Source organism: Puma concolor, chromosome E4 (assembly GCF_028749965.1).
Source record: "Puma concolor isolate L17-30 chromosome E4, mPumCon1.1.hap2, whole genome shotgun sequence".
Taxonomy (NCBI): domain Eukaryota; kingdom Metazoa; phylum Chordata; class Mammalia; order Carnivora; family Felidae; genus Puma; species Puma concolor.
In genome coordinates, this window is record NC_141683.1 from 16,634,774 (window position 1) to 16,706,862 (window position 72,089).

General features: G+C 37.6%; 2 long non-coding RNA genes across 2 annotated transcripts; both read right to left on the minus strand.

Moving 5' to 3' along the window:
• Positions 1-37,423: 37,423 nt before the first annotated feature.
• LOC147572483 (uncharacterized) lies at positions 37,424-42,355 on the minus strand. The gene is made up of 2 exons (XR_015246165.1): positions 42,032-42,355; positions 37,424-37,906 (listed from the first exon to the last, which is right to left on the minus strand). It is a non-coding gene; the product is annotated as an uncharacterized LOC147572483 (long non-coding RNA).
• A 3,025-nt stretch (positions 42,356-45,380) lies between these two features.
• Positions 45,381-54,693, minus strand: LOC147572484 (uncharacterized). The gene is made up of 3 exons (XR_015246138.1): positions 54,566-54,693; positions 46,211-46,353; positions 45,381-45,513 (listed from the first exon to the last, which is right to left on the minus strand). It is a non-coding gene; the product is annotated as an uncharacterized LOC147572484 (long non-coding RNA).
• Positions 54,694-72,089: the final 17,396 nt, after the last annotated feature.

Below are 72,089 nucleotides of genomic sequence, written 5' to 3' on the forward strand. Positions count from 1 at the left end.
CAGATCCTCCAAACTCCATCTGTGTTACAAAAAATAAATGTCAAAACGCTAAGCTACCTGCCACGCTGCCCAGAGACTCCCTGCGCTCCTGCTCATGTTCTAACACTGGCTGGAGTGCGCATTCTCCTTTCATTGTCCTGATTTCTTTAAAACTCCATGCAAACATTTCTTTCCAGACAGATTTCATTTCACACAGATACCTCTTTTTGAATCTTGAGTGTTCCTCCTATATTCTCTTCTACCATTCATATCACACCACATTATAATCACTCAATTGTTTCACCCATTCAAGCTCTCTATACAACTACAGAAATGAAAAGGTCCACTCTAATTATTTCCACATTCCTATAAACCAGTGCAGTGCCTTGCAATTTTCATTTATGGCTCCTGGAGGAAATTCTGTTTAGACCTCTTCCCTGCCACTTGCAACACTGCAAGAACTTTGGTGCTGAAGTTACTTAGCTCTCCTCTAGGCGATATTGGCTCATGTCTTTCTTCATGGGGATGCTGAAAACAAAACTACATCCCAACCATTTGTTACCTTAGTGAGAGAAGGCATCAACTATGGTCTGAATGTTTGTGTACCTCCCTCCCAAATTCATATTTTGAAATCCTAACCCTCATAATGATGATGTTAGGAAGTGGGGGTTTTGGCAGGTGATTAGGTCATGAAAGCCAAGTTATCACGAATGGGATTAATGCCCTTAAAAAGGGGGCCCAAGAAAGCCCCCCTGTCCCTCCAGCTATGTGACGTTATAGGGGAAAATGACAGTGTATGAGGAAGTGGGCTGTCACCAGACACGAAATCTGCTGGTGCCTGGGTCTTGAACTTTGCAGCCTCCAGAAGTGTAAGAAATAAATTTTTGTTGCTTATAAGCCACCCAGTCTATAAGATTTTTCTGTGGCAGCACAAATAGACTAAGACAGCATTCCTTCTCATAAAACAAATTTTAAAAGTTATGCTAAGGTAAAGACCCTTTGTATGAATGAAAAGATGGATGGTTTCATCTGTGTACTCTGGGAAAAGCCACACAGCACAAGTTTAGAGAATAAGTAATCATCCAATGAATGGTTTTACAGAAACTTTACCTCTTGCTATATACACTGCTATATGTTTCTCTAAGCCAAGAACCATGACCATTTTTAAAACTTTATTTAAAAGGTATTCTTACTTAGAAAACATCAGGGTGGATTGTCTGTACCAGAGAAGTATTGACATAATTTCAAACTATTTTCCATAGATTTTGTCTTATTGCCTAGAATCTGGGTACTAGGTTTTTCATTAACACATCTCTAGTTGTTTTAAAATCACCTGTAATTTCTGAGACTCTCATTCCATCAGTTTTATTACTCTGTCTCTCCAATGAAGAAAATAACAAATGTCAGCTGTTTTTACCTTCCTCTGAATTTCAAGTACAAAGTTCCATTTTTCATGGAACATGCAGGCAACATACAGGATTTGAATATAATCTTTTTAGTCAGATACTCTATTGTTCTCTTTAAAAGCATTGTTTTCAGTGGCAATGAAACTAGTTGAGGTTTTTCAGTCTGACAAACCTAGTTTCAATTCTGACTCTATATGGGACACTGTGAGACTGTTGCCAATTCAATCATCCTATCCAACCCTGGCTTTCTCATTTGTAAAATAGGAATAGTTGTATTGACTCAGGAGCATGTGCTGATGTTTTCTTGCTTAATATCCATTTCTAACTCTTTTTTCCTAAAATTCTGACATTATTCAGGTGTCTACCCATCATCCATAGTCATTTATCTCAAGTAAAGCTGACGTGACCTTAGAGATCTGTCTAATTGTAGTCCCATTTCCTCTATCAATGGTTGTTTTAGGAATAGACATATGTAAGTGTGTCTCAATTTCTAACACTTTCTGGACCCTGATAAATTTTATTCAACACTTTTTTCAAAAGTTATAATTGCCCCAAAGCTGTACATTCATTGGGTGAGTATGGGGGTGAAAATTGTTTGCTTAACCATCACCACCACCAAGGCTCTCTCTTCCTTCTCTCAATTCATTCTGGGATCTTACATTTGCTAAAAACTGAGGATCCCTTGAAATGTCAATGGTTTTCTCAACTGGTTCGTTTAGAGTAATTCCATAAATTGAGGGAGGCACATCTGATCTCAGTTTCTGTTGCCTCTGCCTACATGGAGCTGGTCAGGGAGGCTATGAGTAGAATGGGTGTTGATAGGAATGAAGAATATGGCCAGGGACTATATAAGTGGTTTTGTGTTTTTATAAATTTGACTAAAAGTTTAAAAATAACCCCACAAGAATATCTTTTCTGGTAACTCCATCAGAGTACATACGTGCACACACACATACACACTATGTTCACCCTGCAAAATAATAACTCTCAACATTTTCCATGAAGGGCACAGTCATCTTACTGTATTCTCTCTAGGGCCCCCTCATGTAGACATACAACAATTGAAGCAATGGACAAATCAGCTCTCTCTAACCTCTAGGACTCTCCTTTGACCATGGGCTATGGTAACAGCATGTTCAGTTTGTTATACCATATTTCAGAATCATCCCACCCTAGTGTCTATCTTATTATTTGAAATGCTCTCCAAATATATCTGTATACAAATGTTCCAGGCAAACTTATATTATCATTACCTTCCAAATATATTATTTGGTCTTTCTTAATCTGCCTCCCTGACCCCTACTCCTCAGACCATCTCTTACTATCCTTTTTATTTGCCTCACATTTCTGAGTGCTCTTCTCTGCAGAGCTGGTCACAGAAGGGATATAAGCAAAATCTTAGAGGTAAAAATCTTTTCCCAAGCCCTGCTTCCTGAGATCTGAAGTTATATAGAGCTGTCAAAGTGGACCAGGATGGGCCCACTGAGGGTTCACTGGCAGAGTAAAGCAAGGAATTCACTGAAATAGAAAATTACCTTTTACCTAGGAAAGGGGTTGTATGGGCTAAAATCAGAGCTTAGAACATGAGCATAAGAGTTCACAGAAGTAAAGCTTTTCCTGGAAGAGAGAGCACCTAAGTTTGAAAAGGAAAAGAAAGAAGAGAGAGAAAAATATATATATATAGTTTATAAGAAGATACATATATCTTATGTATTTTTTATAATGTGTAAGATATAATGTATATAATGCAAAAGCAATAAAATATATCATCTATCTATCTATCTATCTATCTATCTATCTATCTATCTATCTTCCTGTCCATCATCTATCTACTGAGAGAAATACACCTTTAGGAAAAAGGGAACATGTCTCAGCACTGTGCTTTGGGAAACAATGCCTGAGAACTAGTGTTGTGACTTTGAAACTCAATTTTTGTGCTTCTCTGCAACCTGTGCAGGCATTTGAACCAGCAAGAGCATCATCTTGGATAAAAGACTGTGAAGATCAAACTACATTTTCAAAACAACAGGCCAACAAGATGCAGTAGAAGTAGGGGACTATCAAAACTTTAATTTTATGTCAAATTGGCATTTAGAAACAAACATATCTCTTTTGTATCTGACAAGAATTTGGGGGTTATTTAAGGTAGACTCAATTATTCCTGCCATGGAATGTAGGTGTTTGGATGATAACATCTAAAAACTAAAGCCAAATAAAGCTAGTAAAACCCAATTGCGTTGCAAAAATTAAATAGGGGAATATCAAAGCTACCTGCAGCTAAAATACATCACAAGAGCAATTTCATCTTCCACTTGAAACACAAGGAAAAAGCAATTAATAAAACTGTTTCAATAACTCCTCCAGCTAATGAAAGAAATTGCTTGCCAACCAAGAAATACAACTTTGGTAATCATTGAAAGGTGGTTGACATGGTATGAAGGTGTACATAAGACACATGTCACACTGCAAGGAAGTGTGATTTTGAGGGAAAGATGCATGCATAAATATTTCTGTGAAATTAGAAGCAGTGAAGACACCATTATGCCAACAGAACCGACTTTTACCATTGCAATGCTAGGTTCAGGAATTTTAAAAAGTACTTTTTTTTTTTTTTTTTTTTTTTTTTTTGCATAATGTGAACTTAACAGAAGAGTCTGTATCTGATAGCCATGCTATTGCAGATGGGGTTACTCTTAAGAATTTAAAACGCAAACTATCAAGGTGAAATATTATAGGTCAGGGCAAATGTTCAACACAGAGGAATCTGGTCTGTACTGGAAGAAAATGCCTTGAAAAAGATATATATTCAAGGAGAAGCACGAGGCAGGGTTGAAAACAGCCAAGGTTTGTCTTTGTGGAAATGCAGTAGGCATTTTGATTACTTTTGGCTCTTCCAATCCCATTATATTAAATATTAAGAAGAAAAACCTCTTTCACATGTATATAGGGTCTAATGGAAATAAATTTTGCTGGGGTACAACTCTTTTTTCTTTATTTCATAACATTTTCATGGTAGGATGGGGACAAGTATCCTGCTTCACAAATCTTCAGGTTAAGATTGTGCACATGACAGATTTTTCTATATTTGCATGAGAAAGAGACATGTTTTAGTAGTTTCATATTACAAAGTTCCTCAAGATGAACTTTTCATGGCAATCAATCATTAATTTTTCTGAAAAAAGGAAAAACTAGTGATTAAGTATATCTGCCCCCAAATCAAAGTCAATGGGCCCATTCAATAATACCAAAGCTTTGGTACAAGGATGCATTCTGAATAATGGTAAGGGGACCAGTGGTCACATCTGAGTGTCTTAGATTTTGTTGTGCTCTAATATAAACATTTTCTTTTTTTTTTTTTTTTAATTTTTTTTTTTCCAACGTTTATTTATTTTTGGGACAGAGAGAGACAGAGCATGAACGGGGGAGGGGCAGAGAGAGAGGGAGACGCAGAATCGGAAACAGGCTCCAGGCTCTGAGCCATCAGCCCAGAGCCTGACGCGGGGCTCAAACTCACGGACCGCGAGATCGTGACCTGGCTGAAGTCGGACGCTTAACCGACTGCGCCACCCAGGCGCCCCTAATATGAACATTTTCTGAGCAAGGCAATAACCTTATGATCTTCTGTGCTATAGGGGAGGTTTGAGAGGCATCAATATATAAAGAATGCTTCTCTCTAGTTAAGTCTTGGCAAGTTCATCTATAAATATCAGTTAAACTGTCTTATGTGAAGCAATCCAAGTTACAACCAACTGCTTGAAGAGGTGGATTGATTGATTTATTTTTTAATGTTTACCTATTTATTTTGAGAAAGACAAAGCCAGCAGGAGAGGGATGGTGGGCTGGGGGGGGGGGGGGGCAGAAAATCCCAAGCAGAGCCTGACATGGAACTCGATCCCACGAACTGTAAGATCATGACCTGAGCCGAAACCAAGAGTCAGACGCTTAACCAGCTGAGCCACCCAGGTGCCCCGAACAGGTGGGTTTAAAACAAGTTTCAGTGTGGAATCAAAGCTGAAATATTAAGCATTTTATTAGACTCATTACATAAAGAGAGCTTATTTCACTGTTAAATAAAATTACTAATAAATGTGAAATATGGATATCCATCAGAAGTCAAATGGTCAGAGGCCAACTTGATGGTTTCTTTTAGGTTGTTCAGAAAAACAAAAAGACTAGAGAAAAGAAAAGACAAGAAAATGAGAAAAGAGAAAAAAAGAAAATAGAAAAAGAAAAGAAGAAAAAAAGAGATTGGGCCCAATAATATAGGTCCACTAACCTAGAATTTGATCAATAAAATTATGCTACTAAGATCTTCAAGGTCATTTAAAAAATAGTGTATATACACTTAGGACTTTACACTGCTGAAAAATTACTTGGTATTTATTACCGCATAATTCCTTGAATATCTTAAGTGTGTGTGTGTGTGTGTGTGTGTGTGTGTGTGTGTGTATTTTCCATTAAACCATTTGCCTAACATTTGCCTAAATATACAAAGGTAAGCAGCACCTTTGTCATTCTCAAGTTATCTGTCCCCCAACCACCAAGGGGCCAAGACTTAAAAAAAAATGAATCCTCAGGAAAGAAAGGACATTTAGTAGTGCTATAGTGCAATTAAGTTCAAGCGCGTGCCCTCAAGTAGCATATTGACCTCGTCGTGGGCTGTGTTAGTTTGCAGTCTTCCACTGACCTGCAGACCATACTTTAAGAAGTTATTTTAAAGAGTATATTTGTGGGGGTAAAATTTTTCCTGCGTTGGAGATTTACTTGTGTAAGTACAGAGTCAATGCTAGAGAAAAACTTCTAACATCTTGTAGCACATAACTATTCAGATTTTATATTAAGGTGTGCGTTTTGATCACTTTCTTGGCACATCCAAACAGTACGGGTCTGACATTTGGGGCATGTGATGCTATTTAGGTAACTGTGTTATGCGACAAAAAACAATTAAACACCTTCTTTTATAGCTTAAATTTATGATCTAATTTATATGAGAGTACATTGTGGCTTACAGTTTGGAGAGACCAAATTTTAATTATAACCAGAAGGGAATCTGATTAAGAGAGGATGATCTTGATATACTCAGCAAGGATAATAAATAGCTTCTCATCCCATCAGCATTAACAGAGAGTGTCCGTAACAACACAACACTTCATCTGACAGCTTATAATGAGTCTGTAAGGTTCTCACCCTGTCTAAAAGCTTGTAGCGGTTTTATATTACCTCAAATTTGCTGCATTTCTACACAAATAATTCTCTAATTGCTGCATAAATTTACATTTTAAGCTTAACAGCAACTTAAACAGTTTCTAAACACCATTGATATTCAGGATGGTATCTAATGCACATCAAGACAACAAAATATTTCTTGAGACTCAGAAAATTATCCATCCAATTATTTCTATCAATTTATCATCTCAAACAATCATTGAGGCAGCGCTATTTCCCCATTTGCTTTTTTTTTTTTTTTCCTTGAACGTATTCATTCCTACAATAGATAAATGTTATTAGGAGTCTGTGGTAAAAAAAAAAATAGATTTGAGATAACAGATCATATATATGTATGGTATGTTTATTCAAGATATTCAATGCTGTAAAAATTTTAGTTGTCTAAGGGAAACTATACTATGGTATGTAACTAGATGATAATTCACTTTATTTGTGGAAAATATGCACATACCTACCTTTGGACAAATTCAAGTTGTAGGACAAAACCAACTTTAAGAGAAATACTGAATAACCTTGAGCACACATTCCCTTCATCATTAATTAAAATATTAATGCATTCTCAAAATGTAGAGAAGTTTGATTCATGAAATTAAATATATTTACCAAATCATTTTTTCTTAATATCAAAATATGCATACATATGTATGTAGATGCATGCACATACATGTTATATATAGGCAATTTAGTCCCACTCAATAAGCAACTTTTTTTTCCTATATATGTGCTGGGCTTCTGGTGGAATTTATATAAATTTATAGCAGAATAATTTATTTAAAATTCTGGTTTGTTCCAAAGTCTCTTATCCTGGTCTTCATTTTAATTACATACTTTTTTCTCCCAATGCTTAAGGCCCTGAATATATGATCTTCTTACATACAATGTTTCTATCTATTGATGTACTTCCAGGGTGAAATAAAAGAATTCTGATGATCAGTTCAAACTCTTTTTATTACCTTGTTACTAAATATAACATCTTACCCTTTAAACAAAGCTTCTTAAAGGTAGTTGTTGCCTCCTGGTTAGTCCTAAACTGACTGGACTGTACCTTCAAGCAATCCCAATAAAACTTCTCATGTTAAGGTCATCGTTGATTCTAGTTCCTAACTCAAGGGTCAATTTTCAGTTTTTAATTTATTTGAATAGTTTGTATTTAATTCCATTTTCTCTTTCACCCTTGTAAGTAAGTCCTCTCTCCTTTTGCCTCTGTATGACACTGCTCTCTTTTACTGAGAAGAGACCGCACTCCTATTCAGTGACATTTGAGGACATTTATTGATTGATCTGTTCTTCAAGTGATAGTGTCACATAAAGCTCAGTTCTTAGAATATTTTCTTCTTACATACTTTTCAGAAATATTTTCTGCTTTCATGGTTTTATTTACCATACCTAACTGGATAAATGATCATTTCTTTAGTAATGAGAGACTAGGCATTTTGTAGTAATGAGCTAGCTCCCCATCTCTCCATCTTATCCCAATAACGGTTAAATAAACAGATAAGCTAGGGACCAGTACTCTTGATAGTCACTCAAAGGAAGTGGTGAGTTACACATTGTCTCTTAAAACATATTTGCAGGGGCGCCTGGGTGGCGCAGTCGGTTAAGCGTCCGACTTCAGCCAGGTCACGATCTCGCGGTCCGTGAGTTCGAGCCCCGCGTCAGGCTCTGGGCTGATGGCTCAGAGCCTGGAGCCTGTTTCCGATTCTGTGTCTCCCTCTCTCTCTGCCCCTCCCCCGTTCATGCTCTGTCTCTCTCTGTCCCAAAAATAAATAAACGTTGAAAAAAAAATTAAAAAAAAAAAACATATTTGCAGATGTAGCGTATATTAATGCTCCTCACATTTTATTGCCACGGCTTCCCTTACAACAACAGGAAAAGAGGTAGACTATTTGTGAATAGCTCTACCATCCCCCAACTTCTATTGCCCACTCATCTTAAGACTTATATATTGTTCTGTCTTTTGGAAACCTATACTTATACAACTATATAAATTTGAGACAAATGTCTAAAATGGAACTCATATCTTTTCACTCATGTTAGAACATCCCCTTTTTATTTCTTGTCTTAATGAATGTCATTTATTGCCTATCTGGTTGCTTCAGCTAGAAACCTAGGAAACCATCCTCAATTTGCCATCAGGGTGATCTATCTAAAATTAAGTTTTTCATTCAAAGTCCTTTACTTTGACACACCTTGTAAATATAATACAATTGAAAAGTAATTAGCAAACAGGGCTTTCATGATCTTTCCTGAGTTATCTCAGAAAACTGAAGACCCATTACTATACAATTTGCAACTTATGCTCTTTCCAAATTGAACTATGGATTCTCTCTCATCGTGAAAATTTCTCATGTTATTTTTTGTCTTTGGCATAAAGGTCTAGTAGATCTTTCTCAGGACTGTGTTAAACTAACTCCTGATGGTCTTTTTGGATTCAACACACACTACCTTTTGTGGTAAACCTTTGACTTCACGTCTCCCATCTAATCTGGGACACATACAGTGCACTCAGTTCACCTCTTCTCTTAAATTTTATTCACTTATATAATCATTTGTTAATCACAAATACTTTTTGACTACCCACTATAGAAATGACCCTTATACTCATAAAAAATAAGCAGAATTAATTAGAGGTAGGTGGGGAAATACTCAATAAAACCTTAAATAGATAATATACAACATAATCGTGTGCCATGGTACCACTTTTTAATAAAAATTTTAATGTTTTTTATTTTATTTTGAGAGAGTGAGAAACAGAGTGTGAGCAGGGGAGGGGCAGAGAGAGAGGGAGACACAGAATCTGAAGCAGGCTCCAGGCTCTGAGCTGTCAGCACAGAGCCTGATGTGAGGATCAAACCCAGGAACCATGAGATCATGACCTGAGCCGAAGTTGGACATTTAACCGACTGAGCCACCCAGGTACCCTGCCATGGTACCACTTAAGGAAATAAAGAGTCATGTGATAGTATCTGGTAGTGTTGGGAGGTGCTTAATAATCAAGAAGCAGCTTCTCTGAAGAGATAATAGTTGAACTAACAATAACCTAGAAAGAGACATCTTCAGAAACAAACAAGACAAAAAAAAAACCCAAAAAACAAAAAAACAAAATCATGCCCAAAGGTTATGAGACAGTAAAGGCCTAGTTTAAGGGACAAAATGGAGATGGTGTGTTCCCATTAGTAAGCAAGAAAGAGAGAGGCTTGAGATAATTCAGAACAATATTATGTAGGGCGGTGTAGGTCAAAATCAGCTTTATCTTAAGAGTAACAGAAAGCCCGTTGAGGGCATGAAATTGGAAGAGAGGTTGGTATAAGAGGGGAATAATAAGAGACTGAAATGATCTGATTTATAATTTTGAAAAGTGGCCTCTGGCTCTTTTGTAATCATCGAATTGTGAACTGTATAGGGAACACGGGACCATTGGAAATTGACTGCGATAATCCTGTGAAAAGACATCATGTGTTAGCATATATCATCTGCATTACCATCACACTATAGCACATCATAGTGTTCCAGAATTTTCTGTGGTATTTATGTGTGAACTTCATGTGGGAAGCATGTTGTCATCTCAAAGGCATAGCATAGTGATCTATGGATAAAAATCTTTTAATAATATTTGCTAAATGAGTTAATAGACTAAAAAACCAAAAAGTGAAAAAAAAATGTTGATTCATCGTAAGTGTATTTTTATAACATTGTTTTCACATATAATTATCCATTAATTATAAATTAAAAATAATTTTGAAGAACTGTCAGTTTACTTTTCAGAGGTAAATAATTTCAGGAAAACCTTAAAATTGCCTATGAAGTGGTTATGGATACCTTTAAAAAGTTTATATTTTTGGGGCGCCTGGGTGGCGCAGTCGGTTAAGCGTCCGACTTCAGCCAGGTCACGATCTCGCGGTCCGTGAGTTCGAGCCCCGCGTCAGGCTCTGGGCTGATGGCTCAGAGCCTGGAGCCTGTTTCCGATTCTGTGTCTCCCTCTCTCTCTGCCCCTCCCCCATTCATGCTCTGTCTCTCTCTGTCCCAAAAAAATAAATAAACGTTGAAAAAAAAAAATTTTAAAAAAAAGTTTATATTTTTGTTCTGGGAGGAACTATAAATAAGACAGAGCAGAGGGACAACTGTAAGGCTTAAATGTACAAAAAGCTTACAATTGACTCATATGCACCAAATAGTTTATTTGTGTATATAAAGAAACTCATGAACTCATGGGGGCGCTTGGGTAGGTCAGTCGGTTAAGTGTCAGACTTCCGCTCAGATCGTGATCTCAAGATTCCTGGTTTTGAGACCTGTGTTGTGTTTTTTTGCTGACAGCTTGGAGCCTGGAGCCTGCTTCAGATTCTGTGTCTTCTCTCTCTCTCTGCCCCTCCTCAGCTCGTGCTCTGTCTCTCTCTCTCTCAAAAATAAATAAACATCAAAAAATTAAAAAAAAAAAAAAAGAAACTCATGGATTTGGAACAGACTTCATTTTCTTCTCTTTTTCCTTCTATTTTTCCTCCTTCTTCTCCTTCTTCCTCTTCCCCTCCCCCCTTCCCCTCTCCTTCTCTCTTTCCCTCCCCCTACCTCTCCCCATTCCTCTCCTTCTCCTTCTTCTTCTCCTTCTTGTTCTTGTTCCTTTTGTCCTTCTCCTACTAATCCTTCTTCTTCTTTCTCTCCTCCTCCTCCTTCTTCTCTTTCTCCTTCCCCTCTTCTTCTTCTTCTCCTTTCCCCTCCTCCTCCCCTTCCTCCCTCTCCCCTCCTCTTCCCCCTCCTCCTCCCCCTGCTCCTCCTCCCCTTCTTCTTCTTCTTCTTCTTCTTCTTCTTCTTCTTCTTCTTCTCTTCTTCTTCTTCTTCTTCTTCTTCTTCTTCTTCTTTTCTTCTTCTTCTTTCCTCCTCTTCTTCACAAAGTAGATTCACTATGAGGCTTTTCCCCAATTGCTCATTTAAATGAGCTGAGAACTGAATAATGACTTTTGAGTTTGAGGTAAGATCATAAGATCATAAGAGCCTTACTCTTTAAGGATGAGAGTGAACTTAAGATGAAGAGGTTCAGCAGAACAAAACAGATTAACAAGGAATGAATATCTGAATGTTTAGTGTGATGTTGGATGTATTGAATGGAGGAAAATCCTCACTTATATACAAGAAATTTGATTGTGTATGCTCCTTGAAGGAGTAGATTGTATCTATGGGTTATTACGTCTTTGACAGTTTCTGGTTTATACACAAGCACACATAAAAAACCCATATATGTGTTGAATATGAGGGGTGCCTGGATGGTTGAGTCAGTTAAGTGTCTGACTTTTGATTTCATTATTTCAGCTCAGGTCATGATCTCACGGTTCATGGGTTTGAGCCCATGTTGGGCTCTGTGCTAATAGCATGGAGCCTGCTTGGGATTCTCTGTCTCCCTCTCTCTGCCTCTCCCCTGCTCAGGCTCTGTCTCTCTCCCTCTATCAAAATAAATAAATACACATTAAAAAATAAAATAAGTGAATGAGAAAAAATAAATTTGAAGATGACAAGGGTAAATAAGGATGCTTGGTGTGATATGATCTTAATTAGAATTAACTGCACAAGTGAAAAGAGGCTACAGTCTCATGTTCGAGAGAAAAAGTAATGCAAATAATAAAACAATCAGTGCAAAAGAGCTTAGAGAATTTTTGCACTTCTGTTAAAAATTAGAAAAGTGAATTAGAAAACAGTTTGTGGAGGATAAGCTAAAAGATTAAATGAAGTAGAATAGACAGTAAAGGAAATAAAAAATGGTAAAAGGGTCTTCAAGGTGATAAACATAGATTACAAACAATCAAGGGTGACTCTAAGTATGTGAAGAGAGAAAATGGTCTATTATTGGAAAGTTTTAAGATTATTTTTTAAATGTAAATTTCTCCTCTAAATCTGATAAACATTTTTATTTACATATTCTGCATTCTTAGGAAAAAAGGAAAATATGTGGGTTTTTGATATGTATGGCAACATTACCCTGCCCACAAAGTGAAGGTCTTTAACTAGCAAAATTGTCCTAATTTTAGCAGTCATGATTTTTAATCTTTTCTTTATTCAATTTATTTTGTAATCACTCTACTTTCATAAATTATTAGCTTTTGTCATTGGTTTTCTAAGGAGCAGGCCTTATTGGAAAAAATCAGCAAAAATATTTGAACTAAGCATTTAGCAATCAAGATAATTTTCTTTCTTTCTTTCTTTCTTTCTTTCTTTCTTTCTTTCTTTCTTTTTTTTCTAGAAGGCAATTGAAAGATAAAGGGTCCAAATCATTACACAGTGCTCACACATATAATTGGAATCACATACCTTTTCAGCATAAGAATTATCTTATCCATTGTGGGCTTTATTTCTTAATTAAAAGAAAACAACACAATTCAAGTAATGATCATAGTTTCTTAATATTTATTTAAAGAACAAGTCACTTAAGAATCTAATTTATTGGGAGAAAAATCTCTGTGGTATGTTTGTGTAGATGTGCACAGAGAATAAAGACTACTTAGAATAATAACACTCTCTTGCATTCATTCTCTGACCTTTTCTCTATAAAATAAATACTTTAGTCATTGGACTCTATCAACTTAAAATTTCTAATAATATTGTTAAGGACTGAAAGGAAGATTACCTTATATTACATATGAATGAATGTAATTTCAATGCCATTATTTTTAAATTTCTCTAAATATAAAAATAAAACTTATTTAGTAAGTGAGGAGAAGAGTGTGAACCCACATCACGGGCAAGCAAGCGCTCTTAACATTTGCATAATTTTCCTTCGAAACATTCATCTATGTATTTACAAATAAATGTGATTAATATTGATTAAACAATCTTGTATCTGCTTTTGCACTTAACAGTTTCTCATGTAAACAATGGTTATTTCAGAATCTTTGCAGTTTTAATGACTGCGACATATTTCAGTTTTATAGTTTTGTAATGACCTCCTTAACTATGTTCCCATTGCTGAACATTCATTACTATTTATTTTTTTCTTTTATAAATAGTCCTAATATAACTGCTTTACATGCAAAGCCCTTGACCTTCTAGATCAGATGACTCACTCTTTTACTTGAAAATGCCATACTTTGTCTCAGGTCATCATCTCGGGGTTCACGAGTTTGAGCCCCAGAAGGGGCTCTGCTGTCAGCACACAGGCTGCCTCAGATTCTCTGTCTCCCTCTCTCTTGGACCCTCTCCTGCTTGCGAGCTCTCTCTCTCCCTCAAAAATAATAAATAAACATTAAGAAAAACAAAATGCCATAAACAAGCTCAAGTTACTATAAATTAAAACAAAAAACAAAAATAGTGTGTTGGAAGGCCAGTTTGACAATTTGATGGGTCACAGAATATAAACAGTTTGCCAGAATAGAAAGAATTCCAAAACCCTTGGAGCTTGTGACTCAACAAAACCATGTCAATTTTCTCTGGGTTTTTTGTTCTGCACAAGGTTGTGTATTAACTTCCCTCTTCTCTCCTTTGCTTCTTTTGGGTGCATGGAGTATAGGTGTGGCAGCTGCTGTCCTCCTGATATCTTTCATCACAGGTAAGAAGCTCACACAACTTCTCTCTGTCTTGCCCCAGACATGAAAATTCAGGAGGGTGTTCTTTAGCTCCACTTGGGTCTGACACTCATTGCTGAACCTTCATACTTACCAGGAGGGGAGCAGGGTACTATGAATAACCCAGCTTGAGCCAGGTGTCCACCCCTGGACAGACGCCATAATATAGCACCTTTGCTTTTGCTTAAGCTAAGTGCACATAGGAGATGTAGACAATTTTGAAGGACCTTGTGACAGGCAAGCTACAGCACCACAGGAATATCCATTATTCTATTGACTGGAAACTAGATCCTTCCCAAGGCAGGACGTTGCTGCAAAAACTTGGACACTATGATAGGTAAAGTTGTTTGGTCTAAATTGACTGGTTGAGGAAAGAGGAATGCGGGTGAGATCTTTCTACTAATAAAACAAAATGAGTTGTTAGTAAATAAAAGTAGGTTTTCTGATGAGCCTCGGTCTGAAGTCTAAGGCTTAATATATTACCCGTGAAGTCAAGAACACAGTGTCTTGAGCACAGCTGAAAATCCAGCTGCAATAAAATTCTGTTAAAATGAATGGCAATATAAGTGTCTGGCCTCGTCCTGGAAAATTTAACATACAGAATGACTTCTGGACCTTCACACGTGATTCCTCCATATCTCCTGGGATGTGGCATTTATAAAACCAAATGAGTCCAAATGAGGAGTCTAAACCAGGGACTCCTCCCTGGTTACAATGTCTAAGTCATATAAACCCATGCAGCAAATTTTCCTCTTTGCACCCACCCACGCAATTAAAAACTGTGTGTTAGCAGCATGTCTGGGATAAGCAGATATGACCATCCTGCTTATGAAGTTAGGAATACATTCTTCACTCCTAGCACCACTCGCCCTGCCCCACCACCATCAGAAGTACTCAACCTGCTCTGATACATCTTAATAAACATTGACATTTGAAAAGTGTTTATTTATTTTTGAGAGAGTACAAGCAGGGGAGGGGTGGGGAGAGGGGGACAGAGGATCTGAAGCAGGCTCTGCACTGATAGCAGTGAGCCCGATTGGAGCTTGAACTCAAAACCACGGGAAATCATGACCTGAGCCGAAGTCAGATGATCAACTGACAGAGCCACCCAGGGGCCCCAAACATCGACTTTTTATTTTTTATTTATTTATTTATTTTTTAACTTTTTTTTTTTTTTTTAACATTTATTTATTTTTGGGACAGAGAGAGACAGAGCATGAACGGGGGAGGGACAGAGAGAGAGGGAGACACAGAATCGGAAACAGGCTCCAGGCTCTGAGCCATCAGCCCAGAGCCTGACGCGGGGCTCGAACTCACGGACCACGAGATCGTGACCTGGCTGAAGTCGGACGCTTAACCGACTGCGCCACCCAGGCGCCCCGGGGCTGCACTCTTACGGATGAGTAAGAGTGTTCTCTAGTTGCTTACAATGAGGAAAGAACAACAATATTGTTTGAGTTTCTCTTGGGGTTAATTCAGTGTGTGTGTGTGTGTGTGTGTGTGTGTGTGTGTGTATACACACACACACACACACACACATATACTGGAAAAATTCAGAAAATACGATGTTTTTTATTTTGTTCATTCCTAAATTTCATGATGCAGGAATGTTGGATTGGTGCATTTTTAAAAAAAAATTATTTATTTTGAGAGAGAGAGAGAGAGCCGACAGAGGCGGAGAGAGAGATAGAGAATCCCAAGCAGGATCCACACTGTCAGCACAGAGCCCGGCACGGGACTTGATCTCACGAACTGTGAGATCATGACCTGAGCCGAAATCAAGAGTTGGATGCTTAACTGACTGAGCCACCCCAGCACCCCTGGATGGGTACATTTTTTAATGAACATAATTGTGAAGAATATGAAGGATGTAATTTCATTTAATATTCATAATAATGATATCAGTATTTGGCATTTACTGTGCTTTCACTGTGTTCCACGTACTGTTCTGTGTTCTGTCACATGTATCTGTTTGTATTTTCACAAAAATCCTAAGATACTGAGGTACAAAAAATCCTTTTATCTGTTATTACAGTTCTACATAGAAGAGCATTTGTTACGACTCAATGTGCGTGTCCTCTCAAAATTTATATGTTGAAATGCTCACCATCCCCCCCCCCCAACTCCCGCCTCCCACACCACAGTCAATGTGATGATATTACGAGGTGGGACATTTGGGAGGTAACTAGGATTAGATGAGGTCATGAGGGTAGAGCCCTCATGGATGAGCTTGGTACCCTTCTTTTTTTTTTTTTTTAATTTTTTTTTCAACGTTTATTTATTTTTGGGACAGAGAGAGACAGAGCATGAACGGGGGAGGGTCAGAGAGAGAGGGAGACACAGAATCGGAAACAGGCTCCAGGCTCTGAGCCATCAGCCCAGAGCCTGACGCGGGGCTCGAACTCACGGACCACGAGATCGTGACCTGGCTGAAGTCGGACGCTTAACCGACTGCGCCACCCAGGCACCCCGAGCTTGGTACCCTTCTAAGAATCAGAGAGTGTTTGCTTCTTTTCTCTGTCTCTGTCACGTGAGTGTCCGAGTCAGCACTCTGCAACCCAGTAAAGAATCCTCACGAGAACCCTGCCTTAGTGGCACCCTGATCTTGGACTTCCAGCCATCAGAGCTGTGAGAAATAAATTTCTATTGTTTATAATCCTACACAATCTATGGTCCTTTGTTATAGCAATCCAAAGGACTCACATAACCTCTGAAAATGGAAAGCTACTATCATTTATTTTGTGATGAAATTTATTTGGTGCTATACTTCAGAGCTGAATTGATTTGAGGTTAATAATAGTCTTTAACTAAACCTACTTAGTTTGAAAGTTTGTATGTTCGGCTGAAAAAATATTGTCTTTTATTATGAATAATGCTGTGGGTTGTTATGGAATATATGGAATATGAGTGAATTACCTCACTACCATACAGTTTCAACTGAGAAATACATACAGCTCCAAGGGTTTTGGAAAAGGTATTGTGGATCTCTTTCTCCCATTTACTAATGAGCAAGCTGAGGCCCAACGTGCTCAGGAAACTTAAGCAGGGTCACATAGTCTGTAAAAGAACTAGTATAGAAACCCAGTGGTAGATGGCTAAAAGTAATTTTCCTAACTAGACTTCAGGAATGACTAAAATATTCACATACAAGTAAAGTATGAATAGCCATTAATGAATAAATGCTGTAGAAACATTATAATTGAGGCGGGAAAGCTTTTGCCTGGATATCTTGAAAAGAAGAATTCTAACCCAACTTCTATTACTAACCAGCTCTGTGACCTTGAGCAAGTCTGTTAAATTATCTCTGTCCTAAATTCCTGTTCATGTGATAAGGATCATTATACCTGCCTTACAAAAATCTTGTAAAGGTAAAATGATATAATTGTGGCAAAGTACTTTGAAACTAATTAGTGCTGTACTTATATAAGATGTTATTATAACAGTTTCATAATATAAAGGGATAGTTTTATTCTTTTAAATTTAAAAAAAATTAGAAAAAATTCAAACTTATAATACTCAAGAGAAGCATTTCCCAAAGTGTGCCTCACAGAACACTAATTTGTGGAAAGCTTCAGGACAAAAATAATATTGTGATCCAATACAGTTGAAAAAAGATACATATCATATCTTCCTTTTAAATATTCACAAGGCTAATGTAAATATCAAAGGTTCTTAGAGTCTTGCTTAAAGAAAACTTTTTTTTTCCTATATTTAATCCAGGACTTCCAAAATTTATTAAGTCACCTTTCAGCAACACCTTTGAACATCTTGTGGAACCATTTGGCTGAAAATGGTATAGGAAATTTCCACAGAAGAATTAGTATTTAAAAGCCCAAGATTCTCATTAATACTAATGTGTATTTTGTCTCCACATGGAAAATTATTTATTTTGTGAGTACCACCAATTCTGTTTACATTTAGAAAAGTATACAGGTTTTTCTTCTACCAAAAATGTGTTCCACTGTCAAAAAATATTATTTGGTTTTCCACCAAGATTTCTTTAATAACAATGTATCCTAGTGGCATAGTAGTAACTCATTAGAGTTCATTAACATTTTTGTAGGCCTGTCATGTATAAATATCATCAACTTTGAAAGAATTCTTATTTCTCCACCTTTTTCTTATTTTATTTATGGTTAAACAAAAAGTGCATCCACAGTTCTTTGGAATATTCCTCTTGGGATAAACTCAAATGATTAAATTTATTTGACTGGGAAATAGGGTGTCCAGATATTTGGTCAATTGCTATTCTGGATGTTTGTTTGAGAGTGTTTTTGGATTTAACATTTAAATCAATAGACAAAAGCAGATTGCTCTCCCTAATGTGGGTGAGCCTTATTCAATCAGTTGAAGACATGACTAGATCAAAAGGCTGACCCTCACCTGACTATGAAAAGTCTTTTTGCTTGACTGCCTTTAACGTGTGACATAGGTTTTTATTATGCCATTGGATATATTGCCAAACTGAAAATTTGACTCTTCTTAAGTGTAAAGTCTGCCAGACTTTGGGATGGAACTTATAAATTTTCTTAGTTCTTAGGACCTCAAGCCTGGTCTGAAAGTACCCATTGACTCTCTTGAGTCTTCTGGATCTCTGGGGACATATATATTATATAAAGCTTCTCTGGACAACACTGACTAATATAGATTTAAGTACTGAGAATGGTTTTAGAGGAACAGAATTTTAAGGTGAGTTTTATGAATTGGTTCTGGTGTTTTGGGAATTGGATTCCTAATATAATTAGATTTAAAGGTGCTAATGACTCTATTTCCAGTAGTAAAAGACAACACTGATAATCCATGATGTGATTTGGCAATAGAGATACACAAGATATTTCCATTCGACCACTAATCAAGCACCTATAAAAAGCAAGGATCTGGATGTCTGTGTATATAACACTCTTGAACATTTTTCTCAAGCTAACAAATACGATGAAAATGGATGGTTTCTCCTAATCTTGCTGGACAAAGTTGGGAAAGAAAAGGATGAACTAAAGAATTTGAATTTCCAGCTCAAGCGCTGCAAAAATGACCTGAAATCTTCTATGAGTACTCTAAAGGAGACCTTTATTTCTTGTAGCTGAAAGCTGAGATTGCTAAAACTCAAATGAAAATAGCCCATCCTGTGGGTGGCTGAATTACAACACAATTTTCTAGCCTTATAGAGTGTCTATTGCTGAGTGAGGGCACAAAATGTGATAGGATAGGGTCCTGAGAGTTGGAATGGAAATATGTAGGAAGACCCTGATGAAGTTAGGGACATTGAGCCCCTGATTTCTGATGAGTCTTCTTTGCCAATGGAAGTGGCCTGTCTATTCCCAGTGGGAGAAATCTCTCTACTGTCATCTGAATGAATAAGCACTACATTGTTTGAAACAAAACGAAACAAAACAAAACAAAACAAAACTATATTGGCCTCCTCTGAGGAAGTTGCCATGCAAGACAATCCTGATTCTTCTTAGGACCCACCCCATGACCCCTCTTTACTTCTATACCTATCACTAGACTCAAGTCCCATTAGGTCCCTAAGGTGAAGTGCAAAGTGTAAACCATAGGAGATGTGCTATAGTCCAAAAGAACTACCTAAATTTTCTAACTTATATGAACAGAAATCCAGGCGACCTGTGTGGGGATAAATATTAAGTGTGTGGGATAATGGTGGAAGATGCATACTTCAGGCCAAATTTACTGATATGAGCTCACTAAGCAAGGATTCTGTGTTTAATGGGACAACTCAGAGAGTTACAAAGGACTATGACAGTTTGCTTGGTTGATGAACTGCAACATAGACCAAAATGTAGTCCACAGTAAGTGAGGTGGACCTCACCTTGTTGATTTAAGGGAGAGAAATGGATTCAAAGACTCAGGGAGACTGGAATGTTAGAGTGGATTTATCATATAAGACATGACTCTTACCACCAATGCTTCACTGCCATTGTGAGCAATAAATTTGTCGGGGGCCCCTAATATCTTTAAAGAGCTCTGTGATTTTTCTTGTCTGTAACAGACCTCACAGAGGGTAACTGCAGTCATTTAGGGAAACCTAAATTCAACTGGAATAATTGGATCCTGGGTAGGGTGGCCAAGTGGCAGCCTTCAACCACCAAAGGCAAAGGGGGCACAGATACTGTCCTGGGCAGCACAGTCAAAGCAGCAATCAGAGTAGTCTGAGTTGTGTGGCATTGGCTATGGCATTGGCTAGTTCACCATAATTTCCCAGAAGTGAAATATATAAGAATAAATAGGTGTCACTAGAAGTGAAATAAATAGGAAACCTACTAAATTCTTACTTGATCTGTATAAGCAGAACCATTCTAGGTCAAATGAACAAAAGGGCAACATAAATCTAAAGAGAGAGTTGTGGTCCGTCAATTAATTTTCAAATTTGGGCTGATTTACAAACCCCAAATCCCTCAAATGAAGGGGAGCTTGAGTCCCCTTGAAGAAGGACCCTCCTACACTGCCAAAAGCATATGCTGTACAAGTCTTTCTCCCAGCCTTCCTCTGTAGCCATTTACCAGGGTACATTGGGGAAAAGGAAATCATTAGAACTTTTGGGGATTCCAGGAGACCCCAATATCCCTGTGGTCTTCCAGTCAGAGTAGGGGCTTGTGGAATTCAAGTGATCAATAGAGTTTTAGATCAGTCCCATCTTACAGTGGATCCAGTGTGTCCCTCAGCCCATTCAGTAATCATTCTGGTGAAAGATTTCCTTAAAATCTGAATTCTTAAAATCTTGCCCTCTTCCTGTTTAAAATAACATTCCAAGGGAAGCACATGTCTTTGTGTGTTAGATATTTTGTGGTATAAATAATGGTTTTTTGGCCAGCAACGCCTATGGCGCTGTTGAGAGAAAGACTGCCAAAATAAGAACAGAGAGAGGCTATCTACTTGGAGTCGGTCACCATTACTAGCATTTGGCAACAAGTCAAAGGCAAGCAGTGGAGTGGGAAAGCTTTATCATATATCAAGCAAAGGCTCCAGATGTGCTCTGATTGGAGGCTGTTGGCTCCGCAGAGCTGGGGGTTGGGCTAACTAGAAGTGGGGCATCCTGTGTGATTGATTTGGAGAGCATGCTTGGCATTCTGTAGTTAGTCCTGAGACAGAAGCAAGGGCAAACATTAAGGAAGTTGGCAGTCATTGATCAATTGACCATGGCCTGATCATTCTAGGTCAATTGCTGTAGAGGGTTGTTGTTTGGCTTTTGGGATGGTGGCTCAAAGTTTTTGGATCAGGGTTCTATTGCCCTATATTTTCTGTCCATTTGTGTACTCAGTCTCTAAGCGTGAATTACCATAACATTACAATTAAATGACTTTAAAAAGCAAAAATATGAAATATGACATCATTAAATCAAGGAGGGGAAGGTATCCTGGCACATGCATAATGGTGATTAGGTCTCTCTCAAAAGTACCCCATTGCTGGCTGAGGGTATGAATGCATAGGTCAAATTGGTTGATACTGGTAGAGAGGTGAGGTGGAATTTCTGAAAACATACTGTGAATTTAAGTAATAAACTAAAGGCACACACAGCCTCTCTTTTCTGCAAAAAGATGCATTATCTCTTCTAGTGCACATTGTTAGACCATACCTTCTTCTGATCTACCTTTAATTATGGCAGCATCAGCAAATTCCACACTGCCTCTCCAATTTAGGAGATTTTGCTGGCTGACTCTAGTCAGTTTATCCCAGCAGTTGGTCTACTAATTCACATTAGCCCTGTGGAAGAGAAAATTGCACTTAAGTAGAAGAGTGATGTGCTCCAATGATAAATGTTCACAAACTAAATCCTTCAATTCAGGAATATGAAAAGGTGTGAAGCAGACACATTGGTTACTCATTTTTTTCTTTGAATTATCATTTTCATCAATCATTTTCAAAACATAAATGGACTCTTTTGTTCCCACTCAACTATATCTCCCATATATTATCTAAGAAGAATGTATGCATGTCACGACTTTAAGAAAATGATGTATATGTTATTGTGAAGTAGAGCATTTATTTTTCAAAAGTCATAAAAAGAAAAAGCTCTTTTTCTCCCATAGCAATAAGATTGTTTCACTAAAAGTGTTGGATTCCTTCGTCTGTCACAATTATTGTCTAATACAATTATATACAGAGTATGTATGTTACAAATAAGATACTTAAATGTTCTTTTGTCTTTTATTTTCATACTTGCATTGAATAAAAGATTATCATGTATATCTGCAGTTCCTCAGACAAGTCTTTCAGAGTCGTTCAGAGCTCTATAGACAACTATGTTGCAAACAACACAGCTCTTTGCTTCACAAATTGAAGTGCCCTCAGTAGCAGAGAATGCAGTCAAGTTCTTAAGTGCCATTGGAAGTCACGTATCACAGTATTTTCAAGGTTCTTTGGAGGTTCTCCAGGGTAAGTATGGTCTATTTCTTAGAGGTCAAGTTGTTTGTGTCTTTACGTGGTTGCCTTATGGGTCTCTGATCAGAGAGATGCTATGTTTCCTATGCAAAATGAACTATTGGTGCAAGCAACTCAGCATTGCCTCTGCTTCTCAAATTTGATTTTCACTCTAACAATCTTGTGTCCTTGTCTGACTCAAAGGTCTCTGATTCACGATTTAGGAAAACAGACATTACAGTAAGTAATAAAGTAAAAATGTTTAGCTTTCCTTTGCATTGTTGATTGAGATTGTTCCTCTTTGGAAAAATATCTATTAAATAAGCTGACATCTCACCCTTTATCACTAAACTCATATCTGATAGTTTATTACTCAGATGTAACAGATATTCGATTTTCTGTATTTCATTTTCTCCTTCAGAAATCTTTTGTTTCAATTTGAAGAAAGTAATGCGTTAACTTGGCATTTAAAAACTGATCAGTTCATTCCTCATAAAAAGTCAAGTATATCCATTTATTTAAGCAAAATTCCACCAATGTTTTCTGGTTATAATTTGTCTAAAGAGGTGAATCAGTCTCTCTCTCTATATATATGCAATTTACCATTTTTATAATATCAGTGGATAAGAGAAAAAAAGTGGAGGTGAGAGAATATAAGTAAATGGTAAAATGGCTAATGGTGTATGTGGTTACTATGCAGGCAACTGCGATCTCACTTTTGCCTGTTGATTCTGTTGAAAAAAAAATACTGAAAAAATTACATTTCATGTCTTCTGAAATTTACTCACCAGTTATTTTAGCATCAGTATTTTGTAAATGATCAACTTAATGGTGTGGCATGAGAATGAAATCTGACTTCATTCTTTGCCAAGATTGTTGCAGCAATCTTGAGTCTATATTCTCCTTCCAGCCCCTGTCTTCCTGAGACTGGCTGCATCGAGACCTCTGCCCTGGAAATTTCTGTGCAATATTGACTTCAGGAGTAGAATTCAGGGACTCCTCCGTTCCTGCATTCATCATAAGTGCTCTCCTTAGCACCCATCACCTATCTAGCCCACCCCCACCCACCTCCCTCCATCAATCCTGTTTGTTCTCCATAAGACTCTTTTATGACTTGCTTCCCTCTCTCCTTTTTGGGTATACCCTGATGTTTATAGCAGCATTATAAGTTTCTTTTATTTTTTATTTTGAGAGAGGGAGAGAGAGAGAGAGAGTGAGTGGTGAAGGGGCAGAGAGAGAGAGAGAGAGGGAGAGGGAGAGAGAATCCCAAGCAGGCTCCTCACTGTCTGCATAGAGCCCTATGTGGGGCTTGAACTAACAAACTGTGAGATCCTGATCTGAGCTGAAATCAAGAGTTGGAGGCCTAACCAATTGAGCCACCCAGGCACCCCAAACAGCGTTATCAAATTGCATTTTTTTTAAGTTTATTTGTTTATTTTGAGAGAGAGAAAGAGAGAGAGAGAGAGAGCACACGGGAGTCGGGGAGGGACAGAGAGAGAGAGGGAGAGAGAATCCCAAGCAGTCTCCATGCTGTCAGCGAGGAGCCAGACACAGGGCTCCAACTCCTGAATGGTGAGATCATGACCCTGGGCCAAAATCAAGATTTGGATGCTCAACCGACTGAGCCACCCAGGCGCTGTCTAGTTACATTGGATTGTAAACCCCATCATCACACATATTTTTTAAGCGAGCATAAGCGTTGGCCCCTTCAGTTGTGAGACATATTTTCCCACGTAGAGGAGGAAAGAACGTCCGTGAAAGTCGTTATGAGGGAGGGGAGCAGATGCCAGCCGAGAGTCCAAAGAAGAGCAATACCAAGCAGCTCTCAAGTCCCAGAAAATTTCATTTTCTGGAATTACCAATTGTTTTGGGTCCAGGTTAAGAATGATATTAACTTGTCTGCGAGTGGCAATCTAAATGGGTCAAGTCCAATTGCTGCCGACTGTAATCGCACCTGTCCTAATACTGGGATATCTAGGGAATAGTGCCATTTAGAGGAATGGAAAAGTGAAATTGAAGTGTAAGATGGCGTGGCCCTCACTCTATGCTTTATTCACACTGGCAATTTAAAAGCCTCACATTTGATCCTTTCGGGCACAATACCACCTAAATTCCTTCTTCCTCTGTGTGTTCAGGCTGGGGGTGATGGGCGGCGATGCATTATTTTAAGTACAGATTTCCATGGCCTGCAAAGGCTGAAGATAGAACCCTTTGAAAAGGAACCGAGAGGCAAAGCAGATTAGCTCTCCCTGCGAGCGCCTCGAAGTGCAGTTTAAAGAGTGTGTTTGGCCCACCGCTGGCAAGCTATTTAGTTCCTGCCAACAATGCATTCTCTAGGATGACAGCAGGATTTGTCAGTGGCTGCTGCCTGACAAGTTGAAGGGAGAGAGGTGCAAGAAGGTGGAATGAAGCACATGGCAGCGCAGCCTCCGAGGGTTCAGCTCCGTCATGGGGCGCAGCCCAGCAGGCCGCCCAGCCGGCCACCAGACAGAGGGCGCTGTTCGGGGCCAGGACCGTGTGTCGTCCGTGAGAGGGAGAGGCTCCACCGCTCAAGCTGGTTTTTGAAACGACTTGTTTCAGAGCTCATAGCTGCTAAGGGCACACCGAGGTCCAGCACAGTGAGTGTCGCGTAAAAATTTAAATTACAAAAGCCCAAGGGTTCATATTTGGAGCTGGGGAGAAGAGAGGAGACGAGGAGGCATGCTTTTCAGAGGCGTGGAATGTGTGATCAGTGTGCACCCCAGAGTGGAGGTGACATGGGCCATGCGGCTGCTGTTCTCCTGAGGTTTCTCACCGGGAGGTCGACTCCACGCCCTGCACCTACTGCGTTCCTAAAGCTCAAAGAAATACAGCCCTCCCCCCTCCCCCTCCCCCCCTCCCCCTCCCCCCTCCCCCTCCCCCCTCCCCCTCCCCCCTCCCCCTCCCCCCTCCCCCCCTCCCCCTCCCCCCTCCCCCCTCCTCCCTCCTCCTCCCTCCCCCTCCTCCCTCCCCCTCCCCCCGCTCGCTTTTTTTTTTAGCATTTATTCATTTTTTGAGAGGCAGGGAGAGACAGTATGAGCAGGAAACGGACAGAGAGAGAGGGACACAGAATCGGAAGCAGGCTCCAGGCTCTGAGCTGTCAGCACAGAGCCCGACTCGGGGCTCGAACTCACAGACCGTGAGATCATGACCTGGGCTGAGGTCGGACGCTCAACCGACTGAGCCACCCAGGCGCCCCCCCCCCCCCCCGCAACTGTTTTCTTTTACAGTATCTCTCCTAAAATCATGCAAACTAGTTTAAATAATTTCACCCAATGCTGAGAGAATAACGTGACTGACATGGTGTGCCATTCTCTAGTTTAGCCACTTTATTCTAAACTATTTTCAAGGGAAGTTTTATCCAGGTCTAATTTCTATCTTATGCACTGACTGTAGAATATCATCTCCAAGTAAGAAGAACACCATGGCAAGCACATGCACTTCTCTGGAAAAGGGCTAGAGGACTTGAAAGGCCTGTCACAACCGGTGGGTTACAGTCAAGCAAATGGGCCACCCTTCCTCAGAAGAGCATTATGTGCACCCGTATTTGCCCTTTGATAGTGAGAATCATGTGAAATGCTTACGGTTCTTTATGTGACGACTGCACAGGTACTAAAATTGTCACCAGAGATCATTACCCCACACAATGATATATGTTTAAAATAATCATTTTTATTATCTCACATACTTAAAATGGTAGCCAAGACTGTGGGTGAGTGCAAGATGGTTCATTGGGGTAGGGAAAGAAAACACTAGAATCCATACTTTTTTTGTAATATAAAGGAGGAATAAATTGATCTTCATTAATTTTGATCATGAATGGACAATTTTGCCCTTTTCGGTTTTTGTGTCAAACAAATTGTCTTGTGTGCCACACATGAATGCACTGAGAAATACTGAAAGTTTCATAGGAATCAAAATACACAGCTACTTGATATTATTATTATTATTTATTTAAATATATAAACCTTAATCCTGAGGCACAATAAATGCTTTATTGTTTTATTTAAAGTTTATCTATTTATTTTGAGAGAGAACTAGCACGTGAGGGTCAGTGAGGGACAGAGAGAGAGGAAGAGAGAATCCTAGGCAGGCTCCCTGCTGTTAACGAAGAGCCCAATACAGGGCTTGATCTTATGAATGGTGAGATCATGACCTTAGCGGAAGTCAAGAGTTGGATGCTTGACCAACTCAGCCACCCAGGCGCCCTTGTTTTTTATGGTTAAAAATCAGATCTGGATAACAAGTATTTCATGGCTGGTGTCTTAACAACTCAATATTGATTTTAATAATGTAAATATTTGATTACTTAATTATTTGATTAATTAATTTATCGTCAGTTCAAAGGTTGTTTTAACCTACTGTAATAACCTAGCTTCCTCAAAAGTTAAAATTAAAAATATTATTTTTAAAAAGAGCTTTATTCAAGGATAGCTGCTTCTCCTGTTCAATTGCTGTTTACTTTGTTCTTTCAGAGACCTGCCTTAAAAACAATTTTTTTTAAATGTTTTATTTATTTTTGAGAGAGAGAGACACACACAGAATGAGCAGGGGAGGGGCAGAGAGAGAGGGAGACACAGAACCCGAAGCAGGCTCCAGGCTCTGAGCTGTCAGCACAGAGCCTGATTCGGCGCTCAAACTCACGAACCTTGAGATCATGACCTGAGTCACCCAGGTGCCCCAGGGACCTGTCTTTTTGTCTGGTATCTTCCACATGTATTGGGTAGAAATGTTTACCTTTACAGTAGAATTATTCGTGGCTTTCAATTTTTAGAAATATTTCATTTTGGGGGTACAAATTTCACTGCTGTTGACCAAATTGGCTGGGGTTTTGTTTTTTGTTTTTTGTTTTGGATTTTGTTTTTGGTTTTGGTGTGGGTGGGGGGGGAGTTGTTTGTTTGTTTGTACTCTTATCTGCAAAGGGAAATGCAATGCCTTTGCTTCTTCTTACATTGAAGCTATGTTCCTGTTATTAAATCAAAAGTAATGGTTCTAATAAAAAAAAAAGCAGATTTAAAAGAACCTTTTACTAACTAGTTCAAGTGTTATTTAATTAGAAGGGTTAAATATACTTGCCTTTTGTTCTCTGTGGAAGCGATTTAACCTCCAGGAGACAAGCTGTCTCAAATCTCATAGTATTAAGTTGCCAAATTAACAACCAAAAAAATATTGAATTTAACATTGTTATAAATTCTCATATCTGTAACTCAAGAGTGCGGTTAACTCCAGACTTAGTTTCAAAGTTTCCCCATCGGCCTCTTTCGGTAGCTCTTCTCTGATAGTATGTTCTACCCACCTTTTTGGCACACCGTGGTTGCTATTTCCAAGGTATGACTACCTGGGACCTTTCACTCCTGGCCTAAGAACCTTACTTACTTAGCCCCTGGAGTTTCAGAGAGATAAAGTTACATTTTATTATCCAAAGAATCACAGTTATAATTAGAATTTCGTGCCAGTTATGGGGAGAGAGAGTATCAGATAGGTTAATGGGGGGACATGTTTCAGCCTCGGGGAGGCTTCAAATCATAGCTCATTGGAAATTCTTTCTTTTATAGGCCTAATTCAGAGAAAGAGACTTAATCTAAATATCAAGAGAAAGTTTAGACATTTTTATAGCATACAGATTTTTTTAAGATGTAAACGATCTTGTGAATTACCTAATCTAATATCTTTTTCATATGACAAAAACCTGTAATTAAAAGAAGAAAGATTTAAAAATTATCATTGCAATATTTATATAAGACTATTAAATTGTAAGCACATTTATGGAATACAGCTTTGTATGTGAATAAAAGCATTATCCAAAAGAATAGCTGTTATGAACATTTTCAAGGTGAAAGAATAAAGAAAAACAAAAATTTCTCTGGAAATGGAATATGTATTCAAAACTTGCAAATAGATTTTAATCTTGGGTCATAAAAACCTTAAAAAATGTCAGTGAGTGCCCATGACAAGAAAATAAAAAGGAGTCCAAACATCCATTATATGAGAATAAAAATGAGCAAAATCAAATTTTGGTACAAAGAAAGGACAGAACGGAAATAAAGTAATTGGAGTTGTGCACAGAAAAAGTTACCCAAGAGATAGAAACAGATCTAAGTGAAGATAAAAATCAACTACACAGATCTTAATAACTCTTATTGTCAATGAAAGGAGAATCCCAAAAGAGAGAGTGGAAAGTTGAACAATTCATTGGCTGGCAATAGAAGAAAATAAAATGGGAAAACAGCTAGACAGGGACTTAGATGTTATTTTAAAGTTAATGCACTGTGAAAAGGAGCAGAAAAATGAACAGACCCAGCATCGCTGTAATAACCAAAGTTCAGAAAAGTTGGTAAGAAAATTCAATGCCTCTTTTTCATATTCTATACACAGAGGAAACAATCTGCCAAGAAATTTTTATAGTAGGTTTGACACAGAAGACTCTAAAAATCAGATGAATTGGAAAACATCATTAACTAAAAAAAAAGGGAAAATATAATTATGTAGCAGACTCATCTTTTTTGAAAAGTAGAAAAAGAAAAAAATGACAACTTGGGAACACAGTGGGACCATTTATAAATGCTGCTGGGGGCATGGGCAAGGCCTTCTTTTGAAACACATTGTGTGTGTCTTTCTGTAAATGTTTTTCTATATTTTGAGGAGCATAGTTTGGTCGGCTCCTTTCTCCATGCCCCCAGTAAGTCTTCCTAACTTTGGATTCCCCAGTTTCCTAAGCATGTGCCCATCCTGTACCACACTCTCAGAAGATCAGTCTACTTCTCTGACCTCCTGCTTTGTTGAGAAAATTGAGAACCCCAGGCTTGAAGTCTCTTTACTACCTTCCATGCCATTATAGACTTACTTATATCCACCCCAGCCTTTCCTGCAGTACTCCACGGTCAGGTGACGGGTGCACTTTCTTTTTAATTTCAGCAGCTCCAAACTCAACCTTTATCCCATTCTTTTTTATGTTCAACAAGGACTTGGTCTGTACATTGACCAACATGGCCTTAATGTCACCTGCATCTTGACTATGCTTTAGAAAGTCTTCTTCCTGTCTTTAGACTCCTGACTTTTGTTTTCTTTAGAGCATTTGCTTTAGAAAACTTAAAATTGCACATCTTTCTCTGCCCCTTAGAGACACAAATCCTTTTAAAGTTTCTTTCCCGTTTACAACTAGGCATGACTCCACAAGAACCTGAGAGCCATCCCTTTGGGATGTAGTCATCACGGAAGACAGACCCCATCTCCTAGTTTTATGCGGGGAGGATAGAAGGCTAATTTGAAAGTGCTCTGCTCCAAGTTGTAAAATTATCTTCTGCCATTGGGAGATGAGAACGTTTAATTTTCCTCTGAGTGAAGTCTGTGATATCAGATGGTCTGTGGTGTCCCCCACCCCAGATCTTCGAAAGTTTTCTGTCCTTTTTGTTTTCAGAGTGCAACTCAGACTGAGTTCTGGTTTCTCTCCACCTTTCCAGTAGCCTTGGAAAAAGTCATCCTTGCCTCTTTAACTTTGTGCAGTGCAATTTTTGCCTTGACAAGCTATCTCAACTTTTTCCAACATTTAAAAACTCTTCCTGTTTTTTAGGCTATCTTAATAACATGCTTAGCTGTCCTATAATCCCCAAATATCCCTCTGGTTCTGTAGTTAACTACCTTATTTTTTTTCCTCTGTTATTCAAATTTCTTCAACTTTTTGTGCCCACTCACATATCCCATTTAATTTTCTCACCTACAATTTACTCCCGAAATTACTGTACCATCGTCATTCCACGGCAACTTTTCTAGCTCGTAAACCCATAAACTACACACTGAAATCTGATAAACACTTCATCAAAGCTTTGTGGTAGTGTCATTGACTACTTCCTCCTTCTTGAAATTCTTCTCTTGGCTTCTGTGACAACATGCTAGCTTACCTTGTCTCTCTTCTTTCCTCCTTACCCACTATTTTCTAACCCCCTTTGTTGGATTCGATTTTTCTGGCCTAATCCTTTCCTTCTTCTCATATGCCACTCTCACTCTTAGAAAGCTCATGTACATCCAATGATGCTAATAGCACAAACACCCTTTCTGACTTCCAAACCCAGATATCCAACCACTTACTGGACATTTCCACTTGATTCTTAAACAGGCTCCTCAGACATAATATGCTGTTTGTCTGAACTCACTTTTCTTTCATAATGTGCTTTTCTCTCCTTGTCTCCTCTATCTGAGGGTGGCACAAAGATTCATGTGGTCTCCTACGTCCACACCCTTTCTCTTTTGTGAATATTCTGTGAATATTCTCCAAACCCTTTCTCTTTTGTCCCACACATCTAAATAATCACCAAGTCCTGACTCTATAAACCTCTTTAAAAATGAATCCTTTCTTGGGCACCTGGGTGGCTCAGTTGGTTAAGCGGCCACCTTCAGCTCAGGTCATGATCTCATAGTTCATGAGTTCGAGCCCTGTGTTGGGTTCTGTGCTGATAGCTCAGAGCCTGGAGCCTGTTTCAGATTCTGTGTCTCCCTCTCTCTCTGTTCCTCTCCCTGCTCACACTCTGTCTCTCTCTCAAGAATAAAGATTAAAAAAAATTTTTTTAAAAACTAATCCCTTTCTTTCCGTCCTTTAGTTAACACATTCATCTTTTGCAGGATCAGCTGCTAGTAGGAAGTGTTACTGGTTCATGTGGTTTTGCCTCCACCTCCTCCTATCCATCCTCTGCTCTTGTAAGAAAGGGATCTCTCCAACATATGTATCTGATCTTTTTGCTTCTATCGGAATTCAATTGTCTCAATGGTTCCCTGTCTCTTACAAAGAGCAAGTTTTTTAGAAGACATATTGAGCACGTGTGACCTGAATCCAGTTTATTTCCTAAATTATATCAGCCCCATTCTTTTCATTGCAATTCAACCGTATTGATGTATTTGTTCTTTAAAGTGACTGTTATTAACAGCTCAGTTTATTTTTTCACAAAATTCTTCCCCACTATTTGTTAAGACTCAGCTCAGGTATAATCTCCACTGGGTAGAGTTTATGCCAAGCTACACCCCTCCCCTACCTGATGACTATTTACTCAATGTCTTACATAAAGAAGGCACCAATGAGGTTAAATTAATAAAATTATGGAACATAATAATGCAGTCTACTTTAAAAAAGCGATATTTATAGTTTTTAAGATTTTTTTAAATGTTTATTTATTTTTGAGAGAGAGATAGAGTGTGATTGGGGGAGGGGCAGAGAGAGGGAGACACAGAATGCGAAACAGGCTCCAGGCTCTGAGCTGTCAGCACAGAGCCTGACGTGGGGCTCGAACTCACAGACCGCGAGATCATGACCTGAGCCAAAGTTGGAAACTTAACCGACAGAGCCACCCAGGCTCTGTTCTTTTAAAGCACTAAATATTGGGGCGCCTGGGTGGCGCAGTCGGTTAAGCGTCCGACTTCAGCCAGGTCACGATCTCGCGGTCTGTGAGTTCGAGCCCCGCGTCAGGCTCTGGGCTGATGGCTCGGAGCCTGGAGCCTGCTTCCGATTCTGTGTCTCCTTCTCTCTCTGCCCCTCCCCCATTCATGCTCTGTCTCTCTCTGTCTCAAAAATAAATAAATGTTAAAGCACTAAATATTAATTGGGAAAAGCAAAAAAAAAAAAAAAAAAAATCAGAATGAATTTTCAGGGTAGTTATAACACAATTTTTTTTTCTAAGTTGAGAAGATATATAATGTAGCAGAGTATGGTAAGGATGCTTTTGAAACCCTTCCTATGCTGACAAATATTTGTGGAATAAGTACATATCAAAGTTCTGTCAGAAAGCACACTATATCTTCTTATTTGCTCAATATTTTAAGATGGTCACACAGTTTCTTCAATTGCAACTAGAGCTAATTTAATGAGAAAATACAGAAGCTTTCTCTCTCCCTCTCTCTTGCTAAAGGGCAGACCAAGGAAGTTCTAATATGTTTTTTTTTTAAGTACACATTTTAGTTTTTGTGGTAAAACTTTTTCAGATATTCTCACCTTGTACACATTAGCTCATATTTTGGGATCAGTCACGTTTTCTCTGGCAAGAGAATGGATGATGGCAAGATAGTGAGTTTATACTAATTACACCACGTTATGGGTTGACAGATGCTAATTAATTGAAGTAAAAGCTGTGGGTACAGTGATTTATATACAATTCTGTAATGGTGCATGAAAATATACCCTTTAATAACATTTACTAAATATTTACCATGCACCCAGTCTTCTTCTAAGTACTTTGCATGAATTAAGGTACCTAATTCTCAGAACATTCCTTTGATACAGATGTTATTATTCCCTTTCTTTGCAACCAAGGAAATAGAAGAACAGAGTTTTAGACACTTGGTTAAAGTCACACAAGTAGAAGCTGGCAAGTATAAAGTGGCAAGCGGCTTAGTTCAGAACTCATGTTACTGAATTTTAAAAATCTCACTAAATAAAATATAATGTTCTGGTAACTTTTAAATTATATTTCTCTTTATACTATTCAAATATTAATAATATACTTGATGTAAAAATTCTTTCCAATTTTGGGGACTCAGAGGATCTGTCCTATCTTTATATCAAGCGTTTTCTTCCATAATACATATTCCCATCTTCTGTTTTCATTATTCTTCCCAATTATTTTTGCTACAGTAGTTCTCAAATGTTGACTTGTGTTAATATTATCATTTATTTAATTACTTTTATATTATTTGTTATCTTCATTCTTCTAAGATCTTTGAAAATATCAATTTATTTGATCTTTATAACACATCTTATTGATATATTTTTTTTAATGATGGGTGAGAAAACAAAGGCAGAGAGGGGTTAAGAAGTGTTTTCAAGGTCATAGAACTGGTAAGTGGTAACGCTGGGATTTGAATTCTGGCATTCAAATAGATCCAGAGACCATGTTCCCCATTAGGCTACATTTCCAATGTTTATCAGTGTTTAAAATCAGTCTTTTCCATTGAACATAATCTCCTTGAGCAGTATGAAATCTCTCGTTTATATTTTTGATCTATTGGCATACAGAAGACACATGAAGAGTTTTAATATTTAATTAAATTATTCTCATTTTATACTTGGAAAACTAAGATACAAATTCAAGTTGGAAGGCAGCAGAAAATTAGAATCTGATACTTCAATTGTTGTAAACGTTCTTCCAAAAATCAGGACATCCTGCAACATCCATGAGACAACTCTTTCCAAGCCCTGTGACAAAAGAAATGGATAACCTACCAATGTTCTTTGGGGGCAATGCCTACTTAGAAGTTTAGAAGACTTGCCAAATTTCACACTGTTAAGTCATCACTGAGCTGAGACTAGAACAGGGGTATTGATAGAATTGCTAATCCAGTTGCAACAGTTTACATATGTTGTGGGCTCACCTTGTCCCATACCCTGTGCAAACTCCTTTGTGTTTGCCAAAGAATAATCTCAGCTACTGTAGGATGGCCACTCATTTTATTTCCATTTGATATATCTAGGAAACAAAGACTTAGAGAAATTAAACAAAGTTTCACAACCTAATGAATTTTGCTAGCTGATAGGTGAAGGAGCCCAGATTTTAATTCATTAGGTTTGTCTCTGGAGCCACCTTAGAGGTTGCCAAAAAAATCAGTTTTTACTTTTAATATTAAAATTTTATGTTGGCTTTCCACAATGCAAGCAATGAATCCACAAAAGGATGCATATTGGAAGGAAATGCTAAAGGCAGAAAAAGAAATGGCTTTGATATTTGCTGAGGCCACATTTTGTAAAATTTGTCCATGGAAATTTAGGCTGTTACGTCTTGATGTTCACCACAGCAACTATGAACATTTTTACTAGGGTAGAAAGAAGTTAAAAGGTAAAGAAGTTAGAATGTAATTTGTAGCTGTCGAAGAAACAGTATAGCCAATGATTAGAACCTTTCTTTCTTCTTCTTTCTTTCTTTCTTTCTTTCTTTCTTTCTTTCTTTCTTTCTTTCTTCCTTTCTTTGTCTGAAGACATGCCTCAAGATACAAGAAAATGAAGTAAAATAGTATAACAAGGTCAGGGGTAGCAGATGTATCCTCGTTGCTGTCATGGAGAGAGAACAACAAGTGAATACCTGGCAAGAAGCCCAGAAACCCAAGGTTGACATTCCCAACATTATTTCATAGCAAGCCTAAAACCAGGACATGAATGAGAGGCCTCCACCAGGTAAGCGGAAGAGGCAGACCACACAGTGAGAGTGGCCAAAAGTTGTTCCGTGATCTCTTATATTGCAGCAGGGTGACAAATGTGAAATGGTGACAAGAAAGGACACAAGGAAAATCAAAAGCTTCTATTTGGTACATTGAGCTTTAGGGCCATGAGGATTTTAACCTTCTTATTATTTAATCTTTCCCCCACCCCCCAAACCTTCTTTGTCTTCTTGGATAGGATTCCTCACTCTTTTCTCATGATTTCAAAATTTCTGTCTTTCTCTACAGCCAAGATTAGACACTATCTGAAAACAAATGACATTTTCATGGCTTCCCTGTTCAACTTTTTCATATTTGGCTGGCAGCTCCTCCTCTCTTCCCTCTGCCCCGCCCCCCCCCCCCCCCCCCCGCCCCAGGGCAATTGTTTATGCTTGGGTGAACTATTTTATCTAAACATATCTATTTTGAGTTTAATTTCTTTATACTCAAGCTCTCTGTTATTTGAGAGTGGATGCCAATGAATTGGTATATTATGCCTTGTGGGCAACCCATCTGCATTTTAACTGGTGCTTTTTGAATGCCTGATTCCATAGAAGAAAACTGTAATGCTAACATTACAAGGAAAAAGACTTTTAGGGAACATCTTCTCCTCAAACCATGTCATTCTGGTGGTGTTTGCTCAACTCTGCTCCCCAAAAGTACTCCCTGCCTCTAGTACTAAACCTAGTACTTCAGGGGCTCATTTATTGACGCTCCCAAGTGTTCACTTAGCAGCTGCAGTGTTCTTTAACTACTATGTGTCAGGTACCAAGCTTGGCATCGGTGTAGCAAATATGAAAAAGACAATCCCTGTACTCAGGCAGGTCAAGGGGAATAGTGGAGACTAATTCATAATTACAAAGGCTATTGCAATATGATGACAGAGATGACCATAGATTTCAGGGGCTTAACAAAAAGGCACCCAAAACAGGTGACAGTGGCATAGGGAGCAGCAGAAAAAATGACGCAGGACTCCTGGGGGACCTGCTGTCTGAATTGCACAAGTATCAATTTGTATTGATGTCTTCAAGTACAAGTTAACACAAAAATAAGTAAGAGAAAGGAAAGGAGGCAAGAAAGGGAAAGGGAATATTAGAGGCAGGAAATAGCATTGATAAGGAAAATCAAGGTGTGTGTGGAGCTGTTGGCAATTCCATGTAAATAGAACGGCCAGAGTGAATATGTGAGGGGTAACAGACAAAGCTGGAGAGGTAATTATGGGCCAGGAAGATCAAACTTCTTTGAAGAGAACTTTCCTTGGTTTTTTTCCACGTTCAAAATTTCTTAAATTCAAAAGACACACTTCAACATAGAATAATGGATCTTCAAGGTATATGTGAAGCAATTCTTGTATTGATGGCCATGGCATAACCTCTATAAATTACTTTCTTTCTTCTCTTTGAAATTCTCCACCATTTTTAATCTTCTCCTTTTATTTACTCTCGGAGATGCTGACCTTCAGGAATGAAGAGTGTCTTGAGATTTGAGGATTTAAATGTTGTGAAGTGTCCCCCCCCATCTGAATCAGGGCTACACCTAACCATGTAGCCCTTTAGACCCTATTTTAAAAACTGCATATGCCTATGAATTTGCATATGCCATATTTAGAGAGCATGAAAATTATTACCTTAACCCATTTTCCTTTCTCCCAAAGATGCCAACAAATAGGTCACCAGAGAGACTGTGAGGTGAAGGAAATCAGGCTCTCAGATGGGTTTCTCAAGTCACCAGCTTTTAGTTCACCTAACTTAGGTGTCAAATGTGACATCTGTCTTTAAGCGATCTCTTATAGGCATATATCATGAAACTAACAGCAGTATGGTCTTGAGCAAGGCAGTTAAGCTCTGGAGATTTCAGGATATTCTTTAATAAAATGAAACAAATGTTAAGTATATATAAAATAGTGCAGTACCCTCTCCCGAAACTCCAGGAGTATATTTGAAGACCTGTGATGGATTTTTTTTTTCCAAATTTAAAATTTCTTTGTGACTCAAGTATTTTAAAATATTCAATATTTTTTTAACATTCATACATGCACATTTTGTATTGTAGTTCTAATTCACCTGAGCAAGCTTCAAGTACACTATTAAAATTGTGTTTTTTTAATGAACTGTGCTTTAAATCTTGTTACAATATTAGTTTAACTGCATTTAAAAATATTAATTTAGTTGTCACACTTAGAGGAATATGTACTCACAATATTTTTTTCCATTTTTTAAGTCTTAGTACTTTAGAAATGCTGAATTAAAATTAAAGGGAAAGAAATCTAAATCCTTCATTGATTTGACCTAAGAAGACTCCCAAAGATTTGCCTTAACATATACCAGAAAAGCATCTCATATTTTTCATACAGAAACTAATCTGGAAAAGATTCAGGTACATGGAGTCTTATATGAACTTTGAAAATGCTGAAAAATTGATTTTTGCTTTTGAACACCAATGTCCTTGAAAAAAATAATTTCCATTTTTTGTTTATCTTTTCACATGAAATAATAATTTTAGACATTTTCCTGGTCCCTCCTGTTCATTTTGGCAAAGAATGGAACTTAAGGTCATCCTCATAAATTTCCTCAGGGACCTAACATATATAATCACTGTCAAGGTATTTTGATAGATGACAGTTTGGAAAGATTAAGTGATTCATCTAATGTGACACGATGAAGTCCCTATGCAGAGCTGGGAATGGAATTCAAATCACTGGGGTAATCATTAAGAAATCTCTATCTTTTATTTCAAAATGGAATTTCATGTTCCCAGAGAATTAAAACATGGATTATAAGCCATCTGTTGAATATAGGTTGTTTGGTTGATACTGGGATCCACCTCCTAGATTTTTCTAATAGAATATGAACACTCATTCTTTATTTTTAGTCAAATCAAACACAGTAATATTCATTATAATGTTTTCTTAATACGATAGACATTCATTGCTGACTAAATGCTATCTAGGTAGTAAGAAACCTTTCTCCCAAAGACATGGTTTCAGGCTCCACCTCCCTGCAGCCTCTGCCTCTGTCCATCTTACCAATTTCTGCTAACGCCTGCTGTAGTATATTTAACTATTCCCAAGACCTTGGCCCTTGGATCTTCAGAATGGTATCCTTTTTACCTCTGCCTCTTCAGCTCTTGCTTAGCTCCGGACATATCCTTCATGCCAAATAAAAGTATGTTGAAAATCTAGAAAATCTGGGAAAACAATGAAACAATAAAGCATTTCACTAAGTATATAACTGAAATAACCAAATTTAACATTTTGTTTAATTTCAAACATTTAAGGTTTTTTAATTCTAATACATGAAAATATGTTATTTTGTCGTCTAGCCATAGTACCGACTTTGCTATCTTTATATGTATGTCTATAGAATTATGAAGTAAAATACAACCAGATTCCAACGAGAATGTGTCAACCCTTTCAATTAAAAATTAACAATTTAAGGGGCACCTGGGTGGCTCAGTCGGTTAAGCATCGACTCTTGACTTGAACGCAGGTTATGAACTCATGGTTTGTGAGATCAAGCCTCTCATTGGGCTCTGTGCTGTTAGCCCACTTGAGAATCTCTCTCTTCCTCTCTCTCGCTTACACTCTTTCTCTCTCAAAATAAGTAAATCAACTTAAAAAATAAATAAAAATAAAAATTAACAATTTATCATAAACAATTATTTCTCTGTATAAATTTTAAATGGTAATGGCTATACAGATTTGGTTGAGTGCAGTTTATTTAAGTAATTTAATAGTTTGAAATTAGGTTGTCCAGATATTTAACATTATAAACTAATGGTGATGAACATGGACATGAATGAATTGCCTTTTTCAGGACTATTGGCATGTAGCTGGTACTTAATACATTTGTTGAATGCATCAATGAGTGATAAAAAGTAGTAATTCTACCTTTTTTGTTTTAGAAAACAATGAACTGAGAACATATTGAAACTACTTAATAAACATGTCTGAAAAGCTCTTGAGAATATTTTTAATTTGATTTCTATGGCAAAGTACTTGTCAAATTTCACAGGAACCAGGGAAACAACAAAAAAAAAGATTATTTGCAATTTCTTTGATTATATGTTCTTCATTTTATCAAAAAGCAAAAAAGAGACTATATATTTTATAGATAGATTTCTAGGTAGTCTCTATGCTAGTTTTTTTTTTAATTTTTAATGTTTATTTATTTTTGAGAAAAACAGAGCATGAGCGGGAGAGGGGCAGAGAGAGAGGGAGACACAGAATCTGAAACAGGCTCCAGGCTCTGAGCTGTCAGCACAGAGAACGAGGCGGGGCTCAAACAAACTGTGAGATCATGACCTGAGCTGAAGTTGGACACTAAACTGACTGAGCCACCCAGGTGCCCTGGTCTCTATGCTAATTGTAATGATGTAGCAAAAGAAGAGTTAAAGGTATAGGGTGACTTTCCTAAGTGTAACCTGGAAGATTTATTTTTAAATTATTTTTTAATTTTCTCTTTCTGCTGGGTCAGTTAGCAGGTAGTGGAAAAATTTTCTCAACATTCATAATTCTAACCTCTAAATTGAGAATAGGGACCTTCCCTGGTCAATTTAATGTCTTGGGTTAGTGTTTAAGGCACTTAATTGGTTAATTATTCAAATACAGTTTTATTTATTACGTGCCAAATGACTAGGTGTTGTGCTTGCCTAGAACTGCTCGTTTACTCATTCGAACATATTTAAGGAACTCCCACGATGTGTCAGGCCCTCACCTCTGCACGCTGATTTCATAACTATCTCCTGAAAAACTTACATAGTGTTAATGCTATATTTTAATGGGGGAAAAGAGACATAAAATGAGTATGCTTGATAGTAATTTTACATTAAATGGAAATTGATATCACAATTCATGTTAATCCTGTCAGTATTGTATCCACCATAAGTGTTGCCTCTTTTTTATTTTTTCAAAACAAATTTTCATTCAGGTATTCATAGAGTACGAGGAGAAATTGTCACTACGGGAGCAGCCGAGTGGTCAGCACTGTGCACAGACAGCACGATCCTTTGGGAAGAGCAATTACAGGAACAAACCGTCCTACTTTAACATGGCTTACTCTACCCCAACTGTTTGTTAGCTGTCTATCTGATATTTAAAAACAAAACAAAACAAAACAAATCAGAAAACATGACAAGTAAGTACTCTGGGTCTTTCTGTACATGGTATTACTTGGGGTTTTTTAAAGTGTTTTTGCCTCAAAGGGAATTTCCATAGATTTTAGTGGTTTTCCAGTAAATGATGACATTTTTGAAAGATACTGGACATCTCAATAGAGTTGCAGATGAAATGGGAGTGACCACCTTTCGTATAATGATGCACACACAAGAAAGAGGACTCTAACCTTCAAAGATAAAAGCTGAGAGTTGAGATAATTGAAGTCTAAAACATTTTCAAGGATGCGTATACTGTGACTTCAGATTTCTTTATCTGATGTCTAATTACCAGAGTAAGGGTCACCTTTCACACTTGAAAGGGATTATAAACATATGAAAGTCTTTTCCCAGAAAGGTGATGTTGAAAATAGACATACAAGAAGAATTGAGATAAATTAATTGATGGCGGGTGTGCGTCGGGCTGTCAAAGAAAGTTAGAGATCTTGAGTGTAACATTTTGAGAAACCACTTACTGGAATGCTTAAATGATTGATCTGCTCCAGGATGACATTTTTCTCATATTTTTACACTTTTACTGGTAATAGAGACGTTTAATGTTTCTTGTCAATTTGTTCCAATAATTGTGTGGCTGCAAATTATTCATTTCATTGCCAGAAAGTCATAACCCTAGTTTTTTTCCTCCTAAATCCTAAGGCAGCTCTTCAAGGAGCCCAAAGACCCTGCATGGAGCAGCTGCAAGGGCCTCTTTCTTGGATTAATGTGGGGGAGGTAACCTCTGCCCTGGGCCATTAGCTTTTTGAAGGAAATTGACACGTCCTCCTCTTTGGATAAAGAGTGTGAACAGATTATTTTTTCAGAAGATGCTCCAAGCACACTGATCTGTGCCTTATTCGGAGTGTTTTCTGTTTTCTCTCCATCTTTAGTCTTTGTCCAGCCCTTTGACTTTTATATTCTAGATGCTCATAGACATAAGATTTATGCCACATCATTTTTTGTGTGTATTATTTCTACTCTTGGTAATAATGTTCTTTATATGCATATATGTATGCACATGTCACTGTGGTAACATTCTTTAATGGAGAATCTGTCTTGACTGACTAAATGAGTTTATCTCTGTGTACCTTTCTTTCCATCCATATTGCAAATTCCTCCATGGAGGAAAATCTCTTATAGGTCTAGCACTCTCTTATAGGAATAGTTCCTGAAGGGATATTGAATTCATCAAGAAAGTGAAATATAGATTTTGTTATGTCTCACTTCTGTGACTTTCACCAGACCACAAATGATTTCTGTGTTTGAGCTTTAACATCTTTATAATAAAATTATAAATTATGTGGTTTCCAAAATCCCTTTCTCCCCCTTAAATTTTATGACACTGTTACTCTAAGGAAATTCCAAATTATACATATTACATTGTGATCAGGAAGGAAAACTCGGGGAGAAAGAAAGTTGGTGGGTAGAAATGGAGGTAAATTAATGAAAATGTGTTATTGCATAATATAAATCAATATACCTTTAAAAGACTTTCATGCTCATGTTATTGCCCAAGAAGGGGGAATTGGAAAACTTTTTGTGGGACAGGATCTTGAAATCTTTGATAAGAAAAAAAAAGTTTTCTGTCTCACAAGATCAATACATTCAAGTGGAATTTTCTTCTTCAGTATGATTTTGCCATTGGCTGTAGCTATATTAATGAATTAGACATTGCTTATGTATTTATTGATTAATTTAACCTAGAGATGGTTGTGGGGTCCATTTTTCTTTCACTCCAAAACTCACAGATGACAACCAATATTGAAGGTCAAAGTGTAAGCATTTATCATGTGACAAATGTAGACTGAGTCTTAAGAGAGACTTGGTATAGTGAGAGGAAAGTAGACCAGAAAGGGAAGGCCCAGGTCATACCAGGTCATATCCATGTTTTATCAGATAATGGCTGCATTATCTTTGGAAAGCTAAGTAACAGTCTGGGCTTCTGTCTTCTTGTCTGTTAAATGATGATAAAAATGTCTATTTCATAGTGTTATTCTGAGAAGCAAATGCTACATCAAAAAAGCTTAGCCAAGTGCTTATCATGTGGCAAATACACAGTAATTAGTGGTTTAAAAACATATTAAGAAAGGAATCAAGTTTTTAATACAATGAATATTCAAAAGCAATGTCTCAATTCAGTTATGACTGGATTTTTGTATTTACTTTTTCTTGTATTTGTTGTCATCTGTATAATAGTGGCGTCTTTCTTTTCATGAAGTGATGGACTAATGCAGTCGGAAGGAATCTTCAGTGATGCTGCCCATGTTTCTGTGAAATGGAGGAAACTTTGAACTCAGCTTCAATGTGGAGGTTATGCTCCATCAAAATTGCAAGGGGAAAATAACCCTTTCCTATCAATTTGGTAAGAAAATAAGATATATTAATGACTAAAATTCTTGAGAATTTATCGCATCAGACACTATGCTCTTTATATGCATTATCTCATCAAATTCTCACAATAATCTTCCGAGTTAAGAAGGGGCATTCTGCCTCCTACAATGATGCAAGCCCTGCAGTTTTGAGAAGTTCAAGAATGACAACAGTTCACAAATCCAGGAAAAGGAGGCGAGCCAGGACTTGAATGCAGAGAGTCTGACACTGGCGTCTATGTACTTATGACTTTTCTATATTGACACTCCAGAAATTAGCCCCATGGCATCACTGATATCTAAAACTTAATTTTGCCTTTTCTGTGTCCCTAATCTATCAAAACTCAGACAAGTTAAATGACAGTACAGAGCCTGAATTTCCTAATCTATAAAGAGCAAACAATCATATCTATTTTTAAGGTTGTCGTAATAATTAAATAAAATAAAGAACATGAATACAAAATGCTTAGCAATCTAGCAGGTGTGTAGACTGTATGATAATTAAGACCATCATCTGAGAACCTGGACAGTGTCATATACCCTTAAAAAGGGACAGAGAAAGGGAAATACAAATGGAGAATGAAGGCGAGAACATAAATGACTGCCATTGGGCATTTACCACAGCAAAGGGGCAAATAGCTATGTATCAATGTAGCTGATTGATATAATGGTCTATTTAAATATAATGTCTCTCTGTAAAATGTAATGTAATGTCTCTATATAAATATAATATTCATTTAAAAGCTGACCTTTGAGAATAAAGAAATTCTGATATTACATAACAATGATTTAAGTACTTGATACAAGGGAATTCCTAAACTACCAAGAAGGTAATGAAACATTTTGAGACCCACAGAGTGAAGACAGTCAAACCTGGAAAATGGGAAATAAAAAGGTGATCTGGGCTAAGATAAAGACATTTTCATAGTCACATTTGGTCAAGTGGTTCTACCAAACCACCAAATGACAATATAAAAATTCATATCATGATTCCTGTGTGGTATATATAATGCTATATAAACCAATAGGTACTCTGCTCTCTGACTAATTTTCATTGTGCTGATTCAGAACCCATTCAGGTATTATTGTAATTTGATATATAGCTATGGAGTAGCCTCCAAGACCATCAACACTGTGAATATACCTATTATCCACAACTTTCAATGAACTTTATTATTAAAGAAACCCAAGTGTAACAAGATTTCATATCTTGAGGTTGAATTAAGTGTTTCATAATATGTGCAACTCAAAAGCTAGGCTACAGCGAGACACGAACAAGTATCTCTAGAGAACCTTGATCTCTTTCTTTGCCAACAAAAGCAATGAATAACACAATCTGCCATGAGTCACTACTTAAAAGTAGTGGGATATTCAATATATATGTTTTGGTGCATGTCTTAGAAACACAGATAGTTGTTTTTGTCATAAATAACATATATTTATTAAAAATCAGTGATTATTTTCTCATCAAAATTTAAATAAAAAGGGTGCCTGGGTGGCTTAGTTGGTCAAGTGACCTACTCTTGATTTCGTCTCAGATCTCATGGTTTGTGGGATCAAGCCCTGCATCAGGCTCTGCTCTGACAGCACGAAGCCTGCTTGGGATTCTCTCTCTCCCTCTCTCTCTCTGCCCCTCCCCTGCTCGCTCTCTCTCTCTCTCTCTCTGTCTCTCACTCTCTCAAAATAAAGAAATGAATATTTTTTTTTAATTTTTTTTTTCAACATTTATTTATTTTTGGGACAGAGAGAGACAGAGCATGAACGGGGGAGGGGCAGAGAGAGAGGGAGACACAGAATCTGGAAACAGGCTCCAGGCTCTGAGCCATCAGCCCAGAGCCTGACGCGGGGCTCGAACTCACGGACCGCGAGATCGTGACCTGGCTGAAGTCGGACGCTTAACCGACTGCGCCACCCAGGCGCCCCGAATATATTTTTTTAAATTTTAAATTAAATCTATGAGTAACATATTTGAAACATTAATAACTTAAGATCTTGAGGTTATAGAAAAAAGTAAACTTTAATATGTTTTTATGAATTACAATTAAGTTTCAGAAAAATGGGGTAGAGATCCAGATTCCCCTTAGAAGAATAAAGGATATGTTACATAAAGAAAGATCGAAAGAACCATGAATCTCTACGTATCGTGATATATAGCTTACAGAATATATAGAGACTTAAGTGAAGAACAAATTTGTTCACTTATAGGAGTGAAATGAGTAATGAGATTAGGGGTGATTTTGAAACCAAAAAAAAAAAAAAGTAATTTAACATTTAGCAGGTTCTTCCCTCAGAGTGAAAATGTAGGAGAATCAAATACACATCTGTTACAGAGAACATCTTTCTTTATTAGCATGCACATCATTAATTAGGGAGATACTAACTTCAAGATAAAAGTTAATTAACTGTGAGATCAATACCTAATGCTGATTTCACTTTTTACATCTCTCTAACAGCACCAAACCAATTAAAAGCAGTTATGTTTTTGAGTAAAACTTATCAGACCAAAACCTCGGAGTGAATAGTTTCTGAGGCTCTCATCAAGATGGAAAAGGTGGTTGAGTTAGTAAAATTTGGGTGTTCACTAGTAGCTAAGCAAAGCTAAGAAGACTATATGAAAAGGCAAGTTATTTGAGTGTATAAATATTATATCCTTTAAAAATTTGTCACAAATAAAATCATTCAGTACTTCATAATGTTGTATATAGATAGACTTTCAGTCAAGTTTATTCTGTTCATATCATGGTCAGGATTCTTTTTTCAGGAGCATATAGATGACATCGTCCTCTCATTGAGGTGAAGAATTCTCACATTTAAAGTGAGTGCTGTAAAGTTGTTGAGGAGATTTCTTATTTTCTAGTGAAGAAAGACTTTGGTCCAATCTTGGGTCTGTATCAGAAGGAGTTGGAGTATCTTATACAATGCTTTTTAATCTACTTGGCAGGAATTTCAGTTATGGGAACTTTATTCCAAAGACAGTGGCATCAGGGAAGTATCTGTTTATTGGCATCATCCAATACCCATGTCCTAAGTGTCTATTAAAGAATATTGATGTTAGAGGCCAAACATTAACCATCCTGAAACCTAGCATGAACCCGAAGTGTAAAATGTACTTAAAATCATTCACTTGCCTTATTTCTCTCCCTCTGAACCAAGGACTTGGCATTCTTCCCCCAAAGCACAGTATCTGTGTTTTCATAATGACTTTTCTTTGTTCCAAGATAATTGCTTTAGAAACGCTGTTACATTTTGCATTTTTATGGTCCTCTTGATATAGACCTGAGTTAATACATGGAAGGCACTTAGAAGACTGTCTATCACATGGTAAGCACTTAACACATGTATACTATATAATATATATATAAGAATATTATTATTATTATGTTTTAAACTTTTCATTGATTAGTTCATAACAACCTATGTAAGATGGGGTATGTAACATTGGATACATGGGGAGCTGGGCACTGGACATGCAACAGAATTTAAACATATAGGGTATCTGAGAAGCTGGTGACTGCAGCAAAGTTTGAATCTTCCAGGATCTTTCCATAAAAATAGAACATAAAGAGAGAAAAATCAAAGACCACCAGACACTATTTAAAACCAAACTAGTTGGCAAAAGCATCTGGAGACACAGAAACATAAGGACTGGGATAATTATTAAACATTAACTATATATTTACCTGTAGAACTAAGATATAAGTGCTTTAGTAAAGAGAGCAGTATGTGAAGGTTCTATTCTCTAACAAGCTAACATGAATTGGGCGGAATAAGAGATGTTCACAAAAGGCAGAATGAGTTTGCTAATTGCGTTGTAAATGTATTCTAGTTATTAAACAAAAAAATGATAATTTTAATCTGTTTTCACACACGTGTTTGAAATGACAGATATAGGAAATGAGTACGAATGGCTGATAACCTCACAAAGAGTCAAACCAACATGATGAGCCCTTTGATGATGAACACGATGCGTCACCTTGAAGTGGCATACTGAGATAGGTGAGGTCGTGTGTGCTCTTTCTTCAAAAGGTTGTGCAGCACCTTTAGTCATTAGTCCAATAAATAATCATCAAGCCCCAATACCATACTAGGCACAATTATGGGGACTGGATACAATGGCTTGAACAAAACAAAAGAAACGAGCAATAAGAAACCAACCTGTCCCTATGCCCATGGAACGTACAGTAAGATAGAAAATGTTGTCACTAATCAAATAATCTTGCAAATAGATGTCTTATCACTCTGTGATGAGTGGAGAGGTGTATGGTGCTATGAGAATAAATAATAGGAGAACTACACCTAGTCTAGGGGAAAAAGAATAGATTGTCTGGAAAGAAGGTGATATTTGAACTAAAATATGAATGCTGAATCGCTTTAAGGAGGCATTAGCAGGGCGGGGCAGGGAGGAGGCAGCAGTAGGGGGCAGGAGAGTATTTCAGAGCAGCAGAGAGAGCCTTTGAAGAGGTTCTGAGTTACAAGGGAGAATGGGACACCAGTATGTGATGGCCTCAGAGTAAAGAGGGTGGGAAAAGAGAAGAGCCAGAACAGGGAAGGGTAACTATGTAGTTTATTGTCAAACTGGATCGCGTTTGAGATTAAAAGGGAAGCACTACCAATGATTACACTGAAACAACAGGTGGCCACTGGGTCCCTGAGTCACCCTAATTATAGGCTGTGATAAGAAGAGGTCTGTATGCAGAGAGTGATGGAATTGTTGGAAGGATTTTAAGCAGAGGTTTACATTTTGGCCACTGCAGTGTGGAGAGTGGGTTATAATGAGGCGGGTGTGCATGTGGAGAGACTACAAATTAGCATGCTTGTTTCCCAGAGATCAACTGAAAGGCAGTTTCTGTTGCTGTTATTTTTTGTTTGTTACATTGTTATATTCCCTCCTGTTGCATGTAGAGAACCTGGCCTAAAATCACACTAGGAGTTTCCTTTTCTTTCAATGATTGGAGTTGAGTTGAGAAATGCTACTTTCCATGCCCATAACTGAAGTATCTAGAGATCAAGATAGGACTGACAAAAGGTGATTATATTTAGAATTACTATAGCATAATCTGTTTTCTCTCTGTCTACATACATACACAAACACACACATATACACAGAGACATATAAATGCCTGCATATACATGTCTCTCTCTCTTTCACACACGCAAACACACACACACACGCACACACATGCACACACACACACAAATTCATTCATTGTATATTTAACAAACTACTAAAAAGCAGTAAAGATCCTATTCAGTGAGTTAACTGTCCCATGGAGAGGGGTCTTCCACTCTGTAAGTATAACCTTCAAAATACTGGTGGGTTTGGACTTTTTCTCAAGAAGAAATTTTCACTAAGTTTAAATAGTAAAACATTAATTAAAGCATAAATGGAAGTAAGAAAAAAAATTTTAAAGGTAAACAATGTAAGAATACCAAATGATGAATTTTTTAAAACCTATCTCAAATCCATCTGTATATAAAATTTTGTATCCTGCTTCCTTTCAACTTAACATTATATCATAATTAAGACTATCACCTTTTGCAAATAAAACATATAGGATGCTCTATTAAGTTTGAATTTCAGATGGACTGAATTTTTTTTTGTGTGTAAGTATGTCTAAAATATTGCAAGGGAAATAGTTTTACTGAAAAAATTGTTGCTTATCTGGAATTCAAATTTAACTGGATGCTCCATGTATTATCTGCCAATGTTAATTATAAACATTTTCCTTTTAAGTGTAATCTTCACAGACTATTATAAATAAATTATGCCAAACACTTTAATGCAGGAAAAATGTCTTAGTTTTAAAGAGCATATCTTTGAACAGATTCACAGAAGTGAACTTCCCAGGTTGGATTAAATATATGCCCAACCCCAAATTTATTTTATAGAAGTATTATGGGCTCTAGTTTCTTTTCCTTATTTATGTAGTTATTTATTTAGGTAGGTAGGTAATTAGTTAGTGCAAATGTTGAATTTGTATCATTATTGCTGATATTCCAATCGTTTTTTTTTTTTTTTCATCAGTAGTTCAGACTCTCCTTAGAGAATTTATCCTTGGATGGCAGTCCAGGTTTTTCTAAAGTCTTACTGGAAGTCTTAGATGTTTCAGTGAAGGAGATTTCTGGACAGGTTAGATACACATTTCTCTGGATTCCCTATATTCTACTACTGTGCTCAGCTTATCAGCAAACAATCAGTGATATTATCCCAGCCTCCCTTTCCTTCTTTGTCTTTCCCTTTATCGTCCTTCAAGTTTTGCCCTTATATTTTGCCTTTTGCATTTACCAAGTACCTGTACGATGAATGCCTATTCAGTCAGAGTCTTTGGGACTTCCCAATCCTGATTTTTATACTCTGGGCTGGGTGACCTTAGTCAGACTACTTGCATTCTCTGAACTTTGGTTTCTTCATCTAGGATAATTATATGGCAGGATATCTGTCATGATAAAATGAGAACGGTTCGGGGAAGACACCTGATGTGTCAGATACAGGTAAGTGCTCAATATATTCCTAAGAATGCTAATGTCAACATGAGGACTAACTGACCCGGGCAAAGCTCTCTGAGAGGCAACAGATGTTTATGTGTAACAAGGTCCATGTTACTGTTAACAGCTAAATCTTATTTTCTCCATTTCACTGTATTTCTCCAGAGGGTGCATTTTCTTAAATGCCTGCCGTGACTTCCATAGTATCAGGGAACGGCTGCTTTGGTTTCTGATGCTACAGTTCTCTGCCTTGCTCCCGCTCCCAATTCATATTGAAGCCATTCCAGAAGGACCGTGGTGCCGAGACATGTTTTATGAGCTTCTGGCTTTGAGGCTGACCGAATAACTTGCTGACAGTACCTGAGCAGAAAACAACTTCCTCACTAGAGAACAGTTAAACACTTCCCTGGTCACAGCAGTGGCTCCGGATTTTAGTGTCTAATCGCTTTTACACCACTGTCCGATAGCCTCATTCCCATTGACCCACTCACACTTCTATTCATTAATTATTAATCAATACATATTAAGTACCTCCCGGAGTCTAATGCCAAGTGGCTTTAATGAATCTTTCGATCAGAAAACGAGATCTACTGTTACTTAATATGCTTCCTGCAGCCACAGAAATAAATGAGGCATTGCATGGTGGCAGTTCACTGATACCTGGAACATCTATTTGTCAGCTCTTTTAAATGTATTTTGGTTCATGGTGACAGTACCTATTTTCAAAGCATTTTTAATCAGCGGTCTAGGTATAGATGCCAAGTAAACAAATGCAGTAAATCAAATATTCCTTCCAAATTTAAAACTCCCATCTCAGGCTCAGTTTGTTAGTGTCATCAAATGCTGTTCAACCTCAGGCACCACTCTCTCTGGAGCCTTCTTGCCTGGATTCCTGGTGTAACTTGCTCCCATCTCCTCAGACTTCTGGTTAATTCACTGCTATTCAAAGGCTTTATCACTGGGTGGCACCCTCCACCTTATTTGGATTTCCTTTCCTCGCCAGTGTAATCGCCTGCTGGTCTAAAGCCAGGGTCTGGCCCCAGATGTCCATGTTTGGAATCCAGGCTTTGAAATTTATTTGGCTCCGTGATCATGGACAACTTAGGTAATGTCTCATCATCAAAATGAGGATAACTGTAGTAACTACCTAGTAGGATTCTCGTGAGAATTTAAAAAGTTAAAGTACTTAGAAGAGGGCCTGGCAAATTATATCCAGTAAAGTTTGTTATTTTTATTATCATATTCAGGATAGTACAGTAGCACCTGGGAATACAAACATGAATAAGCCACAGAATTTAAGAAACAGACAAAAACCCAATAACACAGATGAGAAAAACTCATGACGGCAATGATAACAGAGAACTAAGCTGAATGTTGGCTGCCAACTTGTGGTTGTCGTCCAGTAATAAATAATTTTCAATCATTTATTGAAAACCTGTAGGGGTGCCTGGGTGGTTCACTTGGTTAAGTATCTGACTCTTGATTTTGACTCAGGTCATGATCTCACGGTCGTGAGATAAAGCCCCCGTTGGGCTCATGCTGGGCATGGAGGCTGCTTGGGATTCTCTCTCTCCCTCTCTCTCTCTGCCCCTACACTGCTTGCCTTCTGTCTCTCTCAAAACAAATAAATAAACATTTAACAAAAAAAGAAAGCCTAAAAATATAGGTACCTGAGTTAGTTCCTTAAAAATATTACCTAATGTGTCCTTTCCAAGAGCTGCGTAAAGTCAATGTTTATGCCCATTTTCCAGATAAGGAAACTGAGCCTAATAGAAGTTAGATCATTTGCATAAGGTCATCCATCCTGTAAATGGAAGATCCCAGATTTAAATCCAGAGTCGTTTTAATCTGAAACTCTTTCTACTGTGTGCCTTTTGCTCTGCCATCTTTTTATTTTCTTTTTCTTTAAAAATATTTTTTTTAACGTTTATTACTTATTTTTGAGAGAGAGAGACAGAATGTGAGCGGGGGAGGGACAGGGAGAGAGAGGGAGACAGAATCCAAAGCAGGCTTCAGGCTCCGAGCTGTCAGCAAAGAACACAATACAGGGCTCAAACCCAGGAACCTTGAGATCACGATCTGAGCGGAAGTCTGACACTTAACTGGCTGAGCCACCCAGGTGCCCATCTCTCCTTATATTCTATCTCAGCTGTTACTGGTTAAAATTTGAACACCTACTTCTCAATATGTTCCTATATTCTGGAAGAGCTTGGGTTGCCTGTGACACCTAATGAGAAAATCATAAACATGTCCTTCTTCTTTTCTGAGGTGAATGCTGAGCCCACAGAGCTGCCAGTCCCTCACGGACCTCCTTACATTTTCTGTGACAGTCCCTTCGTATCTGACAGGTCTATCAGCATTTCCACGGCTGCTTGCGCTGATAAAGCTTCCCAAACACACACACCAGACAGACATCGCTTGGTGACCTGTTTACGAGGGCACTCGGAGAAGGAGGTCTAGGCTGGAGGGACGGTGTCCCGTAGAGGGCTCCACATGGCACAGCAACTGCAAAGTTCAAATAGGGCAGGGGAGAACAGGGCAGGGGCAAACGTTTTCTCTTGAAATGTCTGGAGGAAGTTACTAATCCCAAGAATTTGGTACTGAAAGAAGTGAATTTAAATTACAACGGAAATATTAGGTAATAAAGCTGTTTTTGCTCTTGTTCCGTTTCACACAAGATGTAGACCTGATGACATGAAACGAAGGAGCCCGAAGAATTTCAAAATTATTCCCTTTAAGGATTACGAGCATTTAGGGGTGCCTGGGTGGCTCGGTCGGTTAAACATCTGACCCCTGATCTAGGTGCAGGCCACGACTGAGCCCTGTGTCTGCTTCTGCAGAGCCTCCTTGGGATTCTCTCCCCATCTCTCTCACTCTCTCTCTTTCTGCCCCTCCCTTGCTTGCATGTGCATGCGCGCTCTCTCTCTCTCTCTCTCTTTCTCAAAATTAAAAACTTAAAAAAAAAAAGAATTAGAAGCATTTATGCATCATCACTTTTCAATATCTTTCCTAATGTGGAATATTAGCCAAATATTTTCTTACTGTTTTTCAGGATGTATATGAAGACTGAAGAAGCTTTGAAATACAAAAGTGGTGGGGCGCCTGGGTGGCTCAGTCAGTTACGCATCTGACTCTTGATTTTGGCTCAGGTCCGGATCTCATGGTTTGTGAGATCAAGCCCCACGTCCAGCTCTGTGCTGAGCATGGAGCCTGCTTGGGATTCTCTGTGTCCCTCCCTCTGCCCCTCCCCCGCATGCTCCCATGCTCTCTCTCTCTCTCTCCCTCTTTTCTGTCTCTCTTTCTCAAAATAAGTAAACCTAAAAAAAATTAAAACAAACTATAAGATACAAAGGTGGTGGATCTACATGGTGTGATTGCAAGTGTCTAAGAAGCCCTCCCCTCAAGTTCACGGTAACTTTAAACACACACACACCCTCATATCCCACACCCTGCAAAAACAGACATACAGACATGCACACATGTCCCTAACATACACAGACACAGACACATGCATATATGGACATGCCACACCCTCATACTCTTCAAACACAAACCCAGACACTTGACCCTCCCACCAATGAGAGGAGGGGCAGGCAGGGGCAAGAGGCCTGGAAGGGCAAGGATAACATTTGCTGAAAACTGAAATTATATTGTAGGCATTTCAGTACAAACTTGATGTTTTTGACTTTTGTGCATTTAAATTCAGAACGACCTGAAATAGCTCACATTTGAAACTGCTATGTGTCGAATATTCTTTAGTGTGAATGTGCTTCTGATTATTTCCGGAGAGCAGGTTTTGATAGACAAACTGCACATACTGAGGGCCTAAGGCTAAGACGAAATGAGAACAGGGCAAAGAGAGAGGTTGCTGGGGTGTCTGAAACAAAGACAGCTAACACAGCGATTTGTCCTGGGGTTGGTGCTGAGTGAAAACCTGTAGACACCACTGAGAGCTGTCCACAGGAATACACCAAACGTTATCCAGAAAATACTGTAGCTCAAGAGTATTTTTCTACTTACATCAATGTGATGCTCAAAAGGTCACTTTGGTCTATATAAAACTAGGACTTATTGGCTACCGTGAAGTTAAATGAGACATTCTAGATCCCAAGTCTAGGCAATCATAAATCCCAAATTCTAAATTCTTCAATTTAATCCAAGGCTTAATATTTTTCATCTTTAAAAATACTACATGTGAATTAGTTTGTCTTTGAACTTGTATAGTTTAGTAAATTTTTTAATATTTGGGTAGAGACAGTTGGTGAAGAAATGCTAAAAAGTTTTGAGAAATTAAAAACAAAAGGTTATGATTAATGTAGACAGATGACCTGTTACAAACTTTAGCGTGGATTAGAAGGGTGCATTATCACAGTGCCTTATGCATGGATGGCTCAATCTGGATATGTATGAAGATTTTAATTAACAAGATCATCATTAAGGAATAATATCTCCACTACTTCCTTTCTCTGATTATAGATGTTATGACCTGAGCTTTCGGATGCCATTCTCCCTGGTATTTTAAATGTTGTTCCTAAGGAACAGTGGAAGGGAAAATATTTCTTTGACCACTCATTAGCTTGAAATTTACTTTCTCTTATCCATCTGATAAAGCCAACATCCGTTAATCTAGAGAGCATTCTTAGAAGGGCTATTTGTTCATTCATATTTTTGGCTGTAGAAATGACTTAAAACAGGACAGATGGAGACCAAGTTTGGGCACAAAGTGCTTAACATTGGGCTATTATGTCTGCATTCATTGTGGACCATTGTGAGGTAGTTTTGAGTTTATGTTCATTAACTTTCACTACAGCAGAAGAAAAGAAAGAAACTAATATACCAACTCTGAGATCTATAAAATTATGGGGTTTTTGTAAGGTTGAGAACATTCTTATCTAATATGCATTCAAAAAATGCTTAGTGACGGGGCGCCTGGGTGGCGCAGTCGGTTAAGCGTCCGACTTCATCCAGGTCACGATCTCGCGGTCCGTGAGTTCGAGCCCCGCGTCGGGCTCTGGGTTGATGGCTCAGAGCCTGGAGCCTGTTTCCGATTCTGTGTCTCCCTCTCTCTCTGCTCCTCCCCCGTTCATGCTCTCTCTCTGTCCCAAAAATGAATAAACGTTGGAAAAAAAAAATGCTTAGTGAAATCAGTAAAGGAAAACATAGTGATGAGTAACTGTATACTACATTTGGCCAAAGTTTTTTTTTTTTTCTTTTTCTTCCTAAATGTTTCACATCAGACTCTGCCTTTAGTTTTTATGATTGTGGAATTACTCTCTTTTCACACCCCAATTTTCTGGCTAATTCATATTACTCATCTGACTTTACTTACAGTATATGTGGATATCAACTCAAGAGAAAAATATTAAGAAGGGGCATCTATCATAAAATGGCAACTTGTTAATGATTCCTAAATTAAAGGATTGATTGATTGATTTCATTTATTCAGTAGGCAAATATTTACTGAAGACTTACTCTGGGCCAGTTTCTATGATTGGAGATGATGCTAAAAACAAGACAGACAAAAATTTTCTCCTCAGTGCATCTTATACTGTAGCAGCAGAGACAGATTAGTAACTCCCGAATTTCCACTAAAATACCATGGAACCAGAGAAGAAGAACAATGAAAACTCATAATGTAGAACATTAAGACTTTAGGAAAATCAGCTTTGGAAGAAATTTTATTAAGTTTAAGGTTGATACAAAAAGAGAAAAAAGATTGTTCATTTCTATGCATCACTTCAGGAAATAGCAAGCTTGACTGCCTACATTAAGACAGTTAAAACATTTCCTGCCTCTCCCATGCTATTTGTCCTTTGGCCCAAAGACCCCATGATCTACCAACCAGTGATCTGTGCAGACAACTTCTCACTGCTTCAGTGACGTTTCCACAAAAGTCAACTTCTGTTCAGTGACTGCCACTATTCTGCAGTAATTTGTCATGCAGAATAAAGGTGCTAAAAGTATTTTTTCAGTAACTTGGGGAACTGTGAGTAAAAAACAAAATTAGCACAAAACTACATGTTAACTGTGTATGTGACAAAAACAAAACCAAGAATCTGTAAATATTCCAATCCTTTCTCCTCCCCTACCTTCTAATGAGGAAGAATCCTCATTAGGATTCTTCAATCCTTCTTTGTGCGTGTTGGTTTGGAACATGATTGATGATGAAAACTTAGAAAAGACCATAGTGTTTGATTGTAGGTTAATATGCTGCAAGGAAGAAAAAGTAGCTTAAATGATGTTTCTCTTTCATGTCTCACTTCCAAGGTAAGGGCCCTGGAGCCGATCAGCTGCCTTGCCGTATTCAACTTAAGACTTCTGTCCCAGACTCTCCAGTGACCGGTATGATCCACACCATCTCTCAGATCTCAGGGAAAAATGGGTAAGCCCAGAATAGATTTTAGAGGTTTAACCAGGAAGTGGCATCACTTCAGCTTATACCAGCTTGGTTAGAACTTTGTCACATGTCCACACAAAGCTGCAAGGGAATCTAGAAGTGAGAACTCTGTCAGTGTGGTTATATACCCAGCTAAAACTCAAGAGTTCCATTTCTTTCTTTTTTTTTTTTTTTTTAAACGTTTTTTTTTTTTTTTTTTTTATTTTTGGAACAGAGAGAGACAGAGCATGAACGGGGGAGGGGCAGAGAGAGAGGGAGACACAGAATCGGAAACAGGCTCCAGGCTCTGAGCCATCAGCCCAGAGCCCGATGCGGGGCTCGAACCCACGGACCGCGAGATCGTGACCTGGCTGAAGTCGGACGCTTAACCGACTGCGCCACCCAGGCGCCCCTCAAGAGTTCCATTTCTAAAGAAGGAAAGGATGTATATCAGGGAACAACTAGCAGTCTGGACCTTAACCCACCCCTGTGACTACCTTAATAGCCATCTGTTTTCCTGTTACCACACCTAGAACCCACACAATCTCCTCCCTGGATAACAGTTCAAGCCTTATCCACTTACTACTTCTAAAATGCCAACCTCTTTGTTGGTTCTTTCCACTAAGTCAGTACATGGTTCTTGGTGTTTTGGTGACCTACAAACCAATAGATAAATTATCTTCTCCTTCTCTCTGCACATTAAACAATAATGGAGAAAGAACAAGATAACTTCAATTAAAAATCTCATTCAGAAAAGCGAATAAAGAGAACACAGAGCAGGCACTTGCCCATAGCAATAATCAAATCCTGCTGAGCAAGTATTAGCATTGCAAAATGTGCTTGGTTAGTTCTTGTTCTGGTCTCCAGAGAAACTCCTTTGCCCATTTACTTCTCTGGTCCCTTTGTCCATTTTCCTTTATGGCCACGTATGAAGCATGCATTGGAAAATGTGCCCTCCTTGAGGGTTGCACAGTTTGCACAGTTTGGGGGCACAGGAGTTGCTCTAAGAGTCAAACAATTACAGACATTTTAAACCAGGTTGTGCTTTCCCTGGCAATAAAAAGCCCTCCACAACTTGGTAGGTGTATTCAATTTGCTTTCCCGTCAGTTCCATGTGAAAGGAGCCATCAGTGCAAATTGTGTCTAGATAGAGGTTTTTTTTTTCTCTTTAGTGTTAATTTTTAATTACACTAATTACAGTGTTAATGCTGTAATTGTCATTAGGTAATTTATAGTTGGGTGTTGTTCGACCTGTGATGTTACTGAATTGTATTTTTATTCTGTTTTAAAAGTGGGTTTATTGTTGTAACAGCCTTGTAGAACAGGATGCTTGTCCAGGCGTCTCCTTTTTTTTTTTTTTTCTTTCTTCCAGCCTCATTGAGATATAATTGACATAAAGCATCGAGTAGGTTTAAGCTGTATTTCTGTTGATTTGACACACTTATATATTGCAAAATGATTCCATAGTATTAGTTAACACTCCCTCATTCCATGTTTACCATTTCTATTTCCGATCGACTCTACTAGTGACTTTCAAGTATACAACACTGTCCCGTTAATTATCATCACCAAACCGTATACTAGGTCTCCAGAGCTTCTTCATCTTATAATTGGAGGTTTGTACCCTTTGGCCAATATTTCCCCATTTCTCCCTAGATATAGTTCTGAAACCTAAAGTCTGTCGTTTATTGGTCCTGTGCTCAGTTTTACCCTCTCTCCAGCAACTTAGTATAAGGTTTCCTTTTATCCATATAAAGAACTATTTGCTTTGTTGGCATACAGTCTGCTTTCCACCTTATCACAACCAACTTCCAGGGCTCAACAATCCGTGTCCTGATCCACTGCTAAGCCAGTACCGTCTACTCTAGGGTGTGGAAGAGCGGCACACCGCTTCTGGTACAGATGTCTGCCTTGGATTGAACATAGTCTAAAGTTTAATAACATAGGGATCTTAGATCTAGCAGCTTAAGACAGACCTTTTTCCTCCTTCTCAAATAAATAGTTCGGAAGGAGGCAATTCAGAGCTTTTGGAGCAGTTTTTCCTTCTTTTACATGAAGCTTCCATTTTGAGGATCAAGGAACCAGTTCTCTCTGACACCTAGACAGAGGGAAGAGGGGAAAAGGACAGGGGAGGATGTACTCATTCCTTTTCAGAAGTGTGACCAAGAAGAAGCACATCTGCTCCCATCTCATTGGCTATAATTAAGCCACATGACCCCACGGAGCTACAAAGAACATGCAAAATGAAGTCCTTAGGCTTAGTCCACTAATGTGGACTAATGAAGTCCTTAGTCCTTAGCCACTAATGTGGCTATTAGCTAGCAGGTGGAAATTCTGTTGCTAAAGAAAGTGGAGGTAAAGCTTGGTGGACATCTGAACCACAGCCAGACTTCATAAAGAACAATCCTGAGTTAACATGAATAGAAATTCACAAAAATATTACTAGTTTTTGTCTCTGGTGGGAGAATCATGTATGATTTTCATTATATTCTCTATGATTTATTTAGACTTTATCCACTTATTTATTTTAGCTCTCTGCTTTTTATTTTTTTAATATTTTTTTAAATAATTTTTTTAACATTTATTCACTTTTGAGAGAGACAGAGCATGAGCAGGGGAGGGGCAGAGAGAGAGGGAGACACAGAATTTAAAGCAGGCTCCAGGCAGGGCTTGAACCCACAGACCTCGAGATCATGACCTGAGCCAAAGTCGGATGCTCAACCAACTGAGCCACCCAGGTGCCCCGGTAAATATTTCTAATGTATTTATTAATTTTGAAAGAGAAAGAGATGGAGCAAAGTGGGAGGGGTAGAGAGAGAGGGAGACACAGAATCCAAAGGAGGCCTCAGGCTCTGAGCTGTCAGCATAGAGCCTGATGTGGGGCTCGAACTCCTGAACAGTGAGATCATGGCCTCAGCCAAAGTCGACCGTTTAACAGACTGAGCCACTCAGGCGCCCCTAGCTCTCTACTTTTTAGATGTTTTACAATGATCATTCGCACTTGAATAATCCACAATTATTTTAAAAATTCAGTGAATGAAATCCCACAATGAGGCATTGTAAGAGATGCTATAATACAAGTTGTCTGTAGATTTAGTGCATGAGATAAGCCTCCAAAGGACTCTGAAAGAGACACCCTCGCAGAGAAGAGAGAGAGAGAGAGAGAGAGATCTCATTGGCCAATGATGAAATTACTTTCTTTCTCTTGAAAAATGGTCCAGATTTTAAAGAGCCAGGCTGAGAGAGAAGGAGAAAAAGAGGAAGAAAAAGAATCAACAACATAAAAAATTAAAAGTTTAAGCTTAGGGATCTGGAGACAGGAGTTTTTCTTGCTTCACATATCAATAATTTAAATAATATTATTACATGTTATCACTGTTATTATAGTAGAAATATTTTGATTATTTCCAGAAATCATGATAAGAGAGGGCGATTCCAGCTCAGTCATGCCCTATGAACATAATTACAACAGGAAATTGTGTAACATAATAATGGCATAAGCCCTTGATTTGAAATTGCCAAAAAGTGTGTTGTTAAATTAATGACAACAAAACTCAATGAATCTACAGGAAAATATGTTTTGGATTTAAACACTTGAAAAATTCCACTTATGTTTATACTATGAGAGTATTATTAAAACAAACATTCAGATGAGGCTAAGGGATCTTATAAAACAGTACTTTGGCATTCTTAGAGGTTTATCTCTTTCTACAGATCTCTTTGAGCAATATTAACGCTCTAAAGAAAAACAAATAGTGATTTAAAAAAGGAACATTTTGATCCTTGAAAAACTGTGACTAAATTTCCTTTTTTGGTAACTAACAAGGAGAATTTACTCTTACTATGCTAAACAACTAGAGTGAAATATAATTTGGATGTCTGGCAGGAGTTATGGCATAAGATGCTGGGAAGAACTGAATGGTCAAGCTGTTATGTCGTTCAGGTGGTCGGGAAGCCCATTCCATATCAGGAACAGAGATGTAGAGACACAACCTCTATTATGCTGCCTTTAATAAGCCTGAGATCTTATTACCCTCAATGTTTTTGTCTTGTTTTTTTTTTTTTTCAAAATTCATAATTGCCTTACCTTGGGCCAGGCATCTGCTCTTCTATCAGTCAGTTATGGCTGGAGGGACAGGACTCCGGGTCCTTGTGTATGAGGGCTTCCCCGAGAAGGGGGATCATTGAAAGTGAAACACTCACTGGTGTGTTAGCTGTACCATAAAATGGAAAGGAGGCTAATATTACCAATTCTGTGAGTTAAATTTCCTTTCAGCAGGATTTGCAAGATAATTAGTAATGACTGCTAAATACTATAAATGAAAGCATATTGATTTCTAGCAAATCATTACCAGAACTTTTTTCTCTGCTGTATTTATTGTATTTTATGTACCATATAAGAGAGAAGTGAAGAGGCTTCATCTGATTGATTTAATTTCTTTGTTATATTGTTCTGATGGTTAGGAAAGATGGACAGTAAGGAGAGGAGGATATTTATAAATTTAGGTATTTTCATATTTGAGCAAGGGAGGATTATTTTAATGAACAGAAAATAATCAGTAAAAATAGACATTTTATTACAATTGATTCCTTGCCTATTTCTTAAGTTAGAATGTGAAAATTCTTGTCTGGTACCTGTATAAGCCAGTTATAGCATTTAGAATGTCACTTAGGAAATGGAAAATTTCCATTTATATGAAATCTTTATATCCTGCTGAAGAAACTTGAAAATGTCAATTTCATGCAGTACATCTGGGGAAAATCTGTCTAGGGCATAACACCTTAACTGTCACATAGCAATACCTTATCTGTGTAAATAGTAACAAAAACTTTGCAGAGATGCATTGTCTATTAAGACAGTAGGTGCTTAGGCATATGGCGATAGAGTCACTGGACTGTAGGTCTACTTGCATAGATGAAATTCCATTGAGAGATGTTGACCAAGGGGTCAGTGGAATTATATTTCTAGTGACGAGATTTTTAAAAAGACGTTAGGATGATATGGTATTTTCGAACATTGTTTTCATAAATTGTTCCTTCTTCTACCACGTACTTTGGTCATGGGAGAGTGGAGCACATTAAACATAGTCACCTCAATAACATTTGCAAAAACAATTGTAAACGGAAGGCATCAGGAAAGGAAAAATATAGAAGGAACTGTCATTAGACAATTCCCTGTCTCTCAAGTGAAACAGTAGTGCTGCAATGACATCAGAAATAGGAAGGGAGGGATGGTGAGGTGGGTCCAGTAAGAATAGATCCTTTCTTTAGTTACTTAGTGTAATATATAAGTGTATATGGTTATACAAATTTTAAAGAACAACTTAATGAGCTGCCTGTATATCAAGTGGTGGGTAACTTTACACACTGTGTCTGCACTTTGGCCCCAAAGGGAGGAATTAAGATCTAGAATTAAAATCTTAGTTTTGATGACGACAACCTTCCTCTTCCTTGGATATAATTGGGGATGCTTCCAAATATGGTAGTTACCTTGGCAAATAAGAAGCAAGAGTATTACATTCATATATTTTTTCAAAGTATATACAGGAATGTGTAGATACGAAATAGTTCTTGGATTGACATAAAAGTACTATAGTCAGTATCATAAAGGTTTCGAAAAAATCTGTCAGGCTCTAGCATTATATTTGTTAATTTATTAAGTATATATTAATTTTAATTTTGATTGTACATATATGTATGTTTTCTTGAATAAAGAACTACATGCTTTCTATTCTGCTTTTTGGAATATTTATGTATGATTCAAGGGAAAAGTGTATCTTTGTTGAAATACATCTCATATTTATTTGTCTGAAAATAATATGTTTCAAGATAATGAAATTGCTATTGGAATCCAAAGAGGGGATATATTAAGCTTTAAGAAAAGCAACTGGTAAAGATTAAGTGGCCTCCCTAGCATCCCAGAACTAGGAAACAGTAGGTAAACATTTGACCCCAGGGCACGCTGGCTCTCAAGTCTGCTAAAATGCAAGATTCATAACTGCAAGGGCATTGCTGTTGTGCTCAACATTCCACCCTCAGTACCCATCACAGTATCTGGCCCTCAGTCAGGACCAGAAAATACAGAATGACTGAATAAATAGTCTAAACACTAATTTTAGTTTAAATAATCTGATTGAATAAAACTGACAAAGTTTCCAAAAGGAACTTTAGAAATGACCAGGGTTTGAGTTTGGTTGATTCACGCAGGAAGATTTTGGATAACAGGTAGAGCATGGAAAGAAATATGCTCATTTTTAAGATAGTTATTAAAACAGTGAGCACTGATGAAGGTATTCACAGTCTAGAATTCTAGATTGATGTGTTCTAGAGTCATCAATCAGGTCTAGAAATGATTGAGTTGTCATGTGAATACTGGTTGTATATTTTCATTTCAGAAATGACTTGATCTATCCATATCTGATTTATGAACAACCTCAACTGCTACTTTTAAGGAACACATGACCTATTAAGAATGTCCAACATGTTGAGAAGGTGAGATGGGCAGCAGTTTATGTCATTTTTGTTTTCCATCCTTGAAAGCCTCTGTCTCTGTCATAAGAGTGCAGAATATCTCCCAGGGAGATGATATAGCTGTTTCCATGGGCCCTATTTCTTTCACATCTGTCCATATCCCACGTCCTTGACCTGATTACTTTCTTACCATGTTGCTCATCCATATATGCTTCAGATTAAAAAAAATATTTTCCTGAATTTCTATTCAAGCCATCTAGTACCACAGTTCCTCATCTACATTAATTTTTCTATCCCTTTCCTGAGGGCTATAATCTTTTCACAGAAATCCAATTCAGTAATAGACATCTGGCCCCTAACACATATACCTCACACATACCTCCTGCTTGCACCCATTTTGAACACCTTGAACACAGTTAATCATTGTAACACTTTTCTGTTTTACCTCATTCTACCCTATTGAAACTATTTGTTTGAATAAAATTAAAATTGGCCATGTTTTGGGGCTCTGTGTGTAAACATTCATTATCAACATTTGTAGCTTGGGCATTGCCTATCCCAATTACAATGATAGTGTCAAATAACCTCCCTCCTCATAATTTCTCTTTTAGGGAATTGGCTGTGTCCTGTGAAATCTGAGATCCAAGAATAACTTTATGTGGAAAACAAGTATTAACAGCTATTGAAAAACCCCTGCCCTAATGTTTAACCAAATAAGATGTTTTATTAGGATCTATATCTTTATGGCTTCTTTTTAACAGCTATAATAAACTCTTTCAAAGCAATATGCTACAAGAGATCAAAGAGCTATGCTCAATTAGAGTCGTTCCTTATTAGCCATAGTCAGAAAAGGAGTAGGAAATAAATCAAAGTGTGTCCGATATGTCCTTTAGCGGACTAAGAGAGTATTGTGTCACTGTGAAATGTAGCTTTAAGACAAATTAAAAGTCCTGTAAGCCCCAAAGCTCCTTCTGCCATAGCAGTGGACCTGCTATGGAGATCGTCTCAGGTTCTGATATCAATGCCACCTCTGAGCTCTTCCTAAGAATCAAGAGATCAGAGATGAAAAGCATATCAACAGAGTCCTAGAACGCAGCCAGTTTACTGTCACCAAAGAGACATACAGCATAAGTTGACTGTCGTGATTTCAGCTTGAACAAAATAACAGCAGATTTCTAAGCAGCTGTTGTATATTAGATGAAGTGGGGTTATCTAATACAGGAAGGGCAGAAAATGATTTAAACTCTGATTCACTGAAAACAACCTCACGTCATGAGGCATGTTGTGAAACCATAGCCGCAGACCGTGCCATACATGGCCTTGGTGGGTCGAGCTAATGTCTATAAAAGGGCTCAGAGAACCATGTTAATTATGCCGCAGTTCTGTCTTCATCCTAGGCTCAACCGGCCAGTCATCTCTGCCTGCTTGCACTCTCTCAGGATATATATCCAGGCACTGCATTTATTGATTTTTCCCTTATATGTTACTATGTATCTACCTATCATTCTACGTACCTATCCTTCTATCTTTCCCATAACACATCTGTGAATTAATTTTATCATGATTTATAGTGAAAAAACTGAGTTAGATAAATTAAGGAACTTTCTCAAGGAGAAACTGTAATAAGCAGAGGTGATCAGATTTCTTTTCCTGTGTGAAAAATTTCTCAACCACTCTGCTACATACTCTGATAAACAAAGATGATTACTCTCTATTTTGAACCACATCTATGACTCCATCATTTTCAATTACCACTTACCTTTCCCACATTCCCATAGATATGACCACTTTTGGGTTTGACTTGATGAAGACAAAGTCAAATTTAATTTGTGGATTCCTAGGGAGGTTTCCTTTTTTGAGAAATGTCAACTGTTATCAGGAGAGTAAAAGTGAAATGTCTCTACCTCACTTCAACCATGGAAGGATTTCCAGAAGCCTATGTAGCCTAGGCCCTCTTCCATATTCTAATATTGTTTCTGGTTTCCTCTTAGTGCAGCCCTCCTACTTCCATAATAAACAAAGGGAAATTTTATTAAGAAAGACAGAATGAGAAAACGTTTGCTCTGTTTCAGTGTTCTCATCTCCGTCTTGTGAGCTTTTTTGCTTTTTCACTATCCATCAACTTGCTCTATAGAAGCTTCCCAGATTTATCTGGATACTTTTGATACTTTAACATCAAGGATACCACTTAAATTATCTTCCAAGAATGCATCTGAATGACATGGGTCTAGCATTTACATAAATCTCACATAGCAGAGATATGATGAAGGATGCAAATTCTAGTATTTTACATTAATCAAAAAAGGAAGACATAAAATATTTCAATACTAAAAGGGTTACTGAATACTTTCATGTAATCCTTTTCATAGACACGACTCATGAAATGAGAATAGCTCTAACACATCTAAAAAGGAGTGGTATATAAACCAAACCAGAGAGGCAAGTTCAGATTGTGTAAGCGTAAAGGAAATGAACACTGTTGGAGTAAATGTGTCTAAGCTAAAAAGTAAAGGCAGGAAAAAATGGATGTCAGTGCAGGTGTGAAATATCAGTCAGTGCCAGCCTCCAATTTATAAATGGATGTTCAGTGTAGATGGATCCAATTACTATCTATTTAATTGCTTGTGTGCACATGTATCTTGCCTTTGAGATTATGTGAGTTCCAGGAGAGCATAAATCAGGACTTTTATTTCTGAGCTTAGCGTCTTACTTAAAACAGAGTAAACACTTGAAAAAGACTTGTTAAATGAATGTATCTCACCTTACCTTCCATGCTCCTTAAAACAAACCAGCTTGGGGGCGCCGGGGTGGCACAGTCGGTTGAGCGTCCGACTTCAGCCAGGTCACGATCTCGCGGTCCGGGAGTTCGAGCGCCGCGTCAGGCTCTGGGCTGATGGCTTGGAGCCTGGAGCCTGTTTCCGATTCTGTGTCTCCCTCTCTCTCTGCCCCTCCCCCGTTCATGCTCTATCTCTCTCTGTCCCAAAAATAAATAAAAAACGTTGAAAAAAAAATTAAAAAAAAAAAACAAACCAGCTTGTTTCCCACATGGTTCCTCCTGTCCTGACCTCCATGTTTTGTTCTCATGACATCACTAATTTCCTCCTTCTATTCTATGCAAACTGTTGCTTCTTCCTCCCCCCTCCTTTTTTTTTTAATTTTTAAAATTGAAGGAGGAAGACTATTTTTCTGGAAAGGACAGTAAGTATTTTAGGCTTTCCAGGCCACGTGGCCTCTGTCACAACCACTTGGTTCTCCGGCTCTAATGGGTAAGTAGCCATAGACGCCAACAGATGAGCCTGTCAGGCAGGGTTCCAATAGAATTTCATTTGTGGACATAATTTTAGATAATTCTCTTGTGTCTGCAAATTGTCTTCTCTTATTTTTTTTCTTTTCAGTCTCTTAATCATGTAAATATCTTTATTTCACAGGCCATACCAAAATAGGCAGCCTTCCAAAATTTGATCCACTGGCTACAGTTGGCTGATAACTGTTACAGAGTCAGGTTTTTGCCTATTCTATTTCCCTCTGCCTCAGTTGAACACCTCTGCATTTTTTTAACCAATGTCTAAATACTTTGTTCTAAGACACTTATTTTCTGAATTACTCATTTTGACCCATTTATTTATATCTACTTGTTCTGATTTAACAGTTTTATTAACATGTATCATTTTTACCTAGTTCATTGTAAATTTTTGAAGATAAAGGGCTATCTTTATGTTTATGCTTTTAGTCTTCTAAGATGCATAACAGTATTGGGTAAAGAAACCACTTGTAGAAGCTCGTTGAGGGAGAAAGGAGGGATTTTCAGTGCACCTTCCTTCCAAGGGATGAACAGAAGAGGCATCCAGGTAGCAGAAAGGGATTCTGCATGGGGGTTGTGTTTCACGAAGACCTCTCTGTAGCAAGGGGGATGAGCGCACCATTGATCTTTTTACCAAAACAAAAATAAATGGAATCAATCTCAACTGGGGCCTCTGTGGCTTGATCTGAAGGGCACTAGATGAGAAAAATGCTCTCAACAGTTCCATCATGGGTAATGTATTGGTTCTGCAAAATATTGTCCTTTCCTTAGTCCTTTGATCCTCAAAAAGAGGTATTTCACAAAAACCTGAGGGGGGTGATATTCATATATTGATCAAAATGGGACATAATAACAATACAAGAAAAAAAACATGGAAATCATTGCTCTAGCCTAGTGGTTCATAACCTTTTCCTGAAGTTTCTTTATTTATTTTGAGAGAGAGAAAGAGAAAACACAAGCAGGGAAGGGGCAAAGAGAAAGGAAGGGAGAGAATCCCAAGCAGGCTCCATGCTTTCATCAGAGAGCCTGTTGCAAGACTCAAACCCACAAACCATGAGATCATAACCTGACCTGAAACCAAGAGCCAGAAGCTTAACTAACTGAACCAGGTGGGTGCCCTTGGTTCATAACTCTGAATGCACAAATTATTTGGGAAGTGCTAATAAATGCCTGCATTTAGGCTATACTTTTGAGCAATTAAACTAGACTTTCTGGAAGGGATATTCTCTCACGCAGGAAGTTTTCCAGCTCTCCACAGATAATTCTACTGTGTAGCCAAGTTTGAGAACCCTGCCCTACACCCTCCTGTAAAATGAGCTCCTTATGCAGGACAGGTAACAAATTAAATTACTTTATTTTAATCTAATGGCTTAATCACTCTGGCATGTAGGAGGGGAAGGATCAAAAACTAAATTACAAGTCCTGAGGTAGCATTGCTAAAATATGTATGAAATAGAGACATGGCTGAGAGGGAGGTATGGGTAAGTTGAATGTGCCTCTTAAAGATATTCTTCTGACTTAGTTATTCAGGACTTCTCTGAAAAACAAGAGCAAATAACATTTACGTAACCAAATATCCCTCCCGGGTTGTATCAATTATACTTGTAATTTTTGTAAATAGATGCTTTCACATCTACTGAATGGCCACTAGCTGTTCCCAGGAAGATCCTGGCTCACTCCAAAAACATCTGGAGACTTTATGTAGCTCCAGACCATAGTTTTACCAGTCACAGTGAACATGAACTTCACAGGGGTACCACTTTCAAACATAACTAGTCAATCCTAAACCTGCTTATCCTGCCTTGCCCCATTGCTTCTCCTGGAAACAATAAAGGTGCTTATCCACATGGGTTTTCTCTTTCTGACTCATTTTAAATTTTAGTGCTTTTCTTGAGTGACCCCGTGTGGCTCCGGTGTTTTCCCCAGGGAACTGTGAATATAGCAAAACTGTGAAACGTTGCTTTTTCTCTTGATCTGCTTCTGACCTCACCAAACCTAAGTCAAGGTAATATGTTAAAACAGGGTAGTAGTGAGGTTTGAGAAAATAGTACCAATTCAGAAACAAATCCTTGTACTACAGAAAATCTTCCAGAGTCACAAAAGTCTCACTCCTCAAATAGTGTAGCTTCTGGATAAATGTGTCCCTATATTAATACCACAAGACTGTTCTTAGAATAATTTAAATTTTTGTTTTGCTTTAATTTTTTTTTAATTTCCAGACAGCTACCATCTGCTTGTTGAATTCAGATATTAAGGTTTTACATTTCACTTCTTATAGGTGAAAGCTTGATGTCAGGATGTAGAAAGGATGACAAGTATAGTTTTTCTTAATGAGAACTGACACACCATTGATTAGAATTTATTGCTGTTTTACTTTAGTAAATGCTTGAAAGGCTATTCTTTCTTTGTTATTTCCCATTGAATACTTTTTCTTTCTAGTTTATTGTGACCATTTTTCCCCTGGTAATTTGGATACTACGTATTAAGACAAAAAGTAATCAACTCATCAGTTTTTGAAAGATGGTACATGCAAACACAACAGTTGCCCCCAATTTTTAACTGTTCTCTTACAAGTCGATCTGCATTTTGTATAGAAAGTCTAGGGAATTATCATGATGATGAAATTGAATATGAAACATCTTCTGCTTTTTTGAAATAAATTTTTTACAGTATTATAAGAGATAATATATTGCTATAAGTTACAACTTTTTGGATACTATGAAATTCTATTATAATAAAGTGTATGGTATGTTGCAGTGGTAGGTTGGGATAATAATAATGACAACTAACATTTATTGAGTGTTTACTATCTGCTCGGAGTGGTCTTAAGATCTTTACAGGGTTTAATTCATTGAATCCAAATGATATTATTTTACAAAGGATAAAACTGAAGCACAAGGGAATTGAAGCCAGTTGGACTCCAGGGCTCAACGTTCAAGCACCACAAAGTACTGCTTCCTGGTTTAAGTCATTAACAGTAGTTGTAATCCCAACATTCAATTTCATAAAACAGGCAAAAACCCTTCAATAAAGAAGAAAGAATTTTAAACATTTTTTTGGTTCATATCAGCCATCTTTCAGGATAAGGGCTGAGATTTCCACTTTGCTATTACAGACCAATCAACATTAAGCATATAACATATTGCTTTTGAACATGCAAGGCTTGTATTATTTTCTATAGTAGTGAGGCATAGAATTCACAATAAGTAATGGGAGACTGTAAATTACTTTATGAATTCAAGAAAAAAGAACGAGTTTGTGTTTAGGATACTTTGACTTATCCAGGTAATGGTTAATTCTTTATTTCTCAATTTCGTTAGGAAAGTCCCAGCAAATGCCTCTTAGGCAAGAGGCAGACTAAAGAAATTACCTTTGGAACAATCTAGAACATGGAATCTCATACTGGGAAATTTTACAGTGCCAATGCAAAACACTGAAATATAAGTGGATACCCCTAGAAACTGTTCTTATTATGTTATAAAGTAACCTTGAAATACATAAATATCAGGAAACTGAATTCCATCAGAGTTAAGGGTGACACTGACAGGATAAGAAGATGGGAATGCTGTTCAGGTCTCAATTACTTGAATTATGATGAAAGTCTTTTCCTGTACATCAATTAAAACAAAAAAAATCAAAAATAAAGTTTAAACAAAAGAAATGGAATGAAATATGTTAGGAGTCCTACTAGAAATAATCACATTTTATCATAAGGAACATCAAAAAGACCACAATCTTCTATTATAGTGACTTCTTGTTAGGTGGTTTGTTTTGAATGCCATGATTAATTTTGAGAGGCTCATCTGCACCAAGAAGTACACTAGAAAATCTTCTGCTTTGATATAAAATTGCTCTTAATATTGCCTAACTACAATTGGGAAATTTTCTGTGCAAGACTAATTACTCTTTTAATATAATTACATAGTTTAAGTTGTCAGTTTGACGTTCTTTGTAAATTTTATTCTCAATTTTTGATAAGGAGGATTCAATGTCAATATCTACTTGAAACCATAACTCTATTTCTTTCCTTGCAATATTTGAGCAGATACAATAACTGTGTCATAAACATTTTATTGAACTGAGGCATAACAAGATCTTTTTTTTTTATTGGCTGTTAACATTCTTGTCATATTTAATGTTTCACCTGGGACTTGGCTTTCAGTCAGAGTTCACTCTTATGTATGTCTACCTTTCAACCTTGATGCAAAACTAATGACTTATTATCTCAGTCATAAATGAATCTTCAAAAGACATTAGGGACTTTTTGGAATCCTGTTAAGGGTTTCTATCAAGGTAGATATTAATTGTGCAGCTTGTTCTGTTGAGTTTAATGGTTTAAAACATTATTTTACTAACACATACCATTTTGCTAAAAAATCTCAGAATTCTTCTTTAGTAGTCTGTCTGTAGGATTCAGAGTAAGATAATTTATGTAATTGAAACACCTTTATCTGTAGGTTAAGCTCTGGGCTTCAAGGCAACATTTGGAAAAGATTCTCATTGTTCTCAGAGCTGTAAACATCCACGAAGAAATCCCCATTCAGTAAGAAGTATTTTATATTTGTATCTTTTGTTCTTCATAACTTGAAAACTTTAAATAAGTATTATTGGTTTATCCTATGTTTCACTAAAAGAGTTATGTTTTCCCCAAGATCCCTGAGGTTACATAGTTATGTAGATGAAGTATAAAACTTGCATGGGAATGACATACACCAGCTATATTTATTTGAAAAATGTTCTAAAAGAAACATGGTAAAATATTAAAGTTTATTAAATATAGCCATAGACATATGGTGTTAAATTGTGTTCTGTTTATTGGGACAATGAAGATAAAATTAATTGAAGATATAGATTTTGCCCTAAATTTCTTCCTTCATCTTGACTCTTCTCTGCTTTCCTTAGTACTTACATGTACCATAACTTTTACCACTCTTTTCTAATTATTTATTGTTAATTGTTTAACTCACCTTCTTAAAAACCAGTGTCTTTATCCTTCTCATATATCTCATAATAATTCTTGTAATTTGAGACTAATTCATTATCCTTTTTAAAATTTTATTTTAATGTAACAATGCAAATCCAAATCTCAAATATAATACTTGAAAATTTTATTTCTCCACTTAAGATTTTACCTGGAGTCAAATTTTTATGTTGCGCAACTCATCAAATCTTAAATTACCTATCATACTTGAGGTACTATTTCTTCATATTCATAGCTGTCATCATCAGTAATTTGTTATAGTTCATAAATGTACACATAAGCAGGTGTGATTATTGGTGAGATATACCTTGGTATAGAAGATTACCTTCATGTCTTATCTGTATCTTTATGGAGTTTTCTCTTAATGGCAGTTGCTCAGTGCCTCATCCCAGCTGGTTTGTCTTTCATTGCCAATCCTTGCATGCTTCTTTCTGGCTGAGGTTTTGCATAGAATCTGTGAAATAGCCCTCAACAGCAAAATTATGTGTTTGAGTACAAACTATGTGCCTGACATTATTCTAGGTGCTGGAATTATAACTCACTTGAAGATTTGTCCCCAGACTCGAGAATACGACAGACCTTTATATTTGTAACAAGAATGCTTGCTGTCCTTTACTCTGTATGTCCACACACCACTCCAGATTTTCCCACAACGTGGTTTGTGCCCCTGACCAGTTATGTGACTAGACAAATCCAAAGCTTATAAGAATCTTGGGTGATTGGAGGGTGTGTTCTCATTTTTGGAAAGGGTTGGTCTTTGCACAAGTATATTTATCGTCTTAGTTATACACTGTGGATGGGAGTTTAATGGTTAAGATCTGAAAGGAGCAGCCATTTATACCTAACACAAGCTACAGGAATTCTACCCTAACAATTATCCATGGGTACTTATGCTGAGATTGTTCCTTTGGTCCAGATATTAACCTTGGGTGTTCACTCATTGGAGGAAGCCCTTCTCCACATTTTGTTTCTTAGTCACTGACTCAGATACTTCTTAGACTTCAGACACACTCTCAAACGAGTATCAAAAGAGGCTAGGGTTTCCAATTTCCAAGAATAAGAGCTCTTTGTGTTAGTCCCCCTCATCCAAATTCTTCTCTAAATCCACTTTCCATTACTTTATCTTGGTCAAACATAAGTATTCCAGTGAAGTTTTTTTTTTTAAATCAGGTATAAACTTTTAAGAAATGAGCTTTTTTTTACCCTTAAGTATATTTATTTTGAGAAAGAGAGAGAGGGGGGAAGAAAGAGAGAGGGAGAGAGAAAATCCCAAGCAGGCTCCGCACTGTCATCACGGAGCTCCTCACGGGGCTCCATCTCACAAACTGTGAGATCATGGCCTGAGCTGAAATCGAGAGCAGGTTGCTTAACTGAGTGAGCCACCCAGGTGCTGTGAAATAGGCCTTTTATACAGCCAAACTGACTTAAACTTGTAAGAAATGACATAAGATTGCCATTGGTTAAATAAATCACTCCAACAAGAAGTCTTTCAATTTTAGGAGGGATTAGTTCCTTAAAGGTATTTCCATAGAAGTTTTTTGAGCCTCAGTGACAGGCCTATGCAACAGTTTTGTTCATATAGGCCTTTTAATATTTCCTAAGATATATAACAAAGACATTCTGTAACATGCAGGAAATGTAAGTTATGCCTCTAGATCTGGTATCTGAGCACCTATTATGTGCAAAGCACCTTGGGAGGCACTGGAATGAGAAGCAAACAGAGTAGGTGTGCTTCTTGCACTCAGTATATTTATGTTCAAATTGACTCTACTATTTACTAGTTGTGTGACTCTGGGAAAATTACTTAACATGAGTCTCATCTGTTAAAAAAGGAACAAGAGTAAATGTAATACCTGCTCTGTCAAAGTCATAAGTTGTTTTGTGAACCATGAGCTAAGGTGTCTGAAAGTATTTATTTATTTATTTGTTTATTTAAAGATTTTATTTTTAGCGCTTTATAGTTACAAATAGTTACTTTCAGACACCTTCCTACCCTAATTAAGAATGTGCTCCCATTGCAGTGCAGAGGTTTTTTTTTTTTTTTTTTATCTTGATGAAGTCCCAATAGTTTATTTTTGCTTTTAATTCCCTTGCCCTTGGAGATGTGTTGAGCAAGAAATTCCTGCGGCTGAGGTCAAAGTGGTTGTTGCCTGCTTTCTCCTCTAAGGTTTTGATGGTTTCCTGTCTCACATTTAGGGCTTTCATCCATTTTGAGTTTATTTTTGTGTATGGTGTAA